Genomic DNA, 72,089 nt, shown 5'->3' on the forward strand with positions numbered 1-72,089 from the left:
GCCAGGTCTGAAATCAATTCTACCTGCATCTTCACTGTTTGAAGGACAGGTAAAGGATCTGTCCTCCCTCAAGTGCTTTAGCCAGTCCCTACAATGCTGTTTCTGCTGTGTCCGGAGAACATGTGGCTACACTAAGAGCTAAATGAGCTCCCCGTATGCTTTCTTCATTGCTCCATCCGCCTTTCTATCCGTGCGATCCTTGGTAGATTCTTCTGGTGCCACAGACGACCTCCCTACCAGACTAGAGAAAATGGTGTCCACTTGCACAGTCTGTAGCAAGACTTGTCTTCCCCTTGCAATGGATAAGGTTTTACTAGAAACAAGGTAGCAGAAAAGCTTTATCTGGTTCACTTCATACCCTCAAAATGTCTTCTTTGTAGGGGCAGACAAGCCTTTAGGGTATCTTTGACTTCCCTGCAGAAGTGGGCTCGGTCTACGGAATGCCCATGTACTGGCCACTTGGATCAGTGCTGAGGTTTCTTCTTTATCCAGTAATGTTCCCTTCTGTTCCACCTCACGGGAGGATGGTGATTAATCCATGGACCCTGAAGAAGAGGATGGGCATTAGGAGAGAGGCATGACCATGTTTTTACCTACTCCTAATGCACTGCTCTTCAATTGCCTTCCCGAAGAGCTCCAATAATCTTTCCACAGAGATCCTGTCATGTCTTTTGCACTTCCTAGCCCTTTCAGGAGATCTAGAGGGAGTGCGCCCCTCTAGCTCTTTCCCAAATGTGATCCCCACTCAAGCAGGGCCCAGCTGCACAGCACACACACAACTCCCCTTGCACTTCAATAAGGTACAACGTCCTTTCATAGCGGGATGTTCTTTCGCCAGGTTTTTTAGCGCAAATTTATTTTCGAAAAAACTCACATTTTTTTAGGGGGGTTAGTACTATATATATATATATATATATATATATATATATATATATATATATATATATATATATATGGTGTGGGTGTTTGGGGAAAAAATACAAATTAAAGAAAATTGGGGGGGGGGATGTTGGGGAAGAACCCCCCAAAAATAATTAAAATAAAATGTGATGGATTATTTCGTAAAAAAATAAAATAAAATTGCAGTAAAAAACCCTGCGAAAAAACATCTCGTGATGAAATGACATGGAACCGTGTCCCCTTCTCCTTTCCTCTGCTTAAGGTTGTTGACGCTGGATCCCTGCCAGAGTCAGGATTAACTGGCGTCTGTGGGGCTGTGGGAGCATATGCTCCCAGGGGATGAGGCAGAGACAACAAAAACTGAAATAGAAGGGTTCCTGTGATGAGGAGAGGTCACCTCAAAAGTAAGTACTGGGACGAGGAAGAGGGGCGTGGAGGTAATGGCAGGGGCAGGCAGTGCTGCCTCTGTGTAATTCTTCACAATTAAGTTGCACACGTCGAGTACAGCGAGTGCTGTTTGCTGGAGGAAGACTTCGCTTGGATCGCCTGCGCTGTTGTTTGCCGGAGGGAGACTGCGTGTGGATTGCCTGCACTTGTCTGTGCTACTGTGAACGTCAAACTTTTCTCTGCTTGGAGGACGTCTTTAACAGTTGCACCTAGTGTGCCTGACCAAGGTTCTTTCCTGTTTGTGAGGCCACCCCTTACTAACTCCGCCCTTCCCATTATCCATAACTACCCCGCCTTCCACGCACACGTCGAGTACAGCGAGTGCTGTTTGCTGGAGGAAGACTGCGTGTGGATTGCCTGCGCTTGTCTGTGCTGCTGTGAACGTCGAACTTTTCTCTGCTTGGAGGACGTCTTTAACAGTTGCACCTAGTGTGCCTGACCAAGGTGACTGTGTTCTTGGGGGCTCGCCATACCTATCCAGGGGAGGGGTAGTGCTTGCGTGTGCACTCCCAGGAGCCTCCAGTGTCTCAAGGGGAAAAAGGGTGGTCCTATTGAGATATGTCATAAACTACGTTCCCTCCCTTTTCTTGATTACAACGTTGGATGCAAGTGCTTATTGTGCTCTTTGTTTGTTTTATTTTTAAAGGTTCTTTCCTGTTTGTGAGGCCGCCCCTTACTAACTCCGCCCTTCCCATCATCCATAACTACCCCGCCTTCCGCGCACAGGCGCCGCGCACACGTCGAGTACAGCGAGTGCTGTTTGCTGTTCGCGGTGTGCGGAGCGGTGGGGCGGAATTTTTCTCTATGGGGGTCCACCACTGTAGATTCTCTTTCTCTCAGGTTGAACAAGAAGTGGTGGGTTATCTGACTATTATTATTATATTACGCAGAGCGCAGAGTTGTTAAGAGAAGAAAAAAAAAAAAGTCTTACCGCCTTACATCTAATATGCCTTCCCAAAGTACCGATGTTTATCTTTTATCTAAAACCTGCTCTACTTCCTGCATGGTTGTGGACACAGATCCTGGTCCTCAACCTTTTTACTCGGCACACTCCGCTATTGATTCGGGGAAACTGCTACCAGTAAAGCCTATTTTTTCATTTGAACACGATGTGCATGACCCCATAGTTTCGATCTCTGCCATGTCAACATCGCACTTGGGAACCTCTGGTATTGGATCACAGGTCTTCCACAAGGAACCTTCATACTCTTTTAAAACTCCCAGTGTAACTAACAATCCTTGTCCATTATCAGATATCACCATGCTGGCCTCGACGCGTAATGTTTCACGCCTTTCCTCATCCCATATTGGCATCTCACCAATTCCCTTTCCACCCTTATTACAAGATCGCTCCAATCCATTGACGGAATCAACACAAAATGAGTTTATCATAGATGGGAGCATGTCGATCTATCCAGCTGCCAATCTATTAGGAACCATGTCTCTTAAAAACGACCGGTCTTGCCACCATTCCCCTCAATCTCTGTTACCCTCTTTTGTTTTACTGAACCCAAGAGCTCCAAAAGAAGTGACGACAGATACACGACTACATGACATGATTATGACACAACCAGCTATGTCTGCCATCAATACTACCCTCATGAGCCTGTGCAAGCTATTCGAATCCTTAGATACAAAGGTCTCTTATCAATCCAAACAATTTGACGATTTAGTGAGATGGTTGTCGGTTCATTATGTTTCTGTTGCTGCAAAAAACATCCCCTTGCCAAGCAAGCAAAGTATGACCGATCCCTCTCAACAGCGCGAGGATCTATTAACACCTTTGTCGCCAGTAGTCAAATCTGTCCACAATGCTAACGTACCTATTGCTGGATTTTGTGCCCTTCCTTTAATTCCTGGCATCATTTGCCCATGTGAGGCACTTCATGATATAACATCAGCGCCTCAAAAGTGTTTTGTACAGATACAAAGTCAGATTCTATCAGATAACAAAATGCCCAGTCCAGCTTTGATAAGATCCGACATTAGAAAAAATGGTCAGGGCCTCAGTCATCTGGACGCCTTGAACGTTCGGAACCCAAAGGTCATGCCAAAAAAAACCTTGGCACTAAAAAAGACCAAAAACATGGTTGGTCTGAAGCAAACCAAAAAAACACTGAATTCCTTTTTTAAAGCTCTGGGTAAGACGACAGATCATCAACAAAGGGAAATTGTACCACCAGGTCCTCCTCATGTTCTGCCATCCACCTCTATGAACGCACCGGTTCTGGGGAGAGCTGGGGAGAGCTGGTCGAGGAAACCCCAACAGAGCGAGCAACCCCACGTTTTGCCACTCACCTTTGCAAACGTGCCGGCCTTGGGGAGTGCCCCCTTAGACATTCATCAACCGAAGAAGGCTGCTCAGGAGTACCCTTTGAGCTTTGGTCAGAGTAGGCCAATGATACACCAACAGAGGGAGATACCGTTCATAGCAAACAAGATCCTTAAGTCATCACTTTCGATACCGGCTAAGCTGTCAGAAGAACATTTGTCGATCTCCACGGAACATTTTACACAGCCACCTTTGATCTGGTATTCTATCTCCTTTGTCCCAATTAATATCTTCCATAGAACGGAACATAGAGGCTGTCAGACAGCTGGTGACACTAAAAGCACAAAATGAAGCACAACATAGACTTTTCATGTCCAAAGGTGTCCCAAATACAAGAGAGCCAGGTCAGACCACCAAATCTCTTCATAGAGATCCAGTAAGCTCCTCTACTACTAATGGGCCATTGATGAACATTGACTCTAACATTACTGATCTCGGCCACCAGAAGAAAGCCAAAATACCAGTTCCTCCAGTTGATCTGGTCCCTCCTTCACAGTTGCATACTCTTAAACAACAAATAGATGTTTATCTGGCCAATAGTTTAGCTCAAGCACAAAATACTTTGAGGTTATCAACAGTAGCTGCCGAAACTCATCATCTATTGCAGCCTTCCACAAGTCAACACCAGGCCAGTGTACGTGTTCATGGAGATCAGGGGTCCAGTTATCCTGATACGCCCCACTTACAGTGGGCGCCTCAGAAGAATTCGAGCCAGATAATATCACGTCACTTACATCCTCGGCGTGCTTCCTTTTTCACACTCATTCTCAAATGTAGAGAGGGACATTTTCCCAGCTATGATCTAAATCGCAATAGCGTTCTCAACATTTTTAGAGATATTGAGGATGTGAAAAAAGTGGCATCACATGATATTGACCAAATTGAATTTGTTTCTGATTTAACAACCTCAATTGTGAGGTTATGGATACCATCTGGTCTAGTTCATGATGCCATCTGGCAATGTAAAATGTCATTATTCAGTATGGGTTTTCTCCTTGCAGAAGATCCAGTCAAGGAGCTCTTGCCTATTCATCAGCTTAGGCACAAACCCAATATATATAGCGGCGCTCAGCGTCCTTTGGGTAATGCACAGAACGATGATATTTACCACCTGTAACCATTAACGTCAGAAGTGACAGAGGTTGCTTATCTTCTGAGTTGGAACACAAGAGGACACTCTCATTTACCCTCCACCTTTGCACAATTTTCCATCAAATATCATCTAATTGCCTTACAAGAAACCTGGCTGACCTCCTGTCCTGTTTGGGATGGCTATGAAATCTCCCTTCTCCCTGCCAAGTCTAGCAAAGGCCGTCCTTCATCAGGCTTATTAGTGGGGGTACATCATGCCAGTGGCTTTTGCATTGCCCCGTGGGCCTCAGTTGATGTCCAGATTCAGTTGGTCCTTATCTGGGATCATTCTCAAGAATTAGCATTTATAAATGTTTATCGTAATCCGTCCATGATGGATGATGATGTTTTTTTTGAAGGTATGAATAAAATGCTTAACCTCACATTAACCAGAAAATCTGGATACCCACATTATTGTTGCGGAGGACCTTAATTTGGATTGTCGAGATTCATTAACACCTTCTCCAGTGTCCTTAAAATGGACAAATCTAATGTCTGAAAGGAACCTATATAGATTAAATGGGTCCATAAAGGGTGACCCTCAATCTCACTACACCTGGCATTGAGGTTTAAGTACGAGCACTCTAGATTATATATATACAAACTCTTTTTTGTTTCAAAGAGCGCAAGAGCTCACTATTTGTCCACATCCTAATAGTGACCATTGTCTTTTAATTGTGAAATTTGCATGGATATTTGAACATGAATCCCGTTGCCAGGTCCATCGTGACGTAGCATTTATTAACACGGCACGAAATAGTCTCAGATGGACCTCGCAGAAATTACATTCTTTCATGTTCACTCTAGAAGAAAATGATCGGCATACCAATGGGGTATCTTACTATGATCTGTTAAATCCCTACAGACAAAACATCACGATCTTACGCCATAATCGCATTTATCATCCACATACTTTTGATCCTGTAATCAAGAAGTTAAAAGCTGAATATAGGAACATTAGGAAACAGATTATTGCTCACAATAGTCCATTCTGTTATCAGCTATTAAAGACTGCCAAAAGCCGCTATAAAAACTGGCTTAAACAGAGGAAATCCTTACAGTTTCATCATGACAGTGTCTCTTGGCTCGGTGCAGTGAGGAACAAAAATTCGGCACAGATGTGGCAAATGCTGAATAATCCCAAAATCAACTTACAGGGTGACGCTCAGATCAACGGCGTCACCGAAAAAGAATGGATCTCACATTTTTCGACATTGTACGCTGACCCGATCTATGATAAATTGCTCTATACATCAGCTTCTCGATCACCCTGGCAACTTCGTTTGTCAGAAGAGTCAATTCTAGCTTCTCTCAAACAAATCAGTTCATCGAAAGCCCAAGGACCAGATGGGTTGTCTAACCATATGTTTAAGGCTTCTCCACATGAATGGGCCCGTATTTTGTTTCTAATTTTCAAGGACATTTTGGTCATTCGCAAAATTCCTGTTTCTTGGAAGACCTCGATTATCATCCCCATTTTCAAGAGGGGCGATCGCACTATCCCTGCCAACTATCGGCCGATCGCTCTTCTTGATGCTCCAGGGAAGGTATTCGCGAAGATTGTGTTGGCTGAGTTTAATGCATGGACTTGCCGTGCTCAGCTGCGTGATCCAAATCAAATGGGTTTCGTAGCGGGCATGGGCACTTCCATAAACTTATTTACTCTTAATGCCATCAAATTACATTGTATTCACCAAAAACAAACCGTCTATTTTGCTTTTATTGATCTTAATTCAGCTTTTGATTCTGTTAGTCGGGTGCTTCTGTTGGCTAAACTGCACAGAGATCATTGTCCCGAGACATTGTTAGACATCATACATCAGTTCCATTTCAACACTTCAATTACAATTCGTCTAACTCTAGACGGTATGTTATCTGAAAAAATTCCTACATCACGAGGCCTAAAGTAAGGTTGTTTATTAGCATCTGCTATTTTTAATTATTTCATTCAGGATTTAAGATTTGATTTGTTGAAAACTGTTTCAGATTCACCTAAATTGAATGGTTACACAATTCAATCCCTCCTCTATGCTGATGATTTGGTTTTGATTTCAAAGACTCAAGTAGGGCTCCAACGAATTTTGAATGCATTTTACTCTTACACTGTGCATAATGAACTCAAAGTCAATTTTACTAAAACTCAAATTGTGGCTGTTTGTCCAAAAAGGCGTTGTTTCTCTTCTTATATTTGGCACATGAACCATGTTCGGATTAGCAGAGTGCCCTCATATACCTATTTGGGAATTGTGTTTGAGAATGTACAATCTCCCGCAAGTCATCTTGCACGTTTGGCATGCAAACTAACTGGCTTCATATCTCAAGCAACTATCTTAATGTACAAATATGGCAAATTTTCAGTCCTTCCTGCATGGCAGTTCTGGACTGCAAAAACAGTCCCGGCCCTACTGTACGGCTTGGAAACCTTTCAAGAAATTTCACCCATGCATTTGGCCAAATGGGAAGCGCGATACTGGCGTCACATCCTGCATTTGCCCAAATGTATTCCGGTGAGCTGGCTAAGATATGAGCTTGGCTTGATCTCATTACAGGCTATTCTCAATTGGCACAAATGTGCCTTCTTTAGAAAATGCATTATGTCAACCACATCACGAATTCTGATGAAATACTTATCATCTTATATTTTTTCAACAAATCATGATTTTGTCAAGACATGGCTAATGTCTGTTTATGTGGTACTAATCAAAGCTGAAGTATCCATTGAGCTACTAATTTACAATCCAGATACAGCCAAAAGAAAAATTTATGCCACAGACTGGATCACAACTCGACAGAGTTGTCTTATGTATCAGGATGCTGACGCTAATAGATTTCCGCATAAGAAAATGCGAACCCTGCCTTCATATTTAGTACGTTGCCCTTCTCCGAATTACCGTCATCATATTTTAAAATTACGTTTTAATTTATGGGGCACTAGAGAATTGCTTTATAAAAGGAATCAACTGCATGGAGTTGGAAATGTTTGTCGTTTTTGTACATCTCAAAATACTCTTGAAACTATGAGGCATCTCATAACAGGATGCACAGTTCTGCGACCCCTGCGCGAAATTCATTTTGCGCGACATTGCAACTACCTCCAACTTGCTACACAAGATATGTCGTGGTTTCTTGTCTTGGGCTCAGGCTATCAGCCATTACAAATTGCAACTATTAATTTTCTTTTGAGTTTAAAGTTGGAACCGATAGCGACTTTAAGTCAGCATAAGTCAGTGAAATCATAAGTCATGAACTTGTTACACAACAATGAAATGTATTTGCAAATTATCTTTTAGGCTTTTTTCTTGTGTAATGTAATTGTGGTATTTTGTGCAGGTTTTGTATTATTTAATTGGTTTTATCTTCCTCTTTCTAATATATTTTGTATTATGTATATTTGAAAGGTTGATTAAATTCAACTATAACAAATAAAAAAAAAAATAATAATAAGTTGCCCTGTTTCCCTTTTTCTGTCTTCATAAAAATGCAAAACAGAAAATCTGGTTGTTCTGCTTGCTTCCCTGGGCATTGCAGACTGGCAGCACAGAGCATGTACATTTATGAAAAATAGTATTAAAATACTTGAAATTGCTGGGAACATTTTAGGAGTAACCATTTGTTGCTATGGTGAAATTGGAGCTGAGGTTGATGTGTGCATGTTTGATTTAATACATTTAATGAAAATAAATGCATACATTGAATTTTAAATCTTTTTATACAACAAATATGTGGGGGGAAATTATGGAAAAATAAATGCCATAAAAGTATGGAGTGTCGGGCGGCTGTGGAGCTTTTAGGGGATTCCCCTCCTGGGGTCTATGAATGGGAGTGTCGGGCGGCTGTGGAGCTTTTAGGGGATTCCCCTCCTGGGGTCTCTCTATGAATGGGAGTGTCGGGCGGCTGTGGAGCTTTTAGGGGATTCCCCTCCTGGGGTCTCTTCATGAATGGGAGTGTCGGGCGGCTGTGGAGCTTTTAGGGGATTCCTCTCCTGGGGTCTCTTCATGAATGGGAGTGTCGGGCGGCTGTGGAGCTTTTAGGGGATTCCCCTCCTGGTATCTCTTTATGAATGTGAGTGTTGGGCGGCTGTGGAGCTTTTAGGGATTCCTCTCCTGGGGTCTCTTTATGAATGGGAGTGTCAGGCGGCTGTGGAGCTTTTAGGGGATTCCCCTCCTGGGGTCTCTTTATGAATGGGAGTGTCGGGCGGCTGTGGAGCTTTTAGGGATTCCCCTCCTGGGGTCTGTTTATGAATGGGAGTGTCGGGCAGCTGTGGAGCTTTTAGGGGATTCCCCTCCTGGGGTCTCTTTATGAATGGGAGTGTCGGGCAGCTGTGGAGCTTTTAGGGGATTCCCCTCCTGGTATCTCTTTATGAATGGGAGTGTCGGGCGGCTGTGGAGCTTTTAGGGATTCCTCTCTAGGGTCTCTTTATGAATGGGAGTGTCGGGCGTCTGTGGAGCTCTTGAGGGATTCCTCTCCTGGGGGTCTCTTTATGAATGGGAGTGTCGGGCTGCTGTGAGCTTTTGGGTGATTCCTCTCCTGGGGTCTCTTTATGAATGTGAGTGTCAGGGGCTGTGGAGCTTTTAAGGGATTCCTCTCCTGGGGTCTCTTCATGAATGGGAGTGTCGGGCGGCTGTGGAGCTTTTAGGGATTCCTCTCCTGGGGTCTCTTTATGAATGGGAGTGTCGGGCGTCTGTGGAGCTCTTGGGGGATTCCTCTCCTGGGGTCTCTTGCATTTTGGTCATTCTTAATGTACACAATGTTTCATTGTTGTGTTTTTTTTTCCTTTCCGCTCTGTCCTGCAGATTTACATTGGATTCTGCTTCACACCTGAATGGACCCAGGCCTGCAGGCAATATTGCTGTGTTGTGTGAGACGTGTGCAGCACAGGACACAATAGGTAAATGGGGGATGAAATGTGTTCACACTTTCTTATTTCTCTAGTCCCTGGCCACTGCCCTCCGTTTTCCCATCCACTTGCTCACCTCGCCTCCTGGACCCGGGTTCTAACGGCTTGTGTTGCCCTCAATGTGATGACACAAGCAAACAGCACACCCCTTATGATATGTGTCAAAATAACATATGCCGTGTGAAATCTGTGGCAAAATTAATGTTGCGGCCCTAAATTAAAGTGCTTTCTATATATTCCGCGAGGATAGCTCAGGGGCTTTCTTGGAAGCAAGATAACTCATAGCAACACAGTTTCGAATCCCGGTCACGTGCTTGGAAATCTCTCCGGTATGAACCGCGTTATAAAAGAGCAATTCTAATGAGATCAGCTGCCCACACTGTATGTTTATGGAGGTTGAACGGTCTATACTAGGCACATATGCATTCATCAGGAAGACCCCCGCCCCACTGCCATATATAGGAATAGATTGGTTTGAATGAATGTATAGGTTTATGGGTTCAGTTAGGATCGCTCCATTTGTGGGTGTGCTGGAAAGATCTGCAGTGTGTGCTGCCTGCTTACCTCCCATTGCCATCTGCTGCCTGGCCCTGCTGCCCTGCTGCCCTGCTGCCCTGGACTGAAGGATCCTTCTCGCCAGTTGATTGCATCCCTATCAATGCTGTGGGCTTGGCACCACACTCTGGACTTGCAGGAGCGGTCACGTGACTGCTATTTCAGGAAGTGCTTCTAGGGCGTCCCATGCCCATGGCGACCTTCTCAAAGGGCGACCCTCTAAAGGCTTTGTCTACTCCTGTTTGCCCCGATTCGCTCGTGTGAGCTTTAGCTACACACTGGGCCTCATTCCGAGTATGGCGGTAAGGGATAGCGGCCACCGGTAACGAGATCGGTGGCGGTAATCCCTTACCGCCATACTCCGAGTTCCCTTTGCGCCCTCGCCCTTAACGCCTGCTTTGAGCAGGTGTTAAAGTCGAGGGCGCAAAGGGGCCTCCAAGCCAATAACGGTGACCGTAATGAACGGTCACCGTTATTTGCATCTTCCCCATTCCCATTGAGCCCTAGGGGGGGGCTCATTTGGGAATGGGGAAGAGCCTTGGTGAATGGGGAATTACCGCCCCGCCAACCTTGGAATGGGCGGTAATTCCGCCATCCACCAAGGTGCTGCCGGTCCGGGTACGGCGTCAACCAAGGCGTTAATAGCGCCATTGGTTAGCGCCGTACTCAGAATGAGGCCCACTCTGTCCGTGCATGCTCTACTCCTAGTTACTAGCTATGGCTTACGCTTAGTACTCTTACTTTCTGTCTAGTGTTAACTCTTATGCCGCAATGCATATCTGTTCACTCACACACTTGGGATTCTATTTTTATTTATTGTCCATTGTAGTTCATGAAACTGGACTTTTCACACATTAAATCGACATATATACTTGCGCAATTTCTATACAGCTGTTTTAAAAGTCACACACATTTTTCTGAAATTCTAAAACTCTTAGTAAAACTGAAATTCCGTTAGTATTTACAATCCTAAACCAGAGATCCTCTTCCTGTGTAGTTGGTGTTAGGGGAGTTTTCTACAAGTCCTACTGGGAGCAGGACTTCAGTAAACTATCCCTGTGGTTTGTAAATCCCCCAACTCTTAGTATCAGTCTGTACTACTACTGGAACCTTGGTAGTGTGGCAGAGCAGCCAGGCTTATATTAAGAGGAGGATGTGAGCTGTAGGTAAGTACTTGAATCTTAGCTAGACAGGCACAACAAAGAAGCACTTACACGTGTATTTATATAAAAGATATGTTTTTATATTTACTCTAGAATGACTTTTAAATACTCTGTACATGGAACCAAAACAAATAGGAATACCTTAGTATACTTTCAAAAGGCCACTGCTTAGTTGGTAGTTGCTCGCGGTAACATTTGTTAGAGTTTTGATAGTAATGACAGTTCTGTTCTATTGTCGGTAATAGCGCGCACTCGCAAACACTAACAGAAATACGGTAAATGCATTTAGTCTGCAAACACATAAAAGATTGTGGGCCTCATTATGAGTGTGGCGGTAAGGGGTTAACGGCGCCAGTAATGATGCCAGTGTTTTAATCCCTTACCGCCGCATTCCGAGGTCCTTTAGCGGGTCCCGCTAAGGGCGGCTGGTAAAACCAGCTGTTCTTAGTGGGAGCCGTTAAAGGACCAGGGAGCTAATAACGGGCCTGTTATTAACAGGCCCGTTATTAGCTCCCTCCCCATTCCCATTGAGCCCTATGGGGGCTCAAATGGGAATGGAGATGGGTTTTTTGAATGAGGAATTACTGGGTCATCCAAGGTTGGAATGGCCCGGTAATTCCTCATTCAAGGAACTCGGACCTAGACCTATTTTGAAGGCAGCCATGGCGCTAATAGCACCATGGCTACCTCCAAACTTGTAATGAGGCCCTGTGACTTTTGGGAAGGAAAATTATTGGTTAGTGGTATACTAGCAGAGCTTCAGGTTCCAGAGACAGTTTCGAGGCACAGCAAGTCTTTTAAAGTTCAAAACGCAACTCTATGAAGAAGGCGTTCATAGAGGCTTGAACGTCTTGTGAAGCAATGGAAGTCCAAAAGTTCCTGTGGATCCTTTCTAGTCTCTAGGAAGGAAGATGTTAGAAGGCTAAACCAATGGTGGAGACCCTTTTTTTCAAGACTCAGCAAAGGTGACGCAAGCAGCAGCTTGGGTCGGAGGTAAGAGGGGGTTACCCTGTACAACTCTGGGTGCACTCAAAGACTCTGGAGCTACTTCTTGGATTCGGGTAAGCAATACCTTTCTCCTCACAGTACCTTAGGTTTGAAGAAACGATTGTGGCAGGATGCTTCTTGGTGTGGTAGAGCTGGGCCCAACCTCCAGGTTCCTTGGTCTCATGAGGAAAGGCAGGACAATGGATGGGATCTCTCAGAAGCAGTCTCAGGGAAGGACCTCTGGCATGGCTTTCTTCAACACCTTGGCTCGCTCTGTGGATTTGATGCCTTTTCAGCAGCAACAAGGACGTGTTTCGCCTGGTCAGTCTTCTTCCCTTCTAGCAGTGCCACACTCTGGTGAGGGGGTCTGGACAAGTTGGATCGGAACTCTGGAGTGTCCTTGTGGGGCGTGGGTCTCAAAAAAGAGTTGGCAGAGTTTGTCCTTGCCTCAACCATGCACTCGGAATGGGCAGCAGGTCTCCTGGTAATGGGGCTTCTCGGCTCGGGGAAACTCCCAGAACCTCGGGAGTTGACTCAGAACAGAGTTCGTCTTGGGACTGCTTGTTCCCAGGGAAGGAGTCCTCCTCTTCGGAGCACCTCTGTCGCATAGAAAACCGGTTCATGACAGCAGTGGTCGCTTCACGGTGTTGCCACAGGGTCTGCAGATGTCTCTGGTCGTCTTCTTGTTCGGTTACTTCAGTTTCCAGTGTTGACTTGCTTTCCACTCCAAGAGCTCACCTTTTATTTAGTTCCAGCACCTACCTATTTATTTTATTTATTTGTTTCTAGTGCGCCATAGCCCACAGGCATCACAGCGCAGTTCACACTTAACAGTTTACAAGACAAAAACGGCTCCACAACTCATTAACAGAAAAATCACTGTCTTTAGCTTCCTTTTAAGAAAAAAGCAAGATTTACTTCCTTTCGAAGCAATTCTGGGAGGGCATTCCAAGGCAAGGCGGCCTTCACAGAAAAGGAAGTGCCTATCCCTCTTGCTCTCTTTGCTTGTACCACTGATAGCAAATTTGCTGTGCTGGAGCACAGTGTTCTGTTCGGTGTATGCCTCAATATTGTTCTGGTTAGGTATGCTGGGGCCTTGCTGAACAGACATTTATGAGTCTGCATGAGTATTTTAAAGCGAACCCTCGCTGCCACCGGCAACCAGTGGAGTTCTCTCCTATGGTAGGATACCTGGTCCCTCCTATGAATGTTTTGGACTACTTGAACTGCATTGTTTTACACAACCTGGAGTTTGTGTATGTTTTCCTTACTGGCCCACCTAGGAGAGCATTGCAGTAATCCAGCCTAGGCAGGATGATGGCATGAACTAAAGTTTCATATCCAAGTGGGTGTAAGGGGCACAGCTTTATTCTTTATACAACCAAAGGTTGGCTTCGAAGAGACTTGTCGTTCTTAGTTTAGTTATTTGATCCTGTCGCCAGATCTTGCCCCATTTGCACAAAGGGGTGGTTTGAAATATATGCCAAGTGTAAGTCTGGGCTAGGTATCCCCCAACAGCTGGAAGGACCTGTGTAGGTCTGGGCTAGGTGTCCCCGACAGCTGGAAGGACCTGTGTAGATCTGGGCTAGGTGTCCCCGACAGCTGGAAGGACAAGTGTAGGTCTGGGCTAGGTGTCCCTGACAGATGGAAGGACAAGTGTAGATCTGGGCTAGGTGTCCCCCAACAGCTGGAAGGACAAGTGTAGGTCTGGGCTAGGTATCCCCCAACAGCTTGAAGGACAAGTGTAGGTCTGGGCTAGGTGTCCCCACCAGCTGGAAGGACAAGTGTAGGTCTGGGCTAGGTATCCCCCAACAGCTGGAAGGACCTGTGTAGGTCTGGGCTAGGTATCCCCGACGGCTGGAAGGACCTGTGTAGGTCTGGGCTAGGTATCCCCGACGGCTGGAAGGATCAGTGTAGGTCTGGGCTAGGTATCCCCCACCAGCTGGAAGGACAAGTGTAGGTCTGGGCTAGGTATCCCCCACCAGCTGGAAGGACAAGTGTAGGTCTGGGCTAGGTATCCCCCACCAGCTGGAAGGACAAGTGTAGGTCTGGGCTAGGTATCCCCCACCAGCTGGAAGGCCAAGTGTAGGTCTGGGCTAGGTATCCCCGGGGTGCTTGGCACAGGCAAGGCGGCCACGAGATGCTCCAGGAAGGCGAAAAGAAGGTAGACTGGTTATCCCCACCAGTCGAAGGAAGAAGACTCTCCGGACTGGAGATCTCCTCTGTCGTTGGGAAAAGTGGTGAGACGATTCAGCAGGGCTCCACCGGAGGTGTCATCGTTGCAGGCCGGCTCAGCTTCTCCCTCCTCGGATTCTTAGGTCCTGTGGCGACTTCTAAAGTTCCAGTCCCCAAAGCCCTGCTTTTATGCAGCACACCCCCATTCACTCAGCCTAGCTGTCGGCTCACCACTTGGGCCATCTCACAAGAGTGCGACTTGAGTTACCAAGGTAACTCAGTCCAGGGTGCCCAGACAGAGTGGCACCACTTTTGGAGGCTTCTGTGGAGAAGCCCGCCAAAAAGTGGAACAAAGGGCTCGACTTGGGTTGGAGTCACAGAAGAGAACACAAACGCCATTTTTGAATCGAGTTCTGGCAAAAAATACCAACAGGTGAATTAATATTAAATAAATAAACTGGCGGTATGTTCGAGGCTATAAGAATTAAATAATTAAAGTTGGTAGCCTCGAACAATGGGAAAATCCCATAGAAATATATTTGCGGTCGAATATAAAAAGTAGTATCCACTGCCACCAGCCAAAACTCGATCAGGGGGGACGGAGACGTTCCCCCTCGAACAACAGACCCCGGGGCAATCGAATTGCCCCGACCAGTACTCCACAATATGATGGTTTGTACTGGTTTCTGTTCATAATTTGGGACTGTTAAAAATTAGGATATATGTTTTGGTTTGTGCACCTTAAAGCATATTGTGTTTTTATAATTGTGGTTATATATAATGTGATGGTACTTACTCCCCCCAAGATTTATCTGCGACTACTTGTATTTCAATTACATCGTTTCTTTGGACCACTTGTATTGTAACTCCTTTGTACTGATTCTACAGCCCTCGCTCCCTCCTAGATGAGACTGGCTGCTCTGTCTACGCTACCCTGAACTCAGAGTGGAGTCTTGTACTGCCTCAGGTAAATGGTTTTACTAAGTCCCTAGATTGTCCTCAGAAAAACATTCATAACAGTCGGGCATTAGGAAGCCTGCAGGCTCTGCTGAAAGGTTGATGGCTTCCAATTCAGAGCCATGGCTGCTGACGGATTCCTAGTCGTCTGAAGCGACGGCACCAACGGGGGGGAGGGGAGCCCTTCGGCCTGCATAGTGTAGACCCCCCCACTTTTTAGTCCGCCTGTCTTTCAAATTTTTCATTTGAAAGGGCTTGAGTGACTTGCATGAGTGCGTGTCGTGGTCTCGAGGTAGACACCAATTGCATCGGCGATGGGTGCCCTTCCAAGGAAACGTGCCATTACATGGGAGGGCCGGCCTCCCTTGGCCCTCCTCCTACCCCCACCTGCGAGGCTAAGAACCTCAGGGGTCATCTTTGACTCCTGCCTTTCCTTCTCCGCCCACTTCTCTGAGGTCTCTAAAAAGTCAAATTTCCGACTGCACCTCCTCAGAGGTACTCTGCCTTTCCTCTCCTTCCCCCAGAAGCTCATGGTATCCCAAGCTCTGGTTTTCTCTAGCTTGGACTATTGTAACAGTCTCTTTCTAAATCTATCTGCCTCTACTTTCCGCCCTCTGCAACTAATCCAGAACAGGACTGCAAGACTTGTCCTTGGCCTCAAGCCCTGGGATCGTATCTCTCCAGCTCTGAAATCTCTCCATTGGCTCCCAGTGGATGAAGGATTAAATTCAAAACCCTCTGCATTGCCCACAAGGCTTTCTGAGGCCTGGGTCCAAAATACCTTCAGCTATCCCTCCGCAAATACCTCCCCTCTCGAGCTCTTCATTCCTCTACCTCCAACTCCCTCAGGGTCAGTTATTTTTCTAAGAAACGAGCTGGGGGTAGATCTGTCTTCGGCTGGGGCCTCCCTCTGGAACAGCCTCCCTGCCACTCTAAAACTTGAGGAGAACCATCTCCGGTTCCGGAAGCACCTCAAGACCTTCCTGTTTTCTTCTGCCTTCGCTCCCCCTCTTCCCTGCTGATCTGTTCTCTCTTGGCACCATGCACCTGGCCACCCTCTGTCCTTTGGGCCCAGGTACCTGCTCATCCTGCCACCCTCCTGCACTGCCTCCGGGCCACCCCACTGCACTGGGGTCTGTATCTGTACCCATACAGCACCCCCTTTTTCTTCCTGGACTTATCAGACCTACCCTGTCTGCTGCCTTAAACCTAGCACTTGCAAATTGCTGGCTGCACTACCACTGTTTGTTGCCTTATTTATTTATTTATTATTTATCTGCTTTTCCTCTGCTTCGCACTTTCCACCTCCCCCTCTCCCATGCACTTGCACGTTCGCAATGTCACTGGGCCTAGTAAGATCGCTGTTTTGTTCTCCCCTGTTCCCCTCCCTTGCCTTGTTGCGTTCTGAAACACTTGTCATCTGTGTGTGCCCTGGATGAATTTAGAAGTGTGCCTAATATCCTCTGTGTGTAAAGCTGCATTTAGAAGTGTGCCTAAATATCCTCTGTGTGCTTATAGCGTGCCCTGGTTGAATTTAGAAGTGTGCCTAATAGCGTTCCCTGGTGGAATTTAGAAGTGCGCCTAATAGTGCCCTGGTGGAATTTAGAAGTGCGCCTAATAGCGTGCCCTGGTTGAATTTAGAAGTGTGCCTAATATCCTCTGTGTGTAAAGTTGAATTTAGAAGTGTACCTAATGACGTGCCTTGGTTGAATTTAGAAGTGTGCCTAAGTATCCTCTGTGTGCCTAATAGCATGCCCTTGTGAAAATCGAATTTAGAACCTTGCCCAATAGCCATTCTGTGAATTTAGAAGTGTGCTCTGTAACACCTCTGTGCAAAGCTGAATTTAGAAGTGTGCCCAATAGCCTCTCTGTGAAAGTTGAATTCAGAAGTGCATTTAGAAGTTGAATTTAGAAGTGCGCCCAATAGACTCTCTGTGAATCTAGAAGTCTCCCAATTGGCCCTCTGTGAATGTTGAACTTAGAAATGTACCCAATAGCCTCTCTGTGAAAATTGTAATTAGAAGTATACCCAATAGCCGCTGATGGAAAGTTGTGTTTAGAAGTGTGCCCAATATCCCCTCTGTGAAAAGTTGAATCTAGAAGTTCATTTAGAAGTCGAATTTAGAAGTATACCCAATAGCATCTCTGTGAAAGTCGAATCTAGAAGTCCGTAGAGCAGACGAGTACGTAGAACGAACAAACACAGATTGCATCCAGTACTGATGAGTGCGTAGAATAGATGGGTACGTAGAAGTGCTGAATGCGGAGAGCATGGAGCAGACAGCAGCCCATGCATGGGGCAGACAAGAGTGCATGCGTGGGGCAGACAAGAGTGCATGCGTGGGGCAGACTGGAGCGCGCGGGCGGACTGGAATGCATGAGTGCGTGGAGCGGACCGGAGTGTATGGAGCAGACTCGGGTACATGGAGTGGATAGGAGTGCATAGAACGGACTGGAGCGCATAGAATTGCATGACGTATATAGTATGGTTTGGAATGCAGAGAACGTTTGAAAGAACATATAACCCATCATATCACACCACCACGCTTACTCTCTCCTTTACATCACCACTCAACTAGAACACAGAGATACTATGACACCATTCGGTATAACTGTTCTCATACCAACATCCGCCGCTCACTCCACATAATTCTAACTAAACACTGCTGGTTACACCCCCCCCCCCCCCCCAGCCAGGCGTTCTCCTCAGGCCTAACGCAGCCACATCCGGTCTGGCTAATTCCTGCCAGAACTAACACATACTCCTGATCTCTCAACCACCACACCTACCGCTAAGAAGCAGCTAATACACGAATACCGCACAAGCTGCACACATACCCGGTGCTCACACGCACCTTTTGACTCCCTCTACTGATCTGAACTTCGGTTTCAAGGGCGTTCAACCTACCAGCGCCTTCAGACCATACCAATGGTATATAAGGCGCTATATAAATGCAAAATAACATAACATAACTAGCAAAGCCAATGGTGACTTTACATGCCCTGGGAGACAGTAGTCAGTCCCAGGGTATGGAGTCTATGTTGGGGGGTCGCTACGTCACCCCTGGGTTACGGCACGGAGGGTGCTGTGTAACCCACATCAAAAAAACACAAGACCCTATGGAGTAAAAGACCCCATAGCCCATAAAACGCATGGAAAGTTAAAGGAACACCTCAAATCATGTCTAAGAATGGGAGCAAAAGAATCTCACTCTTAGCAGGAGAGAAAAAAAATAAACCCCAAAAATCCAGCAAAGCTGCTGGGGGACTCACTAGGTTTGGGAAATTAGCCTTACAGAGAATTCTCCCTAATAACACGTTTACAGTTCTTTCACAGTTCATTGAACTAGGATCAAACTTAGCCACTTTGCGCTTCTCAAGCAACACAGCCCGGTTCTTATCGCTTCTCCCTGCGACTCACCGGCTGTGATGAAGCGCTTGGCTTTCGGCTTTACGGAAGTCCATGCCAGTACCACGCTAGCAGGAGTTACCCTCGCTCCTGCTTATCAGCATTGACACGCCCCATGTACCGTTGACATCTGCTTCAAGACACTTGTGCTATTGTTTGCAGTCTTCGAGAGAGGTTTTACGGGTCTGGTATGAAAAGGGCACCGTCAATTATTTCGTCACCACTCTCTTGCTTCCTGCTGCCTTTCTCTTGAACTGCCACGCCTGGTTAGCCGTCTCGTCATGTTGTCTGCCGTGCTCGCCTTGCTCGTCCTGTCGTCTTTTAATCAACATTTTATCCTTATACTGAAAAGGACGGGCTGTCAGGTGTGTCTGATTCAAGTTCATTGGCTGACTTTGCCTGACCCTCAGGTTGGGACATGTCAGGTACACAAGTTTTATTACAAGTCTATTATTTTCTACATTGGGGGAAAAGGGAAGAGGTAGAGTTTGTACATGTCCTACCGAGTGGGATGGGGATATGGGAGGTTAGTGAAATATGCAGGAGGGTTTGCGGGGTACACAGGAATGGCTATGATCGTAAAATGGACAAAGAGGATTGTGGGAATCGTAGCGCTTTGTCTGATTTAGGTTTGGAGTGCAGAAAATCGTATTCAGAGGAACAGGAAGGAGGATGAGGAGTATTTAAATGGACACCGGTGAAACTAGTATTCTGGGAGTTATGGTTTTTGGATGCAACTGGGTTTGGGGCCTTAGAGGATTGATTACATAGAGAGGGGATGTTGGACCAGGGCAAGAGAGTTCTAACGGGAGGAAGGGAGGCAGATGCAATACAGACCATGAAAGCCTCAGATATCTTGCGCTCCTCTCCTTCTCTGGCAACATACTGTCTCCCTTTGGGCATTATCCTGAGCATAACCCCAGACTCCCCTACCCAGGTGATCTTTCCCCGCTTATGAGTCCTCATACAGCGCACCAGCAATTGGGGATATGCCCCAGGGTCTGCACAGCCACAAAATCCAGGGCCAGTGCGGATGGCGGCCCCCACACAGGGTTGGCCCACACAGTACCCAACGCCGGAATGCCACACAGAAAACAACACAGCACTGCCAAGAGGGACAGTAACACATTATGCAGGAGTAAGAATCATGAGAGACACCGTATTCCTGCTTCCGGGGACAAATGTGTATTCACAATAGTACAGAACACATCGAGCCCTAACAAGTCAAGTGCAGTCCTATCCGTCGCCCCAGACCCAGAAAAGCAACCTAAGTTGGGAGTGAATATGGAAGACAGGATGTTCACCTTAATGGTGGATACGGGAGCTACAATGTACTGGATGCAGGAAGGAAGGTTTCCTTTGACCAGCAAATGTATGGACACACATGCAGGGATTCTCTGGTGCTATGACAAAGGTTACTTTCACAGAAGATGTACCCATTACCATAGGGACACCGGAAATCTTAGCACCATTATTGCACAGTACTGCAACACCAGTCAGCCTATTGGGTGAGACCTATTGAATGAACTAAACATGACCATTTCATTCACAGACAAAGGAATAGTGTGCTCCGCACCAGGCATGCACTACACCAGAGTAGCCGCAGTAGTACAAGCACTGTGCAGCACTAATACAGCATTTCGTGCACTACCATTGCACGAACAGAGGTTCATGCACACGGGGACTGTCCAGGATATCTTGCCAGCCAGTGGAATTCCCATTTAGACCAGCAGTCCCACAGAGAAGGCACCAGGAACAATGTTCCGTTTACATATAGATGCAGTGATCACCAGACGTGACACTATCGTTCTGACAGTTACAGATGAAGAGGGAATACAATGGCGCACAGTATTATGCATGGACCCCACACTGCCATTAGGTTTGGCAGTTTCTGTGCTTGCTCTGAGGATCAGTGTCTCGGCACTGAGCGTGTCGATCAGCTCTGCAGCTCCACTGATGAGGACTGACAGCTCAGCCATCCTCAGTCACTGTGGGAGGTTCTGCAGCCCCTCCACTGATGAGGACTGACAGCTCAGCCATCCTCAGTCACTCTGGGAGCCTCTACAGCAGGGTCCACTGATGAGGACTGACCGCTCAGCCATCCTCGTTCACTCTGGGAGGCTCTGCAGCCCCTCCACTGATGGGGACTGACATCTCAGCCATCCTCAGTCACTCTTGAGAGGCTCCACTGATGAGGACTGACACCTCAGGCATCCTCAGTCACTCTGCTACACTGATGAGGACTGACAGCTCAGGCATCCTCAGTCACTCTGGGAAGCTCTGAGCAGTGGGGGTCGTGTTCCTGTGACCCCCTCCCTGTCTCCTGCTCGTTTACATCTAAAATCCTATATTCTGGAATGGAAGACGCCCCCCAAAGGATGAAGCAGTAATTATGGCATAATTTCCTGCAAGTGAGTGACCTGCAGCTGCTCCACTCTCTTGCAGTGAGAAGAGACTTCTTGGGGGAAATGTTGACTTGTCTCTGCTTTTCCTTTACTAACCTTCCATTAAGCCTTTCTCCTGTGTATGGGATGGAGGCTGTTTTTAATAAGGGCCATTATCAGTCTAAACTATTGTTATAGAGCACATATAGGGAGGAAGGGCATAAGAGGAGAGACACAGATTTATTAATCGGGCCTCAGGGTTAGAACTTGAAATAGATACTATGGAGAAAAGGGCATGTTTTTTCACGACACATTCACCACTTGGATTTCAGACAAATTTCTTCACCCCAACCAAAGCAAAGTTTCATACTGCACATGATGTAAACCAATGAAACTAAAATCCTTCATCTCAGTATCTCCAAACCCCAATTTTCAGTTTGGGCAATTAAAAGGCACTTGTGCAACCTATAAACCAAAACTATTGCATTAGAGTGTAGATCTGATGTGATATGGCATTTGTAAGGCGCCTATACACAAGTGTTTCAAGGCGCGAAGAGGCAAGTAAGGGGGAACAGAGGGAGGACCGAGACGATCTTACTAGGCCAAGTAACATTGAGCTTGCACAAGTGCAGAGGAGGGGGCAGGGGAAAACTGTCAGCGGAAAAGGGAGGGTGCAGTGCTGTACATGGGATCAAAACAATAACAAGGGCACCCAGCAGGTGGCAGGTGCAAGGGTAAGTGCAGACAGCAGGTGTCCAAAAGTGCAGGTAGGGGGACTGTAGGGTTACACATACAGACCCAAGTGCAAGGGTTGCCGTGAGGCAGTGCAAGTGTGCAACTGAGTGGGCAGGGACCTAGGCCCGAAATCAGAGGGTAGCCTGGTGACCATGCAGTATCAGACAGGAAATCAGCAGGGGAGAGGAAGAGAGAAGGCAGAAGCAAAGAGGAAGGTCTTGAGGTGCTTCCGGAACCAGAAATGGTTCTCCTCAAGTTTCGGAGAGGCAGGACGGCTGTTCCAGAGGGAGGTTCCAGTCGAAGAAAGGGATCTACCACCAGAAGCAACTGACCCTGAGGAAGTTGGAGGTGGAGGAGCGAAGAGCTTGAGTAGGAAGGTATTTACGAAGAGAGGTGGAGGTATTGAGGACCCAGGCCCCAGAAGGCCTTGTGGGCAATGCAGAGGGTCTTGAACTTCCTTGCAGCCACTGGGAGCCAGTGCAGAGATTTCAGTCCTGGAGAGATACAATCCCTGGGCTTGAGACCAAGGACAAGTCTTGCAGTACTTTTCTGGATGAGTTGCAGAGGGCGGAGAGTAGTAGCAGGCAGATTTATATGGTGAGAAATGGCATATGAAGAGGGACATGCCGCTTGTAGGTGTTGGTTATTTGCCTACCCATTGACTTCCCCTGGCCATGCTAATCCCTATGGCTTTTTCCACCCAGTTCCTTCCCCTTCCAGCACAAAACATCATCTCCACGTTTCTCTGAGCTTGCTTTAATCAAGCCTTACCATCAAACTGTTTGATTGCCTGGCTGATTGCCTGGCAGTCTTTGAGAGTTAATAACTAAATTGGAGCTGTAGATTGGCAGCTCCTTCTTTAGAGATTTCAATTATATATCTTCTCTGGATGATGCCATATAAAGGCTTGTAGTATTTAATTTTGATAACTTAATCATACGATAATGTTTGCTTTCTCCAGACCGAATACATTATTGGTGTTTGTTCGTGTTCAGCAAAAAGTAAGGAGAAAAGGCTACACAAGGTAAATAACTGCTGTGATTTATGTAGGACTCTCTCCACATTTTGTTCTTTACTTCTGTCTCTTGACATGCATCCCCGTGCCCCCCCCCGTCCCCTCTCCCCTTTCTGAATTGAAATTTGATATATTCGTCCCCTCATGCCCAGGGGTGGAGAAGGAACCAAAAGTGAGCACGAAAAAAGTATTGAAAATGTCCCCATATTGCGTGGAGCAAAGAAGGATAGTAGGCAAACCCAACACCTCTACAGAGCGTTTGGATGAGGGTAAACGTTTGCATTTTATAGTACATTTATCCATATACAGTCGTTAAAAGTCAAGTTTTAAACTTTTACAACATATTTTAGTGGCCCTGTGCAGACAAATGTGTCTTTCTATCCAATCAAAGGCAATGTAGAAATCCAAGAATATCTGCCCTCCACCCCCTTTGCACCTGTCACAACCCTTTGCTTCATAAGCTGACCTGGCAGCAATCACAACCAGCTCCATGGAATTCCCCTGACCACCTTCATCTGTGCTGGACATAGCATAATAAACAGATGACTTTTCAAGAGCAACAATAGCATTCCACAATGAGGGTATTTGTGTTGTAGCATAGGATCTAATCGTAGCAGCTGCAAGGCACGTATACGGGCTGTAGTATAGCTGTAGGGCACAGAGCAGGTACATCTACCCCAGCATAGGCACAGAACTCAGCTCATGGAATGTTTAATTTCCCAAGCGTGGACACAGGAGACACATAGTGGCAGCAACATGCAAGATGCACGTGCCATAGCATAAGTAGAGGATAAGACAGCAACATGGAGGATGCACGTGCCATAGCATAAGTAGAGGATATGACAGCAACATGGAGGATGCACGCGCCATAGCATAAGTAGAGGATATGACAGCAACATGGAGGATGCACGTGCCATAGCATAAGTAGAGGATATGACAGCAACATGGAGGATGCACATGCCATAGCATAAGTAGAGGATATGGCAGCAACATGGAAGATGCACATACCATAGCATAAGTAGAGGATATGGCAGCAACATGGAAGATGCACATATCATGGCATAAGTAGAGGATATGGCAGCAACATGGAAGAAAAACATACCATAGCATAAGTAGAGGATATGGCAGCAACATGGAAGAAACACATACCATAGCATAATTAGAGGATATGGCAGCAACATGGAAGATGCACATGCCATAGCATAAGTAGAGTATATGGCAGCAACATGGAGGATGCACATACCATAGCATAAGTAGAGGATATAGCAGCAACATGGAAGATGCACATGCCATAGCATAAGTAGAGGATATGGCAGCAACATGGAAGATGCACATGCCATAGCATAAGTAGAGGATATGACAGCAACATGGAGGATGCACATGCCATAGCATAAGTAGAGGATATGGCAGCAACATGGAGTGTGCACATGCCATAGCATAAGTAGAGGATATGGCAGCAACATGAAGGATGCACATGCCATAGCATAAGTAGAGAATATGGCAGCAACATAGACGATGCACATACAATAGCATATGTAGACGATATGGCAGCAACATGGAGGATGCACATGCCATAGCATAAGTAGAGGATATGGCAGCAACATAGAAGATGCACTTGCCATAGCATAAGTAGAGGATATGGCAGCAACATGGACGATGCATATGCCATAGCATAAGTAGAGGATATGGCAGCAACATGGACGATGCACATGCCATAGCATAAGTAGAGGACATGGCAGCAACATGGACGATGCACATGCCATAGCATAAGTAGAGGATATGGCAGCAACATGGACGATGCACATGCCATAGCATAAGTAGAGAATATGGCAGCAACATGGAAGATGCACATGCCATAGCATAAGTAGAGGATATGGCAGCAACATGGAAGATGCACATGCCATAGCATAAGTAGAGAATATGGCAGCAACATGGAAGATGCACATACAATAGCATAAGTAGAGAATATGGCAAGCAACATAGACGATGCACATGCCATAGCATAAGTAGAGGATATGGCAGTAACATGGACGATGCACATGCCATAGCATAAGTAGAGGATATGGCATCAACATGGAAGATGCACTTGCCATAGCATAGGTATAGGATATGGCATCATCATGGAAGATGCACGTGCCATAGCATAAGTAGAGGATATGGCATCAACATGGAAGATGCACATACCGTAGCATAAGTAGAGGATATGGCAGCAACATGGAAGATGCACATGCCGTAGCATACACAGAGGATATGGCAGCAACACGGAAGATGCACGTGCCATAGCATAAGTAGAGGATATGGCAGCAACATGGAAGATGCACATACAATAGCATAAGCAGAGGATATGGCAGCAACATGGAAGATGCACATGCCATAGCATAAGTAGAGAATATGGCAGCAACATGGAAGATGCACTTGCCATAGCATAAGTAGAGAATATGGCAGCAACATGGAAGATGCACATGCCATAGCATAAGTAGAGAATATGGCAGCAACATGGACGATGCACATCCCATAGCATAAGTAGAGGATATGGCAGCAACATGGAAGATGCACATACAATAGCGTACGCAGAGGATATGGCAGCAACATGGAAGATGCACATGCCATAGCATAAGTAGAGAATATGGCAGCAACATGGAAGATGCACTTGCCATAGCATAAGTAGAGGTTATGGCAGCCACATGGACGATGCACATGCCATAGCATAAGTAGAGGATATGGCAGCAACATGGACGATGCACATGCCATAGCATAAGTAGAGGTTATGGCAGCCACATGGACGATGCACATATAATAGCATATGTAAAGGATATGGCAGAAACATGGAGGATGCACATGCCATAGCATAAGTAGAGGATATGGCAGCAACATGGAAGATGCACATGCCATAGCATAAGTAGAGAATATGGCAGCAACATGGACGATACACATATAATAGCATATGTAGAAGATATGGCAGCAACATGGAGGATGCACATGCCATAGCATAAGTAGAGGATATGGCAGCAACATGGAAGATGCACATACCATAGCATAAGTAGAGGATATGGCAGCAACATGAAAGATGCATATACCATAGCATAAGTAGAGGATATGGCAGCGAGATGGAGGATGCACATGCCATAGCATAAGTAGAGTATATGGCAGCAACATGGAGGATGCACATGCCATAGCATAAGTAGAGGATATGGCAGCGACATGGAAGATGCACATGCCATAGCATAAGTAGAGGATATGGCAGCGACATGGAGGATGCACATGCCATAGCATAAGTAGAGGATATGGCAGCAACATGGAAGATGCACTTGCCATAGCATAGGTATAGGATATGGTATCATCATGGATGATGCACGTGCCATAGCATAAGTAGAGGATATGGCATCAACATGGAAGATGCACATACCGTAGCATAAGTAGAGGATATGGCAGCAACATGGAAGATGCACATACAATAGCGTACACAGAGGATATGGCAGCAACATGGAAGATGCACATGCCATAGCATAAGTAGAGAATATGGCAGCAACATGGAAGATGCACTTGCCATAGCATAAGTAGAGAATATGGCAGCAACATGGAAGATGCACATGCCATAGCATAAGTAGAGAATATGGCAGCAACATGGAAGATGCACATACAATAGCATAAGTAGAGGATATGGCAGCAACATGGAAGATGCACATACAATAGCATAAGTAGAGAATATGGCAGCAACATAGACGATGCACATACAATAGCATAAGTAGAGAATATGGCAGCAACATGGAAGATGCACATGCCATAGCATAAGTAGAGAATATGGCAGCAACATGGAAGATGCACATACAATAGCATAAGTAGAGGATATGGCAGCAACATGGAAGATGCTCATACAATAGCATAAGTAGAGAATATGGCAGCAACATGGAAGATGCACATACAATAGCATAAGTAGAGAATATGGCAGCAACATAGACGATGCACATACAATAGCATAAGTAGAGAATATGGCAGCAACATGGAAGATGCACATGCCATAGCATAAGTAGAGAATATGGCAGCAACATGGAAGATGCACATACAATAGCATAAGTAGAGAATATGGCAGCAACATAGACGATGCACATACAATAGCATATGTAGAGGATATGGCAGCAACATGGACGATGCATAAACCATAGCATATGTAGAGGATATGGCAGCAACATGGAAGATGCACATGCCATAGCATAAGTAGAGAATATGGCAGCAACATGGACGATGCACATATAATAGCATATGTAGAGGATATGGCAGCAACATGGAAGATGCACGTGCCATAGCATAAGTAGAGAATATGGCAACAACATGGACAATGCACATATAATAGCATATGTAGAGGATATGGCAGCAACATGGAGGATGCACATGCCATAGCATAAGTAGAGGATATGGCAGAAACATGGACGATGCACATGCCATAGCATAAGTAGAGAATATGGCAGCAACATGAATGATGCACATGCCATAGCATAAGTAGAGGATATGGCAGCAACATAGACGATGCACATGCCATAGCATATGTAGAGGATATGGCAGAAACATGGACGATGCACATGCCATAGCATATGTAGAGGATATGGCAGCAACATGGAGGATGCACATGCCATAGCATAAGTAGAGGATATGGCAGCAACATGGAAGATGCACATACCATAGCATAAGTAGAGGATATGGCAGCAACATAGACGATGCACATACTATAGCTTAAGTAGAGGATATGGCAGCAACATGGAAGATGCACATACCGTAGCATAAGTAGAGGATATGGCAGCAACATGGAAGATGCACATGCATAGCATAAGTAGAGAATATGGCAGCAACATGGAAGATGCACATGCCGTAGCATACACAGAGGATATGGCAGCAACATGGAAGATGCACGTGCCATAGCATAAGTAGAGGATATGGCAGCAACATGGAAGATGCACATACAATAGCATAAGCAGAGGATATGGCAGCTTCATGGAAGATGCACATGCCATAGCATAAGTAGAGAATATGGCAGCAACATGGAAGATGCACTTGCCATAGCATAAGTAGAGGATATGGCAGCAACATGGACGATGCACATGCCATAGCATAAGTAGAGGATATGGCAGCAACATGGAAGATGCACATACAATAGCGTACGCAGAAGATATGGCAGCAACATGGAAGATGCACATGCCATAGCGTACGCAGAGGATATGGCAGCAACATGGAAGATGCACATGCCATAGCATAAGTAGAGAATATGGCAGCAACATGGAAGATGCACTTGCCATAGCATAAGTAGAGGATATGGCAGCAACATGGAAGATGCACATGCTATAGCATAAGTAGAGAATATGGCAGCAACATGGACGATGCACATGCCATAGCATAAGTAGAGGATATGGCATCAACATGGAAGATGCACATACCGTAGCATAAGTAGAGGATATGGCAGCAACATGGAAGATGCACATGCTATAGCATAAGTAGAGAATATGGCATCATCATGGAAGATGCACGTGCCATAGCATAAGTAGAGGATATGGCATCAACATGGAAGATGCACATACCGTAGCATAAGTAGAGGATATGGCAGCAACATGGAAGATGCACATGCATAGCATAAGTAGAGAATATTGCAGCAACATGGAAGATGCACATGCCGTAGCATACACAGAGGATATGGCAGCAACATGGAAGATGCACGTGCCATAGCATAAGTAGAGGATATGGCAGCAACATGCAAGATGCACATACAATAGCATAAGCAGAGGATATGGCAGCAACATGGAAGATGCACATGCCATAGCATAAGTAGAGAATATGGCAGCAACATGGAAGATGCACATGCCATAGCATAAGTAGAGAATATGGCAGCAACATGGAAGATGCACATACAATAGCACAAGTAGAGAATATAGCAGCAACATAGACAATGCACATAAAATAGCATATGTAGAGGATATGGCAGCAACATAGACGATGCACATACAGTAGCATAAGTAGAGAATATGGCAGCAACATGGAAGATGCACATACAATAGCATAAGTAGAGAATATGGCAGCAACATAGACGATGCACATACAATAGCATAAGTAGAGAATATGGCAGCAACATGGAAGATGCACATGCCATAGCATAAGTAGAGAATATGGCAGCAACATGGAAGATGCACATACAATAGCATAAGTAGAGGATATGGCAGCAACATGGAAGATGCTCATACAATAGCATAAGTAGAGAATATGGCAGCAACATGGAAGATGCACATACAATAGCATAAGTAGAGAATATGGCAGCAACATAGACGATGCACATACAATAGCATAAGTAGAGAATATGGCAGCAACATGGAAGATGCACATGCCATAGCATAAGTAGAGAATATGGCAGCAACATGGAAGATGCACATACAATAGCATAAGTAGAGAATATGGCAGCAACATAGACGATGCACATACAATAGCATAAGTAGAGAATATGGCAGCAACATGGAAGATGCACATGCCATAGCATAAGTAGAGAATATGGCAGCAACATAGACGATGCACATACAATAGCATATGTAGAGGATATGGCAGCAACATGGACGATGCATAAACCATAGCATATGTAGAGGATATGGCAGCAACATGGAAGATGCACGTGCCATAGCATAAGTAGAGAATATGGCAACAACATGGACAATGCACATATAATAGCATATGTAGAGGATATGGCAGCAACATGGAGGATGCACATGCCATAGCATAAGTAGAGGATATGGCAGAAACATGGACGATGCACATGCCATAGCATAAGTAGAGAATATGGCAGCAACATGGATGATGCACATGCCATAGCATAAGTAGAGGATATGGCAGCAACATAGACGATGCACATGCCATAGCATATGTAGAGGATATGGCAGAAACATGGACGATGCACATGCCATAGCATATGTAGAGGATATGGCAGCAACATGGAGGATGCACATGCCATAGCATAAGTAGAGGATATGGCAGCAACATGGAAGATGCACATACCATAGCATAAGTAGAGGATATGGCAGCAACATAGATGATGCACATACTATAGCTTAAGTAGAGGATATGGCAGCATCATGGAAGATGCACATGCCATAGCATAAGTAGAGAATATGGCAGCAACATGGACGATGCACATGCCATAGCATAAGTAGAGGATATGGCAGCAACATGGAAGATGCACATACAATAGCGTACGCAGATGATATGGCAGCAACATGGAAGATGCACATGCCATAGCATAAGTAGAGGATATGGCAGCAACATGGAAGATGCACTTGCCATAGCATAAGTAGAGGTTATGGCAGCCACATGGACGATGCACATGCCATAGCATAAGTAGAGGATATGGCAGCAACATGGACGATGCACATGCCATAGCATAAGTAGAGGTTATGGCAGCCACATGGACGATGCACATATAATAGCATATGTAGAGGATATGGCAGAAACATGGAGGATGCACATGCCATAGCATAAGTAGAGGATATGGCAGCAACATGGAAGATGCACATGCCATAGCATAAGTAGAGAATATGGCAGCAACATGGACTATACACATATAATAGCATATGTAGAGGATATGGCAGCAACATGGAGGATGCACATGCCATAGCATAAGTAGAGGATATGGCAGCAACATGGAAGATGCACATACCATAGCATAAGTAGAGGATATGGCAGCAACATGAAAGATGCATATACCATAGCATAAGTAGAGGATATTGGCAGTGACATGGAGGATGCACATGCCATAGCATAAGTAGAGTATATGGCAGCAACATGGAGGATGCACATGCCATAGCATAAGTAGAGGATATGGCAGCGACATGGAAGATGCACATGACATAGCATAAGTAGAGGATATGGCAGCGACATGGAGGATGCACATGCCGTAGTATAAGTAGAGGATATGGCAGCAACATGGAAGATGCACTTGCCATAGCATAGGTATAGGATATGGCATCAACATGGAAGATGCACATACCGTAGCATAAGTGGAGGATATGGCAGCAACATGGAAGATGCACATACAATAGCGTACGCAGAGGATATGGCAGCAACATGGAAGATGCACATGCCATAGCATAAGTAGAGAATATGGCAGCAACATGGAAGATGCACTTGCCATAGCATAAGTAGAGAATATGGCAGCAACATGGACGATGCATAAGTAGAGGATATGGCAGCAACATGGAAGATGCACATGCCATAGCATAAGTAGACAATATGGCAGCAACATGGAAGATGCACATACAATAGCATAAGTAGAGAATATAGCAGCAACATAGACGATGCACATAAAATAGCATATGTAGAGGATATGGCAGCAACATAGACGATGCACATACAATAGCATAAGTAGAGAATATGGCAGCAACATGGAAGATGCACATGCCATAGCATAAGTAGAGAATATGGCAGCAACATGGAAGATGCACATGCCATAGCATAAGTATAGGATATGGCAGCAACATGGAAGATGCTCATACAATAGCATAAGTAGAGAATATGGCAGCAACATGGAAGATGCACATACAATAGCATAAGTAGAGAATATGGCAGCAACATAGACGATGCGCATACAATAGCATAAGTAGAGAATATGGCAGCAACATGGAAGATGCACATGCCATAGCATAAGTAGAGAATATGGCAGCAACATGGAAGATGCACATACAATAGCATAAGTAGAGAATATGGCAGCAACATGGAAGATGCACATACAATAGCATAAGTAGAGAATATGGCAGCAACATAGACGATGCACATACAATAGCATATGTAGAGGATATGGCAGCAACATGGACAATGCATATACCATAGCATATGTAGAGGATATGGCAGCAACATGGAAGATGCACATGCCATAGCATAAGTAGAGAATATGGCAGCAACATGGACGATGCACATATAATAGCATATGTAGAGGATATGGCAGCAATATGGAAGATGCACGTGCCATAGCATAAGTAGAGAATATGGCAACAACATGGACAATGCACATATAATAGCATATGTAGAGGATATGGCAGCAACATGGAGGATGCACATGCCATAGCATAAGTAGAGGATATGGCAGAAACATGGACGATGCACATGCCATAGCATAAGTAGAGAATATGGCAGCAACATGGACGATGCACATATAATAGCATATGTAGAGGATATGGCAGCAACATGGAGGATGCACATGTCATAGCATAAGTAGAGGATATGGCAGCAACATGGAAGATGCACATACCATAGCATAAGTAGAGGATATGGCAGCAACATGGAAGATGCATAAACCATAGCATAAGTAGAGGATATGGCAGCGACATGGAGGATGCACATGCCATAGCATAAGTAGAGGATATGGCAGCGACATGGAGGATGCACATGCCATAGCATAAGTAGAGGATATGGCAGCAACATGGACGATGCACATGCCATAGCATAAGTAGAGGATATGGCAGCGACATGGAGGATGCACATGCCATAGCATAAGTAGAGGATATGGCAGCAACATGGAAGATGCACATACCATAGCATAAGTAGAGGATATGGCAGCAACATGGAAGAAACACATACCATAGCATAAGTAGAGGATATGGCAGCAACATGGAAGATGCACATATCATAGCATAAGTAGAGGATATGGCAGCAACATGGAAGAAAAGCATACCATAGCATAAGTAGAGGATATGGCAGCAACATGGAAGAAACACATACCATAGCATAAGCAGAGGATATGGCAGCAACATGGAAGATGCACATGCCATAGCATAAGTAGAGTATATGGCAGCAACATGGAGGATGCACATACTATAGCATAAGTAGAGGATATAGCAGCAACATGGAAGATGCACATGCCATAGCATAAGTAGAGGATATGGCAGCAACATGGATGATGCACATGCCATAGCATAAGTAGAGGATATGGCAGCAACATGGAAGATGCACATGCCATAGCATAAGTAGAGGATATGGCAGCAACATAGACGATGCACATACAATAGCTTAAGTAGAGGATATGGCAGCAACATGGAAGATGCACATGCCATAGCATAAGTAGAGGATATGGCAGCAACATGGAGGATGCACATACAATAGCATATGTAGAGGATATGGCAGCAACATAGACGATGCACATACAATAGCATAAGTAGAGAATATGGCAGCAACATGGACAATGCACATATAATAGCATATGTAGAGGATATGGCAGCAACATGGAGGATGCACATGCCATAGCATAAGTAGAGGATATGGCAGAAACATGGACGATGCACATGCCATAGCATAAGTAGAGACTATGGCAGCAACATGGACGATGCACATATAATAGCATATGTAGAGGATATGGCAGCAACATGGAGGATGCACATGCCATAGCATAAGTAGAGGATATGGCAGCAACATGGAAGATGCACATACCATACCATAGCATAAGTAGAGGATATGGCAGCAACATAGACGATGCACATACTATAGCTTAAGTAGAGGATATGGCAGCAACATGGAAGATGCACATACCGTAGCATAAGTAGAGGATATGGCAGCAACATGGAAGATGCACATGCATAGCATAAGTAGAGAATATGGCAGCAACATGGAAGATGCACATGCCATAGCATACACAGAGGATATGGCAGCAACATGGAAGATGCACGTGCCATAGCATAAGTAGAGGATATGGCAGCAACATGGAAGATGCACATACAATAGCATAAGCAGAGGATATGGCAGCTTCATGGAAGATGCACATGCCATAGCATAAGTAGAGAATATGGCAGCAACATGGAAGATGCACTTGCCATAGCATAAGTAGAGGATATGGCAGCAACATGGACGATGCACATGCCATAGCATAAGTAGAGGATATGGCAGCAACATGGAAGATGCACATACAATAGCGTACGCAGAGGATATGGCAGCAACATGGAAGATGCATATGCCATAGCATAAGTAGAGGATATGGCAGCAACATGGAAGATGCACATGCCATAGCATAAGTAGATTATATGGCAGCAACATGGAAGATGCACATACAATAGCATACGCAGAGGATATGGAAGCAACATGGAAGATGCACATGCCATAGCATAAGTAGAGAATATGGCAGCAACATGGAAGATGCACTTGCCATAGCATAAGTAGAGGATATGGCGGCAACATGGAAGAGCACATGCTATAGCATAAGTAGAGAATATGGCAGCAACATGGAAGATGCACTTGCCATAGCATAGGTATAGGATATGGCATCATCATGGAAGATGCACGTGCCATAGCATAAGTAGAGGATATGGCATCAACATGGAAGATGCACATACCGTAGCATAAGTAGAGGATATGGCAGCAACATGGAAGATGCACATGCATAGCATAAGTAGAGAATATGGCAGCAACATGGAAGATGCACATGCCGTAGCATACACAGAGGATATGGCAGCAACATGGAAGATGCACGTGCCATAGCATAAGTAGAGGATATGGCAGCAACATGGAAGATGCACATACAATAGCATAAGCAGAGGATATGGCAGCAACATGGAAGATGCACATGCCATAGCATAAGTAGAGAATATGGCAGCAACATGGAAGATGCACTTGCCATAGCATAAGTAGAGAATATGGCAGCAACATGGACGATGCACATGCCATAGCATAAGTAGAGGATATGGCAGCAACATGGAAGATGCGCATACAATAGCGTACGCAGAGGATATGGCAGCAACATGGAAGATGCACATGCCATAGCATAAGTAGAGAATATGGCAGCAACATGGAAGATGCACTTGCCATAGCATAAGTAGAGGTTATGGCAGCCACATGGACGATGCACATGCCATAGCATAAGTAGAGGATATGGCAGCAACATGGACGATGCACATGCCATAGCATAAGTAGAGGTTATGGCAGCCACATGGACGATGCACATATAATAGCATATGTAGAGGATATGGCAGAAACATGGAGGATGCACATGCCATAGCATAAGTAGAGGATATGGCAGCAACATGGAAGATGCACATGCCATAGCATAAGTAGAGAATATGGCAGCAACATGGACGATACACATATAATAGCATATGTAGAGGATATGGCAGCAACATGGAGGATGCACATGCCATAGCGTAAGTAGAGGATATGGCAGCAACATGGAAGATGCACATACCATAGCATAAGTAGAGGATATGGCAGCAACATGAAAGATGCATTTACCATAGCATAAGTAGAGGATATGGCAGCGACATGGAGGATGCACATGCCATAGCATAAGTAGAGTATATGGCAGCAACATGGAGGATGCACATGCCATAGCATAAGTAGAGGATATGGCAGCGACATGGAAGATGCACATGCCATAGCATAAGTAGAGGATATGGCAGCGACATGGAGGATGCACATGCCATAGCATAAGTAGAGGATATGGCAGCAACATGGAAGATGCACTTGCCATAGCATAGGTATAGGATATGGTATCATCATGGATGATGCACGTGCCATAGCATAAGTAGAGGATATGGCATCAACATGGAAGATGCACATACCGTAGCATAAGTAGAGGATATGGCAGCAACATGGAAGATGCACATACAATAGCGTACGCAGAGGATATGGCAGCAACATGGAAGATGCACATGCCATAGCATAAGTAGAGAATATGGCAGCAACATGGAAGATGCACTTGCCATAGCATAAGTAGAGAATATGGCAGCAACATGGACGATGCACATGCCATAGCATAAGTAGAGGATATGGCAGCAACATGGAAGATGCACATGCCATAGCATAAGTAGAGAATATGGCAGCAACATGGAAGATGCACATACAATAGCATAAGTAGAGAATATAGCAGCAACATAGACGATGCACATAAAATAGCATATGTAGAGGATATGGCAGCAACATAGACGATGCACATACAATAGCATAAGTAGAGAATATGGCAGCAACATGGAAGATGCACATACAATAGCATAAGTAGAGAATATGGCAGCAACATAGACGATGCACATACAATAGCATAAGTAGAGAATATGGCAGCAACATGGAAGATGCACATGCCATAGCATAAGTATAGGATATGGCAGCAACATGGAAGATGCACATGCCATAGCATAAGTATAGGATATGGCAGCAACATGGAAGATGCTCATACAATAGCATAAGTAGAGAATATGGCAGCAACATGGAAGATGCACATACAATAGCATAAGTAGAGAATATGGCAGCAACATAGACGATGCACATACAATAGCATAAGTAGAGAATATGGCAGCAACATGGAAGATGCACATGCCATAGCATAAGTAGAGAATATGGCAGCAACATGGAAGATGCACATACAATAGCATAAGTAGAGAATATGGCAGCAACATGGAAGATGCACATACAATAGCATAAGTAGAGAATATGGCAGCAACATAGACGATGCACATACAATAGCATATGTAGAGGATATGGCAGAAACATGGACGATGCATATACCATAGCATATGTAGAGGATATGGCAGCAACATGGAAGATGCACATGCCATAGCATAAGTAGAGAATATGGCAGCAACATGGACAATGCACATATAATAGCATATGTAGAGGATATGGCAGCAACATGGAGGATGCACATGCCATAGCATAAGTAGAGGATATGGCAGAAACATGGACGATGCACATGCCATAGCATAAGTAGAGAATATGGCAGCAACATGGACAATGCACATATAATAGCATATGTAGAGGATATGGCAGCAACATGGAGGATGCACATGCCATAGCATAAGTAGAGGATATGGCAGAAACATGGACGATGCACATGCCATAGCATAAGTAGAGAATATGGCAGCAACATGGACGATGCACATATAATAGCATATGTAGAGGATATGGCAGCAACATGGAGGATGCACATGCCATAGCATAAGTAGAGGATATGGCAGCAACATGGAAGATGCACATACCATAGCATAAGTAGAGGATATGGCAGCAACATGGAAGAAACACATACCATAGCATAAGTAGAGGATATGGCAGCAACATGGAAGATGCACATATCATAGCATAAGTAGAGGATATGGCAGCAACATGGAAGAAAAACATACCATAGCATAAGTAGAGGATATGGCAGCAACATGGAAGAAACACATACCATAGCATAAGTAGAGGATATGGCAGCAACATGGAAGATGCACATGCCATAGCATAAGTAGAGTATATGGCAGCAACATGGAGGATGCACATACCATAGCATAAGTAGAGGATATAGCAGCAACATGGAAGATGCACATGCCATAGCATAAGTAGAGGATATGGCAGCAACATGGATGATGCACATGCCATAGCATAAGTAGAGGATATGGCAGCAACATGGAAGATGCACATGCCATAGCATAAGTAGAGGATATGGCAGCAACATAGACGATGCACATACAATAGCTTAAGTAGAGGATATGGCAGCAACATGGAAGATGCACATGCCATAGCATAAGTAGAGGATATGGCAGCAACATGAAAGATGCATTTACCATAGCATAAGTAGAGGATATGGCAGCGACATGGAGGATGCACATGCCATAGCATAAGTAGAGTATATGGCAGCAACATGGAGGATGCACATGCCATAGCATAAGTAGAGGATATGGCAGCGACATGGAAGATGCACATGCCATAGCATAAGTAGAGGATATGGCAGCGACATGGAGGATGCACATGCCATAGCATAAGTAGAGGATATGGCAGCAACATGGAAGATGCACTTGCCATAGCATAGGTATAGGATATGGTATCATCATGGATGATGCACGTGCCATAGCATAAGTAGAGGATATGGCATCAACATGGAAGATGCACATACCGTAGCATAAGTAGAGGATATGGCAGCAACATGGAAGATGCACATACAATAGCGTACGCAGAGGATATGGCAGCAACATGGAAGATGCACATGCCATAGCATAAGTAGAGAATATGGCAGCAACATGGAAGATGCACTTGCCATAGCATAAGTAGAGAATATGGCAGCAACATGGACGATGCACATGCCATAGCATAAGTAGAGGATATGGCAGCAACATGGAAGATGCACATGCCATAGCATAAGTAGAGAATATGGCAGCAACATGGAAGATGCACATACAATAGCATAAGTAGAGAATATAGCAGCAACATAGACGATGCACATAAAATAGCATATGTAGAGGATATGGCAGCAACATAGACGATGCACATACAATAGCATAAGTAGAGAATATGGCAGCAACATGGAAGATGCACATACAATAGCATAAGTAGAGAATATGGCAGCAACATAGACGATGCACATACAATAGCATAAGTAGAGAATATGGCAGCAACATGGAAGATGCACATGCCATAGCATAAGTATAGGATATGGCAGCAACATGGAAGATGCACATGCCATAGCATAAGTATAGGATATGGCAGCAACATGGAAGATGCTCATACAATAGCATAAGTAGAGAATATGGCAGCAACATGGAAGATGCACATACAATAGCATAAGTAGAGAATATGGCAGCAACATAGACGATGCACATACAATAGCATAAGTAGAGAATATGGCAGCAACATGGAAGATGCACATGCCATAGCATAAGTAGAGAATATGGCAGCAACATGGAAGATGCACATACAATAGCATAAGTAGAGAATATGGCAGCAACATGGAAGATGCACATACAATAGCATAAGTAGAGAATATGGCAGCAACATAGACGATGCACATACAATAGCATATGTAGAGGATATGGCAGAAACATGGACGATGCATATACCATAGCATATGTAGAGGATATGGCAGCAACATGGAAGATGCACATGCCATAGCATAAGTAGAGAATATGGCAGCAACATGGACGATGCACATATAATAGCATATGTAGAGGATATGGCAGCAACATGGAAGATGCACGTGCCATAGCATAAGTAGAGAATATGGCAACAACATGGACAATGCACATATAATAGCATATGTAGAGGATATGGCAGCAACATGGAGGATGCACATGCCATAGCATAAGTAGAGGATATGGCAGAAACATGGACGATGCACATGCCATAGCATAAGTAGAGAATATGGCAGCAACATGGACGATGCACATATAATAGCATATGTAGAGGATATGGCAGCAACATGGAGGATGCACATGCCATAGCATAAGTAGAGGATATGGCAGCAACATGGAAGATGCACATACCATAGCATAAGTAGAGGATATGGCAGCAACATGGAAGAAACACATACCATAGTATAAGTAAGGGATATGGCAGCAACATGGAAGATGCACATATCATAGCATAAGTAGAGGATATGGCAGCAACATGGAAGAAAAACATACCATAGCATAAGTAGAGGATATGGCAGCAACATGGAAGAAACACATACCATAGCATAAGTAGAGGATATGGCAGCAACATGGAAGATGCACATGCCATAGCATAAGTAGAGTATATGGCAGCAACATGGAGGATGCACATACCATAGCATAAGTAGAGGATATAGCAGCAACATGGAAGATGCACATGCCATAGCATAAGTAGAGGATATGGCAGCAACATGGATGATGCACATGCCATAGCCTAAGTAGAGGATATGGCAGCAACATGGAAGATGCACATGCCATAGCATAAGTAGAGGATATGGCAGCAACATAGACGATGCACATACAATAGCTTAAGTAGAGGATATGGCAGCAACATGGAAGATGCACATGCCATAGCATAAGTAGAGGATATGGCAGCAACATGGAGGATGCACATACAATAGCATATGTAGAGGATATGGCAGCAACATAGACGATGCACATACAATAGCATAAGTAGAGAATATGGCAGCAACATAGACGATGCACATACAATAGCATAAGTAGAGAATATGGCAGCAACATGGAAGATGCACATGCCATAGCATAAGTAGAGTATATGGCAGCAACATGGAAGATGCACATGCCATAGCATAAGTATAGGATATGGCAGCAACATGGAAGATGCTCATACAATAGCATAAGTAGAGAATATGGCAGCAACATGGAAGATGCACATACAATAGCATAAGTAGAGAATATGGCAGCAACATAGACGATGCACATACAATAGCATAAGTAGAGAATATGGCAGCAAAATGGAAGATGCACATGCCATAGCATAAGTAGAGAATATGGCAGCAACATGGAAGATGCACATACAATAGCATAAGTAGAGAATATGGCAGCAACATGGAAGATGCACGTGCCATAGCATAAGTAGAGAATATGGTAGCAACATGGACAATGCACATATAATAGCATATGTAGAGGATATGGCAGCAACATGGAGGATGCACATGCCATAGCATAAGTAGAGGATATGGCAGCAACATGGAAGATGCACATACCATAGCATAAGTAGAGGATATGGCAGCAACATGGAAGAAACACATACCATAGCATAAGTAGAGGATATGGCAGCAACATGGAAGATGCACATGCCATAGCATAAGTAGAGGCTATGGCAGCAACATGGAGGATGCACATACCATAGCATAAGTAGAGGATATGGCAGCAACATGGAAGATGCACATGCCATAGCATAAGTAGAGGATATGGCAGCAACATGGATGATGCACATATAATAGCATATGTAGAGGATATGGCAGCGACATGGAGGATGCACATGACATAGCATAAGTAGAGGATATGGCAGCAACATGGACAATGCACATATAATAGCATATGTAGAGGATATGGCAGCGACATGGAGGATGCACATGACATAGCATAAGTAGAGGATATGGCAGCAACATAGACGATGCACATACAATAGCATGTGTAGACGATAAGGCAGCAACATAGAGGATGCACATGCCATAGCATAAGTAGAGGATATGGCAGCAACATGGAAGATGCACATACCATAGCATAAGTAGAGGATATGGCAGCAACATGGAAGAAACACATACCATAGCATAAGTAGAGGATATGGCAGCAACATGGAAGATGCACATGCCATAGCATAAGTAGAGGCTATGGCAGCAACATGGAGGATGCACATACCATAGCATAAGTAGAGGATATGGCAGCAACATGGAAGATGCACATGCCATAGCATAAGTAGAGGCTATGGCAGCAACATGGACAATGCACATATAATAGCATATGTAGAGGATATGGCAGCGACATGGAGGATGCACATGACATAGCATAAGTAGAGGATATGGCAGCAACATAGACGATGCACATACAATAGCATGTGTAGACGATAAGGCAGCAACATAGAGGATGCACATGCCATAGCATAAGTATAGGATATGGCAGCAACATGGAAGATGCTCATACAATAGCATAAGTAGAGAATATGGCAGCAACATGGAAGATGCACATACAATAGCATAAGTAGAGAATATGGCAGCAACATAGACGATGCACATACAATAGCATAAGTAGAGAATATGGCAGCAACATGGAAGATGCACATGCCATAGCATAAGTAGAGAATAGGGCAGCAACATGGAAGATGCACATACAATAGCATAAGTAGAGAATATGGCAGCAACATGGAAGATGCACATACAATAGCATAAGTAGAGAATATGGCAGCAACATAGACGATGCACATACAATAGCATATGTAGAGGATATGGCAGAAACATGGACGATGCATATACCATAGCATATGTAGAGGATATGGCAGCAACATGGAAGATGCACATGCCATAGCATAAGTAGAGAATATGGCAGCAACATGGACGATGCACATATAATAGCATATGTAGAGGATATGGCAACAACATGGAAGATGCACGTGCCATAGCATAAGTAGAGAATATGGCAACAACATGGACAATGCACATATAATAGCATATGTAGAGGATATGGCAGCAACATGGAGGATGCACATGCCATAGCATAAGTAGAGGATATGGCAGAAACATGGACGATGCACATGCCATAGCATAAGTAGAGAATATGGCAGCAACATGGACGATGCACATATAATAGCATATGTAGAGGATATGGCAGCAACATGGAGGATGCACATGCCATAGCATAAGTAGAGGATATGGCAGCAACATGGAAGATGCACATACCATAGCATAAGTAGAGGATATGGCAGCAACATGGAAGAAACACATACCATAGCATAAGTAGAGGATATGGCAGCAACATGGAAGATGCACATATCATAGCATAAGTAGAGGATATGGCAGCAACATGGAAGAAAAACATACCATAGCATAAGTAGAGGATATGGCAGCAACATGGAAGAAACACATACCATAGCATAAGTAGAGGATATGGCAGCAACATGGAAGATGCACATGCCATAGCATAAGTAGAGTATATGGCAGCAACATGGAGGATGCACATACCATAGCATAAGTAGAGGATATAGCAGCAACATGGAAGATGCACATGCCATAGCATAAGTAGAGGATATGGCAGCAACATGGATGATGCACATGCCATAGCATAAGTAGAGGATATGGCAGCAACATGGAAGATGCACATGCCATAGCATAAGTAGAGGATATGGCAGCAACATAGACGATGCACATACAATAGCTTAAGTAGAGGATATGGCAGCAACATGGAAGATGCACATGCCATAGCATAAGTAGAGGATATGGCAGCAACATGGAGGATGCACATACAATAGCATATGTAGAGGATATGGCAGCAACATAGACGATGCACATACAATAGCATAAGTAGAGAATATGGCAGCAACATAGACGATGCACATACAATAGCATAAGTAGAGAATATGGCAGCAACATGGAAGATGCACATACCATAGCATAAGTAGAGGATATGGCAGCAACATGAAAGATGCATTTACCATAGCATAAGTAGAGGATATGGCAGCGACATGGAGGATGCACATGCCATAGCATAAGTAGAGTATATGGCAGCAACATGGAGGATGCACATGCCATAGCATAAGTAGAGGATATGGCAGCGACATGGAAGATGCACATGCCATAGCATAAGTAGAGGATATGGCAGCGACATGGAGGATGCACATGCCATAGCATAAGTAGAGGATATGGCAGCAACATGGAAGATGCACTTGCCATAGCATAGGTATAGGATATGGTATCATCATGGATGATGCACGTGCCATAGCATAAGTAGAGGATATGGCATCAACATGGAAGATGCACATACCGTAGCATAAGTAGAGGATATGGCAGCAACATGGAAGATGCACATACAATAGCGTACGCAGAGGATATGGCAGCAACATGGAAGATGCACATGCCATAGCATAAGTAGAGAATATGGCAGCAACATGGAAGATGCACTTGCCATAGCATAAGTAGAGAATATGGCAGCAACATGGACGATGCACATGCCATAGCATAAGTAGAGGATATGGCAGCAACATGGAAGATGCACATGCCATAGCATAAGTAGAGAATATGGCAGCAACATGGAAGATGCACATACAATAGCATAAGTAGAGAATATAGCAGCAACATAGACGATGCACATAAAATAGCATATGTAGAGGATATGGCAGCAACATAGACGATGCACATACAATAGCATAAGTAGAGAATATGGCAGCAACATGGAAGATGCACATACAATAGCATAAGTAGAGAATATGGCAGCAACATAGACGATGCACATACAATAGCATAAGTAGAGAATATGGCAGCAACATGGAAGATGCACATGCCATAGCATAAGTATAGGATATGGCAGCAACATGGAAGATGCACATGCCATAGCATAAGTATAGGATATGGCAGCAACATGGAAGATGCTCATACAATAGCATAAGTAGAGAATATGGCAGCAACATGGAAGATGCACATACAATAGCATAAGTAGAGAATATGGCAGCAACATAGACGATGCACATACAATAGCATAAGTAGAGAATATGGCAGCAACATGGAAGATGCACATGCCATAGCATAAGTAGAGAATATGGCAGCAACATGGAAGATGCACATACAATAGCATAAGTAGAGAATATGGCAGCAACATGGAAGATGCACATACAATAGCATAAGTAGAGAATATGGCAGCAACATAGACAATGCACATACAATAGCATATGTAGAGGATATGGCAGAAACATGGACGATGCATATACCATAGCATATGTAGAGGATATGGCAGCAACATGGAAGATGCACATGCCATAGCATAAGTAGAGAATATGGCAGCAACATGGACGATGCACATATAATAGCATATGTAGAGGATATGGCAGCAACATGGAAGATGCACGTGCCATAGCATAAGTAGAGAATATGGCAACAACATGGACAATGCACATATAATAGCATATGTAGAGGATATGGCAGCAACATGGAGGATGCACATGCCATAGCATAAGTAGAGGATATGGCAGAAACATGGACGATGCACATGCCATAGCATAAGTAGAGAATATGGCAGCAACATGGACGATGCACATATAATAGCATATGTAGAGGATATGGCAGCAACATGGAGGATGCACATGCCATAGCATAAGTAGAGGATATGGCAGCAACATGGAAGATGCACATACCATAGCATAAGTAGAGGATATGGCAGCAACATGGAAGAAACACATACCATAGCATAAGTAGAGGATATGGCAGCAACATGGAAGATGCACATATCATAGCATAAGTAGAGGATATGGCAGCAACATGGAAGAAAAACATACCATAGCATAAGTAGAGGATATGGCAGCAACATGGAAGAAACACATACCATAGCATAAGTAGAGGATATGGCAGCAACATGGAAGATGCACATGCCATAGCATAAGTAGAGTATATGGCAGCAACATGGAGGATGCACATACCATAGCATAAGTAGAGGATATAGCAGCAACATGGAAGATGCACATGCCATAGCATAAGTAGAGGATATGGCAGCAACATGGATGATGCACATGCCATAGCATAAGTAGAGGATATGGCAGCAACATGGAAGATGCACATGCCATAGCATAAGTAGAGGATATGGCAGCAACATAGACGATGCACATACAATAGCTTAAGTAGAGGATATGGCAGCAACATGGAAGATGCACATGCCATAGCATAAGTAGAGGATATGGCAGCAACATGGAGGATGCACATACAATAGCATATGTAGAGGATATGGCAGCAACATAGACGATGCACATACAATAGCATAAGTAGAGAATATGGCAGCAACATAGACGATGCACATACAATAGCATAAGTAGAGAATATGGCAACAACATGGAAGATGCACATGCCATAGCATAAGTAGAGTATATGGCAGCAACATGGAAGATGCACATGCCATAGCATAAGTATAGGATATGGCAGCAACATGGAAGATGCTCATACAATAGCATAAGTAGAGAATATGGCAGCAACATGGAAGATGCACATACAATAGCATAAGTAGAGAATATGGCAGCAACATAGACGATGCACATACAATAGCATAAGTAGAGAATATGGCAGCAAAATGGAAGATGCACATGCCATAGCATAAGTAGAGAATATGGCAGCAACATGGAAGATGCACATACAATAGCATAAGTAGAGAATATGGCAGCAACATGGAAGATGCACGTGCCATAGCATAAGTAGAGAATATGGTAGCAACATGGACAATGCACATATAATAGCATATGTAGAGGATATGGCAGCAACATGGAGGATGCACATGCCATAGCATAAGTAGAGGATATGGCAGCAACATGGAAGATGCACATACCATAGCATAAGTAGAGGATATGGCAGCAACATGGAAGAAACACATACCATAGCATAAGTAGAGGATATGGCAGCAACATGGAAGATGCACATGCCATAGCATAAGTAGAGGCTATGGCAGCAACATGGAGGATGCACATACCATAGCATAAGTAGAGGATATGGCAGCAACATGGAAGATGCACATGCCATAGCATAAGTAGAGGATATGGCAGCAACATGGATGATGCACATATAATAGCATATGTAGAGGATATGGCAGCGACATGGAGGATGCACATGACATAGCATAAGTAGAGGATATGGCAGCAACATGGACAATGCACATATAATAGCATATGTAGAGGATATGGCAGCGACATGGAGGATGCACATGACATAGCATAAGTAGAGGATATGGCAGCAACATAGACGATGCACATACAATAGCATGTGTAGACGATAAGGCAGCAACATAGAGGATGCACATGCCATAGCATAAGTAGAGGATATGGCAGCAACATGGAAGATGCACATACCATAGCATAAGTAGAGGATATGGCAGCAACATGGAAGAAACACATACCATAGCATAAGTAGAGGATATGGCAGCAACATGGAAGATGCACATGCCATAGCATAAGTAGAGGCTATGGCAGCAACATGGAGGATGCACATACCATAGCATAAGTAGAGGATATGGCAGCAACATGGAAGATGCACATGCCATAGCATAAGTAGAGGCTATGGCAGCAACATGGACAATGCACATATAATAGCATATGTAGAGGATATGGCAGCGACATGGAGGATGCACATGACATAGCATAAGTAGAGGATATGGCAGCAACATAGACGATGCACATACAATAGCATGTGTAGACGATAAGGCAGCAACATAGAGGATGCACATGCCATAGCATAAGTAGAGGATATGGCAGCAACATGGAAGATGCACATACCATAGCATAAGTAGAGGATATGGCAGCAACATGGAAGAAACACATACCATAGCATAAGTAGAGGATATTTTCAGCAACATGGAAGATGCACATATCATAGCATAAGTAGAGGATATGGCAGCAACATGGAAGAAACACATACCATAGCATAAGTAGAGGATATGGCAGCAACATGGAAGATGCACATGCCATAGCATAAGTAGAGGCTATGGCAGCAACATGGAGGATGCACATACCATAGCATAAGTAGAGGATATGGCAGCAACATGGAAGATGCACATGCCATAGCATAAGTAGAGGATATGGCAGCAACATGGATGATGCACATGCCATAGCATAAGTAGAGGATATGGCAGCAACATGGAAGATGCACATGCCATAGCATAAGTAGAGGATATGGCAGCAACATAGACGATGCACATACAATAGCTTAAGTAGAGGATATGGCAGCAACATGGAAGATGCACATGCCATAGCATAAGTAGAGGATATGGCAGCAACATGGAGGATGCACATACAATAGCTTAAGTAGAGGATATGGCAGCAACATGGAAGATGCACATGCCATAGCATAAGTAGAGGATATGGCAGCAACATAGACGATGCACCTACAATAGCTTAAGTATAGGATATGGCAGCAACATGGAAGATGCACATGCCATAGCATAAGTAGAGTATATGGCAGCAACATGGAAGATGCACATGCCATAGCATAAGTATAGGATATGGCAGCAACATGGAAGATGCTCATACAATAGCATAAGTAGAGAATATGGCAGCAACATGGAAGATGCACATACAATAGCATAAGTAGAGAATATGGTAGCAACATAGACGATGCACATACAATAGCATAAGTAGATAATATGGCAGCAAAATGGAAGATGCACATGCCATAGCATAAGTAGAGAATATGGCAGCAACATGGAAGATGCACATACAATAGCATAAGTAGAGAATATGGCAGCAACATGGAAGATGCACGTGCCATAGCATAAGTAGAGAATATGGCAGCAACATGGACAATGCACATATAATAGCATATGTAGAGGATATGGCAGCAACATGGAGGATGCACATGCCATAGCATAAGTAGAGGATATGGCAGAAACATGGAAGATGCACATACCATAGCATAAGTAGAGGATATGGCAGCAACATGGAAGATGCATATACCATAGCATAAGTAGAGGATATGGCAGCGACATGGAGGATGCACATGCCATAGCATAAGTAGAGTATATGGCAGCAACATGGAAGATGCACATGCCATAGCATAAGTAAAGGATATGGCAGCGACATGGAAGATGCACATGCCATAGCATAAGTAGAGGATATGGCAGCGACATGGAGGATGCACATGACATAGCATAAGTAGAGGATATGGCAGCAACATAGACGATGCACATACAATAGCATGTGTAGACGATAAGGCAGCAACATAGAGGATGCACATGCCATAGCATAAGTAGAGGATATGGCAGCAACATGGAAGATGCACATACCATAGCATAAGTAGAGGATATGGCAGCAACATGGAAGAAACACATACCATAGCATAAGTAGAGGATATTTTCAGCAACATGGAAGATGCACATATCATAGCATAAGTAGAGGATATGGCAGCAACATGGAAGAAACACATACCATAGCATAAGTAGAGGATATGGCAGCAACATGGAAGATGCACATGCCATAGCATAAGTAGAGGCTATGGCAGCAACATGGAGGATGCACATACCATAGCATAAGTAGAGGATATGGCAGCAACATGGAAGATGCACATGCCATAGCATAAGTAGAGGATATGGCAGCAACATGGATGATGCACATGCCATAGCATAAGTAGAGGATATGGCAGCAACATGGAAGATGCACATGCCATAGCATAAGTAGAGGATATGGCAGCAACATAGACGATGCACATACAATAGCTTAAGTAGAGGATATGGCAGCAACATGGAAGATGCACATGCCATAGCATAAGTAGAGGATATGGCAGCAACATGGAGGATGCACATACAATAGCTTAAGTAGAGGATATGGCAGCAACATGGAAGATGCACATGCCATAGCATAAGTAGAGGATATGGCAGCAACATAGACGATGCACCTACAATAGCTTAAGTAGAGGATATGGCAGCAACATGGAAGATGCACATGCCATAGCATAAGTAGAGGATATGGCAGCAACATGGGAGATGCATATACCATAGCATAGGTATAGGATATGGCATCATCATGGAAGATGCACGTGCCATAGCATAAGTAGAGGATATGGCATCAACATGGAAGATGCACATACCGTAGCATAAGTAGAGGATATGGCAGCAACATGGAAGATGCACATGCATAGCATAAGTAGAGAATATGGCAGCAACATGGAAGATGCACATGCCGTAGCATACACAGAGGATATGGCAGCAACATGGAAGATGCACGTGCCATAGCATAAGTAGAGGATATGGCAGCAACATGGAAGATGCACTTGCCATAGCATAAGTAGAGGATTTGGCAGCAACATGGACGATGCACATGCCATAGCATAAGTAGAGGATATGGCAGCAACATGGATGATGCACATGCCATAGCATAAGTAGAGGATATGGCAGCAACATGGAAGATGCACATGCCATAGCATAAGTAGAGGATATGGCAGCAACATAGACGATGCACATACAATAGCTTAAGTAGAGGATATGGCAGCAACATGGAAGATGCACATGCCATAGCATAAGTAGAGGATATGGCAGCAACATGGAGGATGCACATACAATAGCTTAAGTAGAGGATATGGCAGCAACATGGAAGATGCACATGCCATAGCATAAGTAGAGGATATGGCAGCAACATGGAAGATGCACATGCCATAGCATAAGTAGAGGATATGGCAGCAACATGGAAGATGCACATACAATAGCGTACGCAGAGGATATGGCAGCAACATGGAAGATGCACATGCCATAGCATAAGTAGAGGATATGGCAGCAACATGGAAGATGCACATGCCATAGCATAAGTAGAGGATATGGCAGCAACATGGAAGATGCACTTGCCATAGCATACACAGAGGATATGGCAGCACGATGGACGATGCACATGCCATAGCATAAGTAGAGGATATGGCAGCAACATGGAAGATGCACATACAATAGCGTACGCAGAGGATATGGCAGCAACATGGAAGATGCACATGCCATAGCATAAGTAGAGGATATGGCAGCAACATGGAAGATGCACATGCCATAGCATAAGTAGAGGATATGGCAGCAACATGGAAGATGCACATACAATAGCGTACACAGAGGATGTGGCAGCAACATGGAAGATGCACATGCCATAGCATAAGTAGAGAATATGGCAGCAACATGGAAGATGCACTTGCCATAGCATAAGCAGAGAATATGGCAGCAACATGGACGATGCACATGCCATAGCATAAGTAGAGGATATGGTAGCAACATGGAAGATGCACATGCCATAGCATAAGTAGAGGATATGGCAGCAACATGGAAGATGCACATGCCATAGCATAAGTAGAGGATATGGCAGCAACATGGAAGATGCACATACAATAGCGTACACAGAGGATGTGGCAGCAACATGGAAGATGCACATGCCATAGCATAAGTAGAGTATATGGCAGCAACATAGATGATGCACATACAATAGCATATGTAGAGGATATGGCAGCAACATAGACGATGCACATACAATAGCATAAGTAGAGAATATGGCAGCAACATGGAAGATGCACATGCAATAGCATAAGTATAGGATATGGCAGCAACATGGAAGATGCTCATACAATAGCATAAGTCGAGAATATGGCAGCAACATGGAAGATGCACATACAATAGCATGAGTAGAGAATATGGCAGCAACATAGACGATGCACATACAATAGCGTAAGTAGAGAATATGGCAGCAACATGGAAGATGCACATGCCATAGCATAAGTAGAGAATATGGCAGCAACATGGAAGATACACATGCCATAGCATAAGTAGAGAATATGGCAGCAACTTGGAAGATGCACATACAATAGCATAAGTAGAGAATATGGCAGCAACATAGACGATGCACATACAATAGCATATGTAGAGGATATGGCAGCAACATGGAAGATGCACATGCCATAGCATAAGTAGAGGATATGGCAGCAACATGGAAGATGCACATGCCATAGCATAAGTAGAGGATATGGCAGTAACATGGAAGATGCACATGCCATAGCATAAGTAGAGAATATGGCAGCAACATGGACGATGCACATATAATAGCATATGTAGAGAATATGGCAGCAACATGGAGGATGCACCTTCCATAGCATAAGTATAGAATATGGCAGCAACATGGAAGATGCATATACCATAGCATAAGTAGAGGATATGGCAGCAACATGGAAGATGCATATACCATAGCATAAGTAGAGGATATGGCAGCGACATAGAGGATGCACATGCCATAGCATAAGTAGAGTATATGGCAGCAACATGGAGGATGCACATGCCATAGCATAAGTAGAGGATATGGCAGCAACATAGACGATGCACATACAATAGCATATGTAGACGATATGGCAGCAACATGGAGGATGCACATGCCATAGCATAAGTAGAGGATATGGCAGCAACATGGAAGATGCACATACCATATCATAAGTAGAGGATATGGCAGCAACATGGAAGAAACACATACCATAGCATAAGTAGAGGATATGGCAGCAACATGGAGGATGCACATACCATAGCATAAGTAGAGGATATGGCAGCAACATAGACGATGCACATACAATAGCTTAAGTAGAGGATATGGCAGCAACATGGAAGATGCACATGCCATAGCATAAGTAGAGGATATGGCAGCAACATGGAAGATGCACATGCCATAGCATAAGTAGAGGATATGGCAGCAACATGGATGATGCACATGCCATAGCATAAGTAGAGGATATGGCAGCAACATGGAAGATGCACATGCCATAGCATAAGTAGAGTATATGGCAGCAACATGGAGGATGCACATACCATAGCATAAGTAGAGGATATGGCAGCAACATGTAAAATGCACGTGCCATAGCATAAGTAGAGGATATGGCAGCAACATAGAAGATGCACTTGCCATAGCATAAGTAGAGAATATGGCAGCAACATGGAAGATGCACATGCCATAGCATAATTAGAGGATATGGCAGCAACATGGAGGATGCACATACCATAGCATAAGTAAAGGATATGGCAGCAACATGGAAGATGCACATGCCATAGCATAAGTAGAGTATATGGCAGCAACATGGAGGATGCACATACCATAGCATAAGTAGAGGATATGGCAGCAACATGTAAAATGCACGTGCCATAGCATATGCAGAGGATATGGCAGCAACATGGAGGATGTACATGCCATAGCATAAGTAGAGGATATGGCAGCAACATGGAAGATGCACATGCCATAGCATAAGTAGAGGATATGGCAGCAACATGGAGGATGCACATACCATAGCATAAGTAGAGGATATGGCAGCAACATGTAAAATGCACGTGCCATAGCATATGCAGAGGATATGGCAGCAACATGGAGGATGCACATGCCATAGCATAAGTATAGGATATGGCAGCAACATGGAAGATGCACATGCCATAGCATAAGTAGAGGATATGGCAGCAAAATGGAAGATGCACATACAATAGCATAAGCAGAGAATATGGCAGCAACATAGACGATGCACATACAATAGCATACGCATAGGATATGGCAGCAACATGGAAGATGCACATGCATAGCATGAGTAGAGATTATGGCAGCAACATGGAAGATGCACATGCCATAGCATAAGTAGAGAATATGGCAGCAACATAGACGATGCACATACAATAGCATAAGTAGAGAATATGGCAGCAACATGGAAGATGCACATGCCATAGCATAAGTAGAGAATATGGCAGCAACATGGAAGATGCACATACAATAGCATAAGTAGAGGATATGGCAGCAACATGGAAGATGCTCATACAATAGCATAAGTAGAGAATATGGCAGCAACATGGAAGATGCACATACAATAGCATAAGTAGAGAATATGGCAGCAACATAGACGATGCACATACAATAGCATAAGTAGAGAATATGGCAGCAACATGGAAGATGCACATGCCATAGCATAAGTAGAGAATATGGCAGCAACATGGAAGATGCACATACAATAGCATAAGTAGAGAATATGGCAGCAACATAGACGATGCACATACAATAGCATATGTAGAGGATATGGCAGCAACATGGACGATGCATAAACCATAGCATATGTAGAGGATATGGCAGCAACATGGAAGATGCACATGCCATAGCATAAGTAGAGAATATGGCAGCAACATGGACGATGCACATATAATAGCATATGTAGAGGATATGGCAGCAACATGGAAGATGCACGTGCCATAGCATAAGTAGAGAATATGGCAACAACATGGACAATGCACATATAATAGCATATGTAGAGGATATGGCAGCAACATGGAGGATGCACATGCCATAGCATAAGTAGAGGATATGGCAGAAACATGGACGATGCACATGCCATAGCATAAGTAGAGAATATGGCAGCAACATGGATGATGCACATGCCATAGCATAAGTAGAGGATATGGCAGCAACATAGACGATGCACATGCCATAGCATATGTAGAGGATATGGCAGAAACATGGACGATGCACATGCCATAGCATATGTAGAGGATATGGCAGCAACATGGAGGATGCACATGCCATACATAAGTAGAGGATATGGCAGCAACATGGAAGATGCACATACCATAGCATAAGTAGAGGATATGGCAGCAACATAGACGATGCACATACTATAGCTTAAGTAGAGGATATGGCAGCAACATGGAAGATGCACATACCGTAGCATAAGTAGAGGATATGGCAGCAACATGGAAGATGCACATGCATAGCATAAGTAGAGAATATGGCAGCAACATGGAAGATGCACATGCCGTAGCATACACAGAGGATATGGCAGCAACATGGAAGATGCACGTGCCATAGCATAAGTAGAGGATATGGCAGCAACATGGAAGATGCACATACAATAGCATAAGCAGAGGATATGGCAGCTTCATGGAAGATGCACATGCCATAGCATAAGTAGAGAATATGGCAGCAACATGGAAGATGCACTTGCCATAGCATAAGTAGAGGATATGGCAGCAACATGGACGATGCACATGCCATAGCATAAGTAGAGGATATGGCAGCAACATGGAAGATGCACATACAATAGCATACGCAGAAGATATGGCAGCAACATGGAAGATGCACATGCCATAGCGTACGCAGAGGATATGGCAGCAACATGGAAGATGCACATGCCATTGCATAAGTAGAGAATATGGCAGCAACATGGAAGATGCACTTGCCATAGCATAAGTAGAGGATATGGCAGCAACATGGAAGATGCACATGCTATAGCATAAGTAGAGAATATGGCAGCAACATGGACGATGCACATGCCATAGCATAAGTAGAGGATATGGCATCAACATGGAAGATGCACATACCGTAGCATAAGTAGAGGATATGGCAGCAACATGGAAGATGCACATGCTATAGCATAAGTAGAGAATATGGCATCATCATGGAAGATGCACGTGCCATAGCATAAGTAGAGGATATGGCATCAACATGGAAGATGCACATACCGTAGCATAAGTAGAGGATATGGCAGCAACATGGAAGATGCACATGCATAGCATAAGTAGAGAATATTGCAGCAACATGGAAGATGCACATGCCGTAGCATACACAGAGGATATGGCAGCAACATGGAAGATGCACGTGCCATAGCATAAGTAGAGGATATGGCAGCAACATGCAAGATGCACATACAATAGCATAAGCAGAGGATATGGCAGCAACATGGAAGATGCACATGCCATAGCATAAGTAGAGAATATGGCAGCAACATGGAAGATGCACTTGCCATAGCATAAGTAGAGAATATGGCAGCAACATGGAAGATGCACATGCCATAGCATAAGTAGAGAATATGGCAGCAACATGGAAGATGCACATACAATAGCATAAGTAGAGAATATAGCAGCAACATAGACAATGCACATAAAATAGCATATGTAGAGGATATGGCAGCAACATAGACGATGCACATACAGTAGCATAAGTAGAGAATATGGCAGCAACATGGAAGATGCACATACAATAGCATAAGTAGAGAATATGGCAGCAACATAGACGATGCACATACAATAGCATAAGTAGAGAATATGGCAGCAACATGGAAGATGCACATGCCATAGCATAAGTAGAGAATATGGCAGCAACATGGAAGATGCACATACAATAGCATAAGTAGAGGATATGGCAGCAACATGGAAGATGCTCATACAATAGCATAAGTAGAGAATATGGCAGCAACATGGAAGATGCACATACAATAGCATAAGTAGAGAATATGGCAGCAACATAGACGATGCACATACAATAGCATAAGTAGAGAATATGGCAGCAACATGGAAGATGCACATGCCATAGCATAAGTAGAGAATATGGCAGCAACATGGAAGATGCACATACAATAGCATAAGTAGAGAATATGGCAGCAACATAGACGATGCACATACAATAGCATAAGTAGAGAATATGGCAGCAACATGGAAGATGCACATGCCATAGCATAAGTAGAGAATATGGCAGCAACATAGACGATGCACATACAATAGCATATGTAGAGGATATGGCAGCAACATGGACGATGCATAAACCATAGCATATGTAGAGGATATGGCAGCAACATGGAAGATGCACATGCCATAGCATAAGTAGAGAATATGGCAGCAACATGGACGATGCACATATAATAGCATATGTAGAGGATATGGCAGCAACATGGAAGATGCACGTGCCATAGCATAAGTAGAGAATATGGCAACAACATGGACAATGCACATATAATAGCATATGTAGAGGATATGGCAGCAACATGGAGGATGCACATGCCATAGCATAAGTAGAGGATATGGCAGAAACATGGACGATGCACATGCCATAGCATAAGTAGAGAATATGGCAGCAACATGGATGATGCACATGCCATAGCATAAGTAGAGGATATGGCAGCAACATAGACGATGCACATGCCATAGCATATGTAGAGGATATGGCAGAAACATGGACGATGCACATGCCATAGCATATGTAGAGGATATGGCAGCAACATGGAGGATGCACATGCCATAGCATAAGTAGAGGATATGGCAGCAACATGGAAGATGCACATACCATAGCATAAGTAGAGGATATGGCAGCAACATAGATGATGCACATACTATAGCTTAAGTAGAGGATATGGCAGCATCATGGAAGATGCACATGCCATAGCATAAGTAGAGAATATGGCAGCAACATGGACGATGCACATGCCATAGCATAAGTAGAGGATATGGCAGCAACATGGAAGATGCACATACAATAGCGTACGCAGATGATATGGCAGCAACATGGAAGATGCACATGCCATAGCATAAGTAGAGGATATGGCAGCAACATGGAAGATGCACTTGCCATAGCATAAGTAGAGGTTATGGCAGCCACATGGACGATGCACATGCCATAGCATAAGTAGAGGATATGGCAGCAACATGGACGATGCACATGCCATAGCATAAGTAGAGGTTATGGCAGCCACATGGACGATGCACATATAATAGCATATGTAGAGGATATGGCAGAAACATGGAGGATGCACATGCCATAGCATAAGTAGAGGATATGGCAGCAACATGGAAGATGCACATGCCATAGCATAAGTAGAGAATATGGCAGCAACATGGACTATACACATATAATAGCATATGTAGAGGATATGGCAGCAACATGGAGGATGCACATGCCATAGCATAAGTAGAGGATATGGCAGCAACATGGAAGATGCACATACCATAGCATAAGTAGAGGATATGGCAGCAACATGAAAGATGCATATACCATAGCATAAGTAGAGGATATTGGCAGTGACATGGAGGATGCACATGCCATAGCATAAGTAGAGTATATGGCAGCAACATGGAGGATGCACATGCCATAGCATAAGTAGAGGATATGGCAGCGACATGGAAGATGCACATGACATAGCATAAGTAGAGGATATGGCAGCGACATGGAGGATGCACATGCCATAGTATAAGTAGAGGATATGGCATTAACATGGAAGATGCACTTGCCATAGCATAGGTATAGGATATGGCATCAACATGGAAGATGCACATACCGTAGCATAAGTAGAGGATATGGCAGCAACATGGAAGATGCACATACAATAGCGTACGCAGAGGATATGGCAGCAACATGGAAGATGCACATGCCATAGCATAAGTAGAGAATATGGCAGCAACATGGAAGATGCACTTGCCATAGCATAAGTAGAGAATATGGCAGCAACATGGACGATGCATAAGTAGAGGATATGGCAGCAACATGGAAGATGCACATGCCATAGCATAAGTAGACAATATGGCAGCAACATGGAAGATGCACATACAATAGCATAAGTAGAGAATATAGCAGCAACATAGACGATGCACATAAAATAGCATATGTAGAGGATATGGCAGCAACATAGACGATGCACATACAATAGCATAAGTAGAGAATATGGCAGCAACATGGAAGATGCACATGCCATAGCATAAGTAGAGAATATGGCAGCAACATGGAAGATGCACATGCCATAGCATAAGTATAGGATATGGCAGCAACATGGAAGATGCTCATACAATAGCATAAGTAGAGAATATGGCAGCAACATGGAAGATGCACATACAATAGCATAAGTAGAGAATATGGCAGCAACATAGACGATGCACATACAATAGCATAAGTAGAGAATATGGCAGCAACATGGAAGATGCACATGCCATAGCATAAGTAGAGAATATGGCAGCAACATGGAAGATGCACATACAATAGCATAAGTAGAGAATATGGCAGCAACATGGAAGATGCACATACAATAGCATAAGTAGAGAATATGGCAGCAACATAGACGATGCACATACAATAGCATATGTAGAGGATATGGCAGCAACATGGACAATGCATATACCATAGCATATGTAGAGGATATGGCAGCAACATGGAAGATGCACATGCCATAGCATAAGTAGAGAATATGGCAGCAACATGGACGATGCACATATAATAGCATATGTAGAGGATATGGCAGCAACATGGAAGATGCACGTGCCATAGCATAAGTAGAGAATATGGCAACAACATGGACAATGCACATATAATAGCATATGTAGAGGATATGGCAGCAACATGGAGGATGCACATGCCATAGCATAAGTAGAGGATATGGCAGAAACATGGACGATGCACATGCCATAGCATAAGTAGAGAATATGGCAGCAACATGGACGATGCACATATAATAGCATATGTAGAGGATATGGCAGCAACATGGAGGATGCACATGTCATAGCATAAGTAGAGGATATGGCAGCAACAGGGAAGATGCACATACCATAGCATAAGTAGAGGATATGGCAGCAACATGGAAGATGCATAAACCATAGCATAAGTAGAGGATATGGCAGCGACATGGAGGATGCACATGCCATAGCATAAGTAGAGGATATGGCAGCGACATGGAGGATGCACATGCCATAGCATAAGTAGAGGATATGGCAGCAACATGGACGATGCACATGCCATAGCATAAGTAGAGGATATGGCAGCGACATGGAGGATGCACATGCCATAGCATAAGTAGAGGATATGGCAGCAACATGGAAGATGCACATACCATAGCATAAGTAGAGGATATGGCAGCAACATGGAAGAAACACATACCATAGCATAAGTAGAGGATATGGCAGCAACATGGAAGATGCACATATCATAGCATAAGTAGAGGATATGGCAGCAACATGGAAGAAAAACATACCATAGCATAAGTAGAGGATATGGCAGCAACATGGAAGAAACACATACCATAGCATAAGCAGAGGATATGGCAGCAACATGGAAGATGCACATGCCATAGCATAAGTAGAGTATATGGCAGCAACATGGAGGATGCACATACTATAGCATAAGTAGAGGATATAGCAGCAACATGGAAGATGCACATGCCATAGCATAAGTAGAGGATATGGCAGCAACATGGATGATGCACATGCCATAGCATAAGTAGAGGATATGGCAGCAACATGGAAGATGCACATGCCATAGCATAAGTAGAGAATATGGCAGCAACATAGACGATGCACATACAATAGCTTAAGTAGAGGATATGGCAGCAACATGGAAGATGCACATGCCATAGCATAAGTAGAGGATATGGCAGCAACATGGAGGATGCACATACAATAGCATATGTAGAGGATATGGCAGCAACATAGACGATGCACATACAATAGCATAAGTAGAGAATATGGCAGCAACATGGACAATGCACATATAATAGCATATGTAGAGGATATGGCAGCAACATGGAGGATGCACATGCCATAGCATAAGTAGAGGATATGGCAGAAACATGGACGATGCACATGCCATAGCATAAGTAGAGACTATGGCAGCAACATGGACGATGCACATATAATAGCATATGTAGAGGATATGGCAGCAACATGGAGGATGCACATGCCATAGCATAAGTAGAGGATATGGCAGCAACATGGAAGATGCACATACCATACCATAGCATAAGTAGAGGATATGGCAGCAACATAGACGATGCACATACTATAGCTTAAGTAGAGGATATGGCAGCAACATGGAAGATGCACATACCGTAGCATAAGTAGAGGATATGGCAGCAACATGGAAGATGCACATGCATAGCATAAGTAGAGAATATGGCAGCAACATGGAAGATGCACATGCCATAGCATACACAGAGGATATGGCAGCAACATGGAAGATGCACGTGCCATAGCATAAGTAGAGGATATGGCAGCAACATGGAAGATGCACATACAATAGCATAAGCAGAGGATATGGCAGCTTCATGGAAGATGCACATGCCATAGCATAAGTAGAGAATATGGCAGCAACATGGAAGATGCACTTGCCATAGCATAAGTAGAGGATATGGCAGCAACATGGACGATGCACATGCCATAGCATAAGTAGAGGATATGGCAGCAACATGGAAGATGCACATACAATAGCGTACGCAGAGGATATGGCAGCAACATGGAAGATGCACTTGCCATAGCATAAGTAGAGGATATGGCGGCAACATGGAAGAGCACATGCTATAGCATAAGTAGAGAATATGGCAGCAACATGGAAGATGCACTTGCCATAGCATAGGTATAGGATATGGCATCATCATGGAAGATGCACGTGCCATAGCATAAGTAGAGGATATGGCATCAACATGGAAGATGCACATACCGTAGCATAAGTAGAGGATATGGCAGCAACATGGAAGATGCACATGCATAGCATAAGTAGAGAATATGGCAGCAACATGGAAGATGCACATGCCGTAGCATACACAGAGGATATGGCAGCAACATGGAAGATGCACGTGCCATAGCATAAGTAGAGGATATGGCAGCAACATGGAAGATGCACATACAATAGCATAAGCAGAGGATATGGCAGCAACATGGAAGATGCACATGCCATAGCATAAGTAGAGAATATGGCAGCAACATGGAAGATGCACTTGCCATAGCATAAGTAGAGAATATGGCAGCAACATGGACGATGCACATGCCATAGCATAAGTAGAGGATATGGCAGCAACATGGAAGATGCACATACAATAGCGTACGCAGAGGATATGGCAGCAACATGGAAGATGCACATGCCATAGCATAAGTAGAGAATATGGCAGCAACATGGAAGATGCACTTGCCATAGCATAAGTAGAGGTTATGGCAGCCACATGGACGATGCACATGCCATAGCATAAGTAGAGGATATGGCAGCAACATGGACGATGCACATGCCATAGCATAAGTAGAGGTTATGGCAGCCACATGGACGATGCACATATAATAGCATATGTAGAGGATATGGCAGAAACATGGAGGATGCACATGCCATAGCATAAGTAGAGGATATGGCAGCAACATGGAAGATGCACATGCCATAGCATAAGTAGAGAATATGGCAGCAACATGGACGATACACATATAATAGCATATGTAGAGGATATGGCAGCAACATGGAGGATGCACATGCCATAGCGTAAGTAGAGGATATGGCAGCAACATGGAAGATGCACATACCATAGCATAAGTAGAGGATATGGCAGCAACATGAAAGATGCATTTACCATAGCATAAGTAGAGGATATGGCAGCGACATGGAGGATGCACATGCCATAGCATAAGTAGAGTATATGGCAGCAACATGGAGGATGCACATGCCATAGCATAAGTAGAGGATATGGCAGCGACATGGAAGATGCACATGCCATAGCATAAGTAGAGGATATGGCAGCGACATGGAGGATGCACATGCCATAGCATAAGTAGAGGATATGGCAGCAACATGGAAGATGCACTTGCCATAGCATAGGTATAGGATATGGTATCATCATGGATGATGCACGTGCCATAGCATAAGTAGAGGATATGGCATCAACATGGAAGATGCACATACCGTAGCATAAGTAGAGGATATGGCAGCAACATGGAAGATGCACATACAATAGCGTACGCAGAGGATATGGCAGCAACATGGAAGATGCACATGCCATAGCATAAGTAGAGAATATTGCAGCAACATGGAAGATGCACTTGCCATAGCATAAGTAGAGAATATGGCAGCAACATGGACGATGCACATGCCATAGCATAAGTAGAGGATATGGCAGCAACATGGAAGATGCACATGCCATAGCATAAGTAGAGAATATGGCAGCAACATGGAAGATGCACATACAATAGCATAAGTAGAGAATATAGCAGCAACATAGACGATGCACATACAATAGCATAAGTAGAGAATATGGCAGCAACATGGAAGATGCACATACAATAGCATAAGTAGAGAATATGGCAGCAACATGGAAGATGCACATACAATAGCATAAGTAGAGAATATGGCAGCAACATAGACGATTCACATACAATAGCATAAGTAGAGAATATGGCAGCAACATGGAAGATGCACATGCCATAGCATAAGTATAGGATATGGCAGCAACATGGAAGATGCACATGCCATAGCATAAGTATAGGATATGGCAGCAACATGGAAGATGCTCATACAATAGCATAAGTAGAGAATATGGCAGCAACATGGAAGATGCACATACAATAGCATAAGTAGAGAATATGGCAGCAACATAGACGATGCACATACAATAGCATAAGTAGAGAATATGGCAGCAACATGGAAGATGCACATGCCATAGCATAAGTAGAGAATATGGCAGCAACATGGAAGATGCACATACAATAGCATAAGTAGAGAATATGGCAGCAACATGGAAGATGCACATACAATAGCATAAGTAGAGAATATGGCAGCAACATAGACGATGCACATACAATAGCATATGTAGAGGATATGGCAGAAACATGGACGATGCATATACCATAGCATATGTAGAGGATATGGCAGCAACATGGAAGATGCACATGCCATAGCATAAGTAGAGAATATGGCAGCAACATGGACGATGCACATATAATAGCATATGTAGAGGATATGGCAGCAACATGGAAGATGCACGTGCCATAGCATAAGTAGAGAATATGGCAACAACATGGACAATGCACATATAATAGCATATGTAGAGGATATGGCAGCAACATGGAGGATGCACATGCCATAGCATAAGTAGAGGATATGGCAGAAACATGGACGATGCACATGCCATAGCATAAGTAGAGAATATGGCAGCAACATGGACGATGCACATATAATAGCATATGTAGAGGATATGGCAGCAACATGGAGGATGCACATGCCATAGCATAAGTAGAGGATATGGCAGCAACATGGAAGATGCACATACCATAGCATAAGTAGAGGATATGGCAGCAACATGGAAGAAACACATACCATAGCATAAGTAGAGGATATGGCAGCAACATGGAAGATGCACATATCATAGCATAAGTAGAGGATATGGCAGCAACATGGAAGAAAAACATACCATAGCATAAGTAGAGGATATGGCAGCAACATGGAAGAAACACATACCATAGCATAAGTAGAGGATATGGCAGCAACATGGAAGATGCACATGCCATAGCATAAGTAGAGTATATGGCAGCAACATGGAGGATGCACATACCATAGCATAAGTAGAGGATATAGCAGCAACATGGAAGATGCACATGCCATAGCATAAGTAGAGGATATGGCAGCAACATGGATGATGCACATGCCATAGCATAAGTAGAGGATATGGCAGCAACATGGAAGATGCACATGCCATAGCATAAGTAGAGGATATGGCAGCAACATAGACGATGCACATACAATAGCTTAAGTAGAGGATATGGCAGCAACATGGAAGATGCACATGCCATAGCATAAGTAGAGGATATGGCAGCAACATGGAGGATGCACATACAATAGCATATGTAGAGGATATGGCAGCAACATAGACGATGCACATACAATAGCATAAGTAGAGAATATGGCAGCAACATAGACGATGCACATACAATAGCATAAGTAGAGAATATGGCAGCAACATGGAAGATGCACATGCCATAGCATAAGTAGAGTATATGGCAGCAACATGGAAGATGCACATGCCATAGCATAAGTATAGGATATGGCAGCAACATGGAAGATGCTCATACAATAGCATAAGTAGAGAATATGGCAGCAACATGGAAGATGCACATACAATAGCATAAGTAGAGAATATGGCAGCAACATAGACGATGCACATACAATAGCATAAGTAGAGAATATGGCAGCAAAATGGAAGATGCACATGCCATAGCATAAGTAGAGAATATGGCAGCAACATGGAAGATGCACATACAATAGCATAAGTAGAGAATATGGCAGCAACATGGAAGATGCACGTGCCATAGCATAAGTAGAGAATATGGCAGCAACATGGACAATGCACATATAATAGCATATGTAGAGGATATGGCAGCAACATGGAGGATGCACATGCCATAGCATAAGTAGAGGATATGGCAGCAACATGGAAGATGCACATACCATAGCATAAGTAGAGGATATGGCAGCAACATGGAAGATGCATATACCATAGCATAAGTAGAGGATATGGCAGCGACATGGAGGATGCACATGACATAGCATAAGTAGAGGATATGGCAGCAACATAGACGATGCACATACAATAGCATGTGTAGACGATAAGGCAGCAACATAGAGGATGCACATGCCATAGCATAAGTAGAGGATATGGCAGCAACATGGAAGATGCACATACCATAGCATAAGTAGAGGATATGGCAGCAACATGGAAGAAACACATACCATAGCATAAGTAGAGGATATTTTCAGCAACATGGAAGATGCACATATCATAGCATAAGTAGAGGATATGGCAGCAACATGGAAGAAACACATACCATAGCATAAGTAGAGGATATGGCAGCAACATGGAAGATGCACATGCCATAGCATAAGTAGAGGCTATGGCAGCAACATGGAGGATGCACATACCATAGCATAAGTAGAGGATATGGCAGCAACATGGAAGATGCACATGCCATAGCATAAGTAGAGGATATGGCAGCAACATGGAAGATGCACATGCCATAGCATAAGTAGAGGATATGGCAGCAACATAGACGATGCACATACAATAGCTTAAGTAGAGGATATGGCAGCAACATGGAAGATGCACATGCCATAGCATAAGTAGAGGATATGGCAGCAACATGGAGGATGCACATACAATAGCTTAAGTAGAGGATATGGCAGCAACATGGAAGATGCACATGCCATAGCATAAGTAGAGGATATGGCAGCAACATAGACGATGCACCTACAATAGCTTAAGTAGAGGATATGGCAGCAACATGGAAGATGCACATGCCATAGCATAAGTAGAGTATATGGCAGCAACATGGAAGATGCACATGCCATAGCATAAGTATAGGATATGGCAGCAACATGGAAGATGCTCATACAATAGCATAAGTAGAGAATATGGCAGCAACATGGAAGATGCACATACAATAGCATAAGTAGAGAATATGGCAGCAACATAGACGATGCACATACAATAGCATAAGTAGAGAATATGGCAGCAAAATGGAAGATGCACATGCCATAGCATAAGTAGAGAATATGGCAGCAACATGGAAGATGCACATACAATAGCATAAGTAGAGAATATGGCAGCAACATGGAAGATGCACGTGCCATAGCATAAGTAGAGAATATGGCAGCAACATGGACAATGCACATATAATAGCATATGTAGAGGATATGGCAGCAACATGGAGGATGCACATGCCATAGCATAAGTAGAGGATATGGCAGAAACATGGAAGATGCACATACCATAGCATAAGTAGAGGATATGGCAGCAACATGGAAGATGCATATACCATAGCATAAGTAGAGGATATGGCAGCGACATGGAGGATGCACATGCCATAGCATAAGTAGAGTATATGGCAGCAACATGGAAGATGCACATGCCATAGCATAAGTAAAGGATATGGCAGCGACATGGAAGATGCACATGCCATAGCATAAGTAGAGGATATGGCAGCGACATGGAGGATGCACATGACATAGCATAAGTAGAGGATATGGCAGCAACATAGACGATGCACATACAATAGCATGTGTAGACGATAAGGCAGCAACATAGAGGATGCACATGCCATAGCATAAGTAGAGGATATGGCAGCAACATGGAAGATGCACATACCATAGCATAAGTAGAGGATATGGCAGCAACATGGAAGAAACACATACCATAGCATAAGTAGAGGATATTTTCAGCAACATGGAAGATGCACATATCATAGCATAAGTAGAGGATATGGCAGCAACATGGAAGAAACACATACCATAGCATAAGTAGAGGATATGGCAGCAACATGGAAGATGCACATGCCATAGCATAAGAAGAGGCTATGGCAGCAACATGGAGGATGCACATACCATAGCATAAGTAGAGGATATGGCAGCAACATGGAAGATGCACATGCCATAGCATAAGTAGAGGATATGGCAGCAACATGGATGATGCACATGCCATAGCATAAGTAGAGGATATGGCAGCAACATGGAAGATGCACATGCCATAGCATAAGTAGAGGATATGGCAGCAACATAGACGATGCACATACAATAGCTTAAGTAGAGGATATGGCAGCAACATGGAAGATGCACATGCCATAGCATAAGTAGAGGATATGGCAGCAACATGGAGGATGCACATACAATAGCTTAAGTAGAGGATATGGCAGCAACATGGAAGATGCACATGCCATAGCATAAGTAGAGGATATGGCAGCAACATAGACGATGCACCTACAATAGCTTAAGTAGAGGATATGGCAGCAACATGGAAGATGCACATGCCATAGCATAAGTAGAGGATATGGCAGCAACCTGGGAGATGCATATACCATAGCATAGGTATAGGATATGGCATCATCATGGAAGATGCACGTGCCATAGCATAAGTAGAGGATATGGCATCAACATGGAAGATGCACATACCGTAGCATAAGTAGAGGATATGGCAGCAACATGGAAGATGCACATGCATAGCATAAGTAGAGAATATGGCAGCAACATGGAAGATGCACATGCCGTAGCATACACAGAGGATATGGCAGCAACATGGAAGATGCACGTGCCATAGCATAAGTAGAGGATATGGCAGCAACATGGAAGATGCACTTGCCATAGCATAAGTAGAGGATTTGGCAGCAACATGGACGATGCACATGCCATAGCATAAGTAGAGGATATGGCAGCAACATGGATGATGCACATGCCATAGCATAAGTAGAGGATATGGCAGCAACATGGAAGATGCACATGCCATAGCATAAGTAGAGGATATGGCAGCAACATAGACGATGCACATACAATAGCTTAAGTAGAGGATATGGCAGCAACATGGAAGATGCACATGCCATAGCATAAGTAGAGGATATGGCAGCAACATGGAGGATGCACATACAATAGCTTAAGTAGAGGATATGGCAGCAACATGGAAGATGCACATGCCATAGCATAAGTAGAGGATATGGCAGCAACATAGACGATGCACCTACAATAGCTTAAGTAGAGGATATGGCAGCAACATGGAAGATGCACATGCCATAGCATAAGTAGAGGATATGGCAGCAACATGGGAGATGCATATACCATAGCATAGGTATAGGATATGGCATCATCATGGAAGATGCACGTGCCATAGCATAAGTAGAGGATATGGCAGCAACATGGACGATGCACATACAATAGCGTACGCAGAGGATATGGCAGCAACATGGAAGATGCACATGCCATAGCATAAGTAGAGAATATGGCAGCAACATGGAAGATGCACTTGCCATAGTATAAGTAGAGGATATGGCAGCAACATGGACGATGCACATGCCATAGCATAAGTAGAGGATATGGCAGCAACATGGAAGATGCACATACAATAGCGTACGCAGAGGATATGGCAGCAACATGGAAGATGCACATGCCATAGCATAAGTAGAGGATATGGCAGCAACATGGAAGATGCACATGCCATAGCATAAGTAGAGGATATGGCAGCAACATGGAAGATGCACTTGCCATAGCATACACAGAGGATATGGCAGCACGATGGACGATGCACATGCCATAGCATAAGTAGAGGATATGGCAGCAACATGGAAGATGCACATACAATAGCGTACGCAGAGGATATGGCAGCAACATGGAAGATGCACATGCCATAGCATAAGTAGAGGATATGGCAGCAACATGGAAGATGCACATGCCATAGCATAAGTAGAGGATATGGCAGCAACATGGAAGATGCACATACAATAGCGTACACAGAGGATGTGGCAGCAACATGGAAGATGCACATGCCATAGCATAAGTAGAGAATATGGCAGCAACATGGAAGATGCACTTGCCATAGCATAAGCAGAGAATATGGCAGCAACATGGACGATGCACATGCCATAGCATAAGTAGAGGATATGGCAGCAACATGGAAGATGCACATGCCATAGCATAAGTAGAGGATATGGCAGCAACATGGAAGATGCACATGCCATAGCATAAGTAGAGGATATGGCAGCAACATGGAAGATGCACATACAATAGCGTACACAGAGGATGTGGCAGCAACATGGAAGATGCACATGCCATAGCATAAGTAGAGAATATGGCAGCAACATAGATGATGCACATACAATAGCATATGTAGAGGATATGGCAGCAACATAGACGATGCACATACAATAGCATAAGTAGAGAATATGGCAGCAACATGGAAGATGCACATGCAATAGCATAAGTATAGGATATGGCAGCAACATGGAAGATGCTCATACAATAGCATAAGTCGAGAATATGGCAGCAACATGGAAGATGCACATACAATAGCATGAGTAGAGAATATGGCAGCAACATAGACGATGCACATACAATAGCGTAAGTAGAGAATATGGCAGCAACATGGAAGATGCACATGCCATAGCATAAGTAGAGAATATGGCAGCAACATGGAAGATACACATGCCATAGCATAAGTAGAGAATATGGCAGCAACTTGGAAGATGCACATACAATAGCATAAGTAGAGAATATGGCAGCAACATAGACGATGCACATGCAATAGCATATGTAGAGGATATGGCAGCAACATGGAAGATGCACATGCCATAGCATAAGTAGAGGATATGGCAGCAACATGGAAGATGCACATGCCATAGCATAAGTAGAGGATATGGCAGTAACATGGAAGATGCACATGCCATAGCATAAGTAGAGAATATGGCAGCAACATGGACGATGCACATATAATAGCATATGTAGAGGATATGGCAGCAACATGGAGGATGCACCTTCCATAGCATAAGTATAGAATATGGCAGCAACATGGAAGATGCATATACCATAGCATAAGTAGAGGATATGGCAGCAACATGGAAGATGCATATACCATAGCATAAGTAGAGGATATGGCAGCGACATAGAGGATGCACATGCCATAGCATAAGTAGAGTATATGGCAGCAACATGGAGGATGCACATGCCATAGCATAAGTAGAGGATATGGCAGCAACATAGACGATGCACATACAATAGCATATGTAGACGATATGGCAGCAACATGGAGGATGCACATGCCATAGCATAAGTAGAGGATATGGCAGCAACATGGAAGATGCACATACCATAGCATAAGTAGAGGATATGGCAGCAACATGGAAGAAACACATACCATAGCATAAGTAGAGGATATGGCAGCAACATGGAGGATGCACATACCATAGCATAAGTAGAGGATATGGCAGCAACATAGACGATGCACATACAATAGCTTAAGTAGAGGATATGGCAGCAACATGGAAGATGCACATGCCATAGCATAAGTAGAGGATATGGCAGCAACATGGAAGATGCACATGCCATAGCATAAGTAGAGGATATGGCAGCAACATGGATGATGCACATGCCATAGCATAAGTAGAGGATATGGCAGCAACATGGAAGAAACACATACCATAGCATAAGTAGAGGATATGGCAGCAACATGGAAGATGCACATGCCATAGCATAAGTAGAGTATATGGCAGCAACATGGAGGATGCACATACCATAGCATAAGTAGAGGATATGGCAGCAACATGTAAAATGCACGTGCCATAGCATAAGTAGAGGATATGGCAGCAACATAGAAGATGCACTTGCCATAGCATAAGTAGAGAATATGGCAGCAACATGGAAGATGCACATGCCATAGCATAATTAGAGGATATGGCAGCAACATGGAGGATGCACATACCATAGCATAAGTAAAGGATATGGCAGCAACATGGAAGATGCACATGCCATAGCATAAGTAGAGTATATGGCAGCAACATGGAGGATGCACATACCATAGCATAAGTAGAGGATATGGCAGCAACATGTAAAATGCACGTGCCATAGCATATGCAGAGGATATGGCAGCAACATGGAGGATGTACATGCCATAGCATAAGTAGAGGATATGGCAGCAACATGGAAGATGCACATGCCATAGCATAAGTAGAGGATATGGCAGCAACATGGAGGATGCACATACCATAGCATAAGTAGAGGATATGGCAGCAACATGTAAAATGCACGTGCCATAGCATATGCAGAGGATATGGCAGCAACATGGAGGATGCACATGCCATAGCATAAGTAGAGGATATGGCAGCAACATGGATGATGCGCATGCCATAGCATAAGTATAGGATATGGCAGCAACATGGAAGATGCGCATGCCATAGCATAAGTAGAGGATATGGCAGCAACATGGATGATGCGCATGCCATAGCATAAGTATAGGATATGGCAGCAACATGGAGGATGCACATGCCATAGCATAAGTAGAGGATATGGCAGCAACATGGAAGATGCACATGCATAGCATGAGTAGAGATTATGGCAGCAACATGGAAGATGCACATGCCATAGCATAAGTAGAGAATATGGCAGCAACATGGAAGATGCACATACAATAGCATAAGTAGAGAATATGGCAGCAACATAGACGATGCACATACAATAGCATATGTAGAGGATATGGCAGCAACATGGAAGATGCACATGCCATAGCATAAGTAGAGGATATGGCAGCAACATGGAAGATGCACTTGCCATAGCATAAGTAGAGGATATGGCAGCAACATAGAAGATGCACTTGCCATAGCATAAGTAGAGGATATGGCAGCAACATGGACGATGCACATACCATAGCATAAGTAGAGGATATGGCAGCAACATAGAAGATGCACTTGCCATAGCATAAGTAGAGTATATGGCAGCAACATGGAGGATGCACATACCATAGCATAAGTAGAGGATATGGCAGCAACATAGACGATGCACATACAATAGCTTAAGTAGAGGATATGGCAGCAACATGGAAGATGCACATGCCATAGCATAAGTAGAGGATATGGCAGCAACATGGACGATGCACATGCCATAGCATAAGTAGAGGATATGGCAGCAACATGGAAGATGCACATGCCATAGCATAAGTAGAGAATATGGCAGCAACATAGACGATGCACTTGCCATAGCATACACAGAGGATATGGCAGCACCATGGACGATGCACATACAATAGCATAAGTAGAGAATATGGCAGTAACATGGACGATGCACATACAATAGCATAATTAGAGGATATGGCAGCAACATGAAGGATGCACATTCCATAGCATAAGTAGAGGATATGGCAGCAACATGGAAGAAACACATACCCTAGCATAAGTAGAGGATATGGCAGCAACACGGAAGATGCACATATCATAGCATAAGTAGAGGATATGGCAGCAGCATGGAAGAAACACATACCATAGCATAAGTAGAGGATATGGCAGCAACATGGAAGATGCACATGCCATAGCGTAAGTAGAGTATATGGCAGCAACATGGAGGATGCACATACCATAGCATAAGTAGAGGATATGGCAGCAACATGGAAGAAACACATACCATAGCATAAGTAGAGGATATGGCAGCAACATGGAAGAAACACATACCATAGCATAAGTAGAGGATATGGCAGCAACATGGAAGAAACACATACCATAGCATAAGTAGAGGATATGGCAGCAACATGGAAGATGCACATGCCATAGCATAAGTAGAGTATATGGCAGCAACATGAAGGATGCACATACCATAGCATAAGTAGAGGATATGGCAGCAACATGGAAGATGCACATGCCATAGCATAAGTAGAGGATATGGCAGCAACATGGATAATGCACATGCCATAGCATAAGTAGAGGATATGGCAGCAACATGGAAGATGCACATGCCATAGCATAAGTAGAGGATATGGCAGCAACATAGACGATGCACATACAAAAGCTTAAGTAGAGGATATGGCAGCAACATGGAAGATGCACATGCCATAGCATAAGTAGAGGATATGGCAGCAACATGGAAGATGCACATGCCATAGCATAAGTAGAGGATATGGCAGCAACATGGATGATGCACATGCCATAGCATAAGTAGAGGATATGGCAGCAACATGGAAGAAACACATACCATAGCATAAGTAGAGGATATGGCAGCAACATGGAAGATGCACATGCCATAGCATAAGTAGAGTATATGGCAGCAACATGGAGGATGCACATACCATAGCATAAGTATAGTATATGCAGCAAC

Source organism: Ambystoma mexicanum, chromosome 2p, assembly GCF_040938575.1.
Source record: "Ambystoma mexicanum isolate Mex_15411 chromosome 2p, UKY_AmexF1_1, whole genome shotgun sequence".
In the NCBI taxonomy this organism is placed as follows: Eukaryota; Metazoa; Chordata; class Amphibia; order Caudata; family Ambystomatidae; genus Ambystoma; species Ambystoma mexicanum.